At 40.1% G+C, this 72089-nt stretch overlaps 1 protein-coding gene, 1 long non-coding RNA gene and 2 other non-coding genes across 7 annotated transcripts; 2 read left to right on the forward strand and 2 right to left on the reverse strand.

Annotated features, from left to right (window-relative positions):
• The first annotated feature begins 8782 nt into the window (after window positions 1–8782).
• On the forward strand, window positions 8783–8889 carry LOC131252312 (small nucleolar RNA R71). Its single transcript, XR_009174341.1, has one exon. It is a non-coding gene; the product is annotated as a small nucleolar RNA R71 (small nucleolar RNA).
• A 16688-nt stretch (window positions 8890–25577) lies between these two features.
• On the forward strand, window positions 25578–25684 carry LOC131252299 (small nucleolar RNA R71). Its single transcript, XR_009174329.1, has one exon. It is a non-coding gene; the product is annotated as a small nucleolar RNA R71 (small nucleolar RNA).
• A 40518-nt stretch (window positions 25685–66202) lies between these two features.
• Window positions 66203–68845, reverse strand: LOC131251451 (uncharacterized). Of its 4 annotated transcripts, none has more exons than XR_009173880.1 (6): window positions 68639–68845; window positions 67619–68051; window positions 67254–67399; window positions 67019–67122; window positions 66631–66763; window positions 66203–66514 (listed from the first exon to the last, which is right to left on the reverse strand). It is a non-coding gene; the product is annotated as an uncharacterized LOC131251451 (long non-coding RNA). The 4 variants fall into 4 exon arrangements; XR_009173879.1 differs by having other exon boundaries at window positions 67019–67146; XR_009173877.1 differs by having other exon boundaries at window positions 67019–67399.
• A 1022-nt stretch (window positions 68846–69867) lies between these two features.
• LOC131252134 (beta-adaptin-like protein C) lies at window positions 69868–70633 on the reverse strand. The gene is made up of 2 exons (XM_058253015.1): window positions 70430–70633; window positions 69868–70261 (listed from the first exon to the last, which is right to left on the reverse strand). Exons 1-2 carry the CDS (start codon window positions 70631–70633, stop codon window positions 70226–70228), a joined length of 240 nt encoding a protein of 79 aa, XP_058108998.1. The 3' UTR covers window positions 69868–70225.
• Between the last annotated feature and the right edge of the window lie 1456 nt (window positions 70634–72089).

Here is a 72089-nt window from a genome sequence, read left to right on the forward strand (position 1 = left end):
ACACTCAATTCAACGGTCACGGAATCTCGATCAGGTCCACAAGCACAAGGACATGCCTGGGCCACCTTCCCTGATCAGAGGGTGAAATTGGGTCAGAATCCAATGGTCAGATTGCTTAAAATCATCGCGCAAGCGACACGACTCAGATTTCATAAAATCACATTAAATATCCAACCGTTCTCACACTCTTCACTCCGAACTCTATCAAATCGACCCAGAACATCACATGGACTTAATTTTCGGGTGATGGTCAAGCCCAACACGGTGACCGCAATAGCCTAAGCTCATCGCTATTGGACTTTCGACGCGCAGTCCAGGTCCGATCCAGAACTTCCAAAAATTCTCCAGAACAACTGGATTTAGCGATGGATCCCAGATTTCAGAGTAACATAGCGCTAACTAATCTACAAGTTTTAAGTCATGCAAATCTAATTTAAAGTGATTGATGCGAATTTCACAAGCAATCGAGATTAGCACTAATTAGCCCAAAAACAACTACTTAGGGAAAGGTAAGTGTTCACACCCCAAGTGCAGGGTTGTGATGTAGTAATAAACTCGGTAAGACCGAGGTCGAATCCACAGGGACTGATACCTGTACGTTATCTGAAACCAAGTAGAATTAGAACTGGACTAAGATGTGATCTAAACCAAATAGAATTTAAGAAATAATTGTGGAACAATTATCTAAAACTTTAAGGAATTCAGAGGAAGGAAACTAGGGATTCAGAGGATCCACTTGTAGAGATCAGGGAGATCTTATGCTTGCATCAAGGATTATGGAATTCAAACTAAACTTACTTGATCTGATTTTCAAGAGATGAAAGGTATATGAATTAGAATGGATTCCATCACCAAACCATGCCCAGGAGACAAAGTAAACAACAGAATTAAACTAATTACCAACCAACCAACAATGTATGAAGATCAGGAAGGGTACTGTCATCCTACCATGCCCATGGAACAATGATGAACAACAGGGCTTCCTGACTTCATAAACATAAAAAAAGAGGAAAAAGAAATATTCAAAGCCATTGCAAAGCCATTGTAATTTCAGTCACAACAGACCATTAAAGACTGAAAAAATATTCCTTTAATAATCAACTTAAAACCAAGTTCAGTTCAGAAATTTAAATTAAACGCATGAAATAGTGTCTCCCATCTCGCTACAGGCTTCACCTCTTAGCCCTAGCTAAGAGGTTTAGCCACACATGAATGATTAGGCTAAACTCCGATTAAAAAAAGAAGAAGAAGAAAGGAAAAGAAAAACCAGGTCGGCCTCTGCTCCAGTCCAGCTAATCTCCCTCCTCTAGCATGCTCCACAGCTCCAGCCTCCTCTGTACTCTCTCACGCTCACGTTACAGCCGCACAGCCTCTTTCCTCCCAGTCTTCTCTGTTTCTCTTTCTCCCTCCTCGACGTCCAGCAAAAAGCTAAGGTCCTTTCCTTCCTTCCTTTGCTTTTGTAGCTGTAAAAATCCCTCCAGAAAACGCTGGCCGGAGTCCTTGCTGAGGTCGGTCATTGCGGAAGGAGTTACGCACTCCTTTCGCAGAACGTGCGCAGCTTCACGTGAGAGTCCGAAATGTTTGCCCCTCTGCTGGTTCTTGTGATATCCACAACCGTCGTAAGTGAAGACGTCCCTACGGACGGTTTTGGCCCCTCTACACAATAGACGATCCGGATCACTGTTTTGATCAGCGATGATGGCCCACCTGGATCGACCGCAACTTCCTATTACGAACAGAGCTCGCGCGGTCGGGCGCTGTGAAGGTCGGCGAACTGCTGATTGACGCCATATGTAAAATCCACTCCGATCATTCGATTCGTGTCAAAAAACCAGTAAGATTCGACTGGTTTTATGTTAGATTCGGTGTGGCCCATGCGATCTTTGTTCCCACCGTCTATTCCTGCGTTTACATGAAATCTGCCTCTATGTGTGTGCATGGGCCAAAAAGGAAAGCTGGGCGACGGTGTTGGTCACCTTGCAGAGCACATGGACAGCTCTGATTGTCGAAACCTGTGATGGATGGGGCCCACTACACGAAAATGGACGAACAGCGTCCGCCCGCTGTTCTCCGTATGCGAGAAGGATCGGGTCAGCGGCGCTGACTCAATCGGCTTGATTCGATGCACATTGAGTGCACTTACGCACTGTGCACTGGCGATGTCAATGGGGTCCACTCGTGATGAATCTGTACAATCCTCTCCATCCATCTTCTTCCCCATTTAATTTAAGATGTTGAGTCCAAAACTGAAGCGCATCCAGAGATTAGGTGGGCCCCACTTGAGGTTTTAAGGGGCTGCTCTATCCGTTGAGCCACTTCCACAGCGATCCAATGGCTGATTTTTGATGCGTACAGTTAATTCATGATCATCAGGCCTCATATAAAGTTTGGAGCCAATCAGATGGTGGGAACCCCATGATCCTACATTCTGGATGTCTTTCAGGCCTGTTTGAAGTGAGTGACTGGAATTTCTCTGATCTCTGACGTGTAAATCCTTGTTCATGGTCCCATGGGGTCCCGTCCATTGCCTTGGTGATGCCTGAGCTTTAAATCCATGCTTTTAGCATCCTTTCCAGTCCGTGCTCGTGAATACGCCCTGCATCACAAACATGATTAAATCAGGCTGTTAAACAATACTATGTTTGTAAATCCTGACAATAACTGGGGTCTGATATGCAATATTCGACCCTCAACACAACCTCCAACCATCATCTTGCTAGTCCCGAGCAAGGTATGCGAAAAATAAATTGAGAATTAGAGGACAATTTCTACAAACCCAAGAGATTTATGACAAACAATTCACATAGTCGAATTCTAAGATTCATGAATGTTAGCATTACTTTCTCCTGGAATCAAGCTCATGGTACTTCATAATCAAGCTCAAATATTAATCCATTAATTTGAACGATTCTAAATATTGAGTTCCATGAGTGTATAGTGTAATCTCGGCTTAACATTATTAAAATTCACTTCTCTAATTCGAGATATCATTGGTAACCACAAGAGAATTCATGATAACCAACACCTAAACCAAAGCTTGATTCATTCTTCCAGCTTTTGATGGTTTTCACACTATGTCAACTTGTTTAAAAGTACAGCCAAGGAGGAGAATCGAATCTACACCTATAGGGAGCAAACCTATGGTAAAGACCGATCGCCAAAAAGTTTATGAATGTCAACCTTGGGGAATCAAACCTTCACCTGTAGGGAGCAAACCTATGGTGAAAACCATTCGCCCAATCTTTTCAATTTTTCAAGTTGGTTCCTTTCAAGCTTAGTGATCACCAAATTAATCCTTCAATATCGAATGAAACCTTAATGTGTAAGCGAGATGTGACATGTAAAATTATGATTCACTCAATGTTTAAGACTTCTAATCATGGATTAATAGTTCTAACTTAACTGTGAGATCTAACAAATAGTTGAATCCAAGAGTCATCAATTCCAACATCACTTATCTTGTAATTCTAAATCCAAGATGGCCGTTAAAATCGCTTCGAATTCATACGAAATTCTAGAAAAATTTAAAAATTTTCACAATTTCTGCTCAAGACTACGAAAATACCAAGAAAACACAGATTAGGAAACCTAATCTCCCACCCCCAACCTAAAATCTACATTGTCCTCAATGTAAAAGAAATAAGCATGCAATGCACATGGGACAACGAAAATATAAGAGGAGTGATGGAAAGATAGTACCTGGATGAAAGAATCAAGAGGCTTTCCAAAGATATCTACTTAAGAGCAGGTCAGCACAAGAGAGAAACCAACAGAAATAAATAAATATTACAAAAATACAATCCTACCTACACCACTTTCGTAGGTGCTCTCGATTGCATTTAGCGTATGCAACAAGCCTTTAAACCCCTAGGTTACCCCTAGTGGACGAGTTGTAGTCTCGTGAGGGTTTGCAGTAATGTTACCCACAAACATTGAACTAACTAATGATAGAAACGAAATGAAATGAAGAGATGGGTTGCCTCCCAGGAGCACTAAGTTTACCGTCTTCAGCCAGACAAATAAAGTAACTACCTTAGTCCTATGAAAGCGATAAACCTACCTATACCTCCATCAGACTAGGAGATCAATCCTGGTAAACAGGAGCAGTCAGGGGCATGGACATGTCCTCTGAATCAAATTTCTCGACAAATGATTTCAATCGATGTCCATTGACTTTAAACTCCTTGCCATTGTCGGGATCTCTTATCTCAACGGCCCCATGAGGAAAAACAGTAACAATAATGTAAGGGCTGGTCCAATGAGATCGAAGCTTACCCGGAAAGAGATGTAATTAAGAATTGTACAAAAGGACCTTCTGACCAGGCGTGAATGATTTTTGCAAAATGTGTTGGTCATGAAATGCTTTCATCTTGTCCTTGTAAATTCTCGAATTATCGTACGTATCATTCCGGATTTCCTCAAGTTTATTCAATTGAAGTTTGCGTAGCGAGCCAGCATTGTCCAGATTGAAATTAAGATTTTTGATCGCCCAGTATGCTTTATGTTCCAGCTCCACAGGCAAGTGACAAGCTTTCCCATAGATAAGTCTAAAGGGAGACATTCTAATAGGGGTTTTAAAGGCAGTACGGTATGCCCATAAGGCATCGGTCAATCGGATTGACCAATCCTTATGATCTGGGTAAACCGTTTTCTCCAAAATGTGTTTGATCTCCCTATTGGAAATCTCAGCTTGTCCACTTGTCTATGGATGGTATGGGGTGCTCACCTTATGAGAGATACCGTATTTTTTCATTAAGCTCTCAAATGGTTTATTACAAAAGTGTGAGCCCCCATAACTAATGATGGCTCGAGGCATTTCGAATCGAGAAATGATGTTTTCTTTTAGGAATTTAATGACCGTGCGATGGTCATTAGTTCGACACGGAATCGCTTCAACCCATTTAGTGACATAATCCACGGCGAGCAAAATATACAGATTTCCAAATGATTGGGGGAATGGTCCCATGAAATCGATGCCCCAGCAATCAAATGCTTCAATGATAAGGATGGGATTCAAAGGCATCATATTTCGATGGGACAATGCTCCCAATTTCTGCTTTGTAAAACTCATGAGTGTCCCTAAACATAGTGGGCTAGTAAAAGCCACACTGCAGAATCTTGGCCGTGGTCTTTTTAGCAGAAAAGTGACCACCACAGGCCTGTGAGTGACAAAAGGAGATGACGCTTTGATGCTCATCGTCTGGTACACATCTCCTTAGGATTTGGTCTGCGCAATATTTAAATAAATAAGGATCATCCCAGAAAAAGTTGGGCACCTTGGCGAAGAATTTCTTCTTATCTTGCGCAGTCCATTGTGTCGGTATGGCACCTGTAGCAAGATAATTAGCAATATCAACGAACCAAGGTGAATGAGAGACTCTGAACAGTTGTTCATCAGGGAACATGTCGTTGATATGGGTCGTCTCAAGGGAATCAGAGGTATTAAGGCGAGACAGATGATCGGCCACTACGTTCTCTACTCCCTTTTTATCTTTAATTTTCAAATCAAATTCTTAGAGTAGAAGGATCCATCGTATCAGGCGGGGCTTAGAATCATTCTTAGAAAGAAGATACTTAAGTGCCGCATGATCTGTGTAGATAATGATCTTGGATCCGATCAAGTAGGACCTAAATTTATCCAAGGCGAATACTACAGCAAGAGTTCCTTTTCCGTAGTCGAGTAGTTCACCTGGGGAGAATTTAAAGTTCTACTTGAGTAATGAATGACGTAGGGCCTCTTATCTTTTCTTTGGCCTAGGACCGTCCCAAGAGCATAATCAGAAGCGTCGCACATAATCTCAAAAGGAAGGCTCCAGTCGGGTGGCTGCAGATTGGTGCAGTGGTTAACGTGCCCTTAAGCTTGGTGAAAGCTTCTTGACATTGCTCAGTCTAATCGTACGGAGCATCCTTTTAAAGAAGAGTACATAAAGGACGAGAGAGGAGACTAAAGTCCTTTATGAATTGCCTATAAAATCCTGCGTGTCCTAAGAAGGATCGTACGTCTCTAATGTTCTTGGGTGGAGGTAGGTTAGAGATAAGATCGATTTTTACTTTATCTACCTCGATTCCCTTGGACGAGATGATATGCCCAAGGACAATTCCCTTCTGAACCATGAAATGACACTTCTCCCAATTAAGTACCAAGTTCTTTTCTTCACATCTTTTCAACACACATTTAAGGCTTTCCAAGCACTTGCTGAAAGATGGACCGTAAACAGAGAAATCATCCATGAAGACCTCTAGATATTGCCCCACCATATCAGAAAAGATACTAAGCATACATCGTTGAAAGGTGGCAGGGGCATTACATAGCCCGAATGGCATCCTTCGGTAGGCAAAGGTGCCGTAGGGACATGTAAATGTGGTCTTTTCCTGGTCTTCAGGGGCTATCTCTATCTGGTTGTAGCCCGAATACCCGTCAAGGAAACTATAATAGGAATGACCAGCTAACCTTTCCAGGATCTGATCAATGAATGGTAAAGGAAAGTGGTCTTTCCTCGTGACGGTATTCAACTTCCTATAGTCAATGCACATTCTCCAACCAATAGTGACTCTAGTTGGCACGAGTTCATTATTAGCATTGGCTACGATGGTGATTCCGGACTTCTTAGGGACCACTTGAGTTGGACTCACCCATTGACTATCAGATATAGGGTATATGATACCCACGTCCAATAGTTTAAGAACCTCGGCCTTAACCATTTCCTTGATGTTTGGATTTATTCTACGTTGTGGTTGCCGAGCGGTGTTTGCATTATCCTCAAGATATATGCGGTGAGTACAAATCGAGGGGTTGATTCCCTTGAGGTCCGCTATCGTCCATCCAAGGGCTCCCTTATGCTCAATGAGAGTAGATATGAGCATACTCTCCTGTTCTTTCTCTAGGTGGGCGGAGATCACCACCGGGTATGTCTCATCTTGACCTAAATAGGCATATTTCAAATCAGAGGGTAAAGGTTTTAGGTCAAGCTTCGGCGTCTTGAGGTTAGATGGTAGAGGCACTACATCGGTTTATGGCAATTCTTCAAATTGTGGCCTCCACCGGTTAACTTCAAGTACCGGTGCAGTATCAAGGAAGGCGCACGTCTCCCTAATCATGTCATCATCAAAATCATGGGAGTGGGCCAGGCACGTCTCTAGAGAGTCAGAGGATAAGGTTAAAGGTGTCGTATCTTCCACTAAAGAGTCAATCATGTTAATGTCGTGGAAATCGTCATCCTCCTCTAAGTTTCTGCCATTATTGAAAAAGATGTTTGACTCTAATGTCATATTCCTTAAAGACATAGTCATAACACCATTCCTGCAATTGATAATTGCATTTGAAGTGGCAAGGAATGGGCGGCCAAGAATGACGGGGATCTGAGTGCTTATGTTGTTGATGGGTTCGGTGTCCAAGATGATAAAATCTACAGGGTAGTAAAATCTATCAACTTGGACCAACACATCCTCGATTATCCCTCTTGGTACATGAACAGAGCGATCAGCAAGTTGTAGTGTAGTTAGGGTGGGTTTTAATTTGCCCAAACCTAACTGTTTGTATACCGCGTAGGGAATCAGATTAACGCTCGCTCCTAAGTCAAGAAGTGCATGATCAATTCGATGGTCCCTGATTACACATGATATGGTTGGACTACCGGGATCCTTGAATTTCTGTGGCACGTCTTGCTTTAGGATGGCACTCACTTTCTCGGTCAAGAAGATCTTCTTTTGAATACTTTGTCGTCGTTTGGTCGTGCATAAGTCTTTCAGGAATTTGGCATATGAGGGTATCTGTTTCACAACATCAAGTTGAGGAATGTTGACTTTTACTTGTTTCAACACCTCTAGGATATCCTGAGAGTTAGAGAGAGGTTTTGGTGAAACCAACCGTTGGGGGAATGGAGCAACTGACTTTTCTAGAAGTTCCGGTTCTAATTTTTATGGGGCATCACTGGATCCATCATTGTTGTCCTCTTCTGGTTCTTGAGGCTTTTCGGGCCTAACCAGAAGAGTTTTATCAATGATCTTTCCACTCCTAAGAGTGGTGATGGATTTAGCGTGCCCCATCTGATTTAAAGAGCTGGGATCATTAATCTCGTACTGCGGTTTAGGATTGGGGAGAGGTTGTGCAGGAAGCATCCCCTTTTCTATAACCGTTATACGAGAATCCATCTTTTGCATAAAATTTGTAATTCCCCGTATTGCCTGAGCCAGCTCTTGTATGGAATTTTGAATCGGTTCCTCTTGAGGTTTCACTTGATTTGGATTTTGATTGAAGAAACCTGGAGGAGTAGCCGTTTGTCCATTCCTCCAACTAAAGTTTGGATGATTTTTCCAGCCAGGATTGTATGTATTGGAGTTAGGTCCAGTAAAAGGTCTTTGATAGTTGTTTACGGCATTAGCTTGTTCATTCAACACTCCTCGAAAGGCGGGTATTGTAGGACAATTTTCAGTTGTATGAATGTTGCAATCACAGATGCCGCAAACAATTTCATTAACCTTATCCTTCTTTCCTTCCATGGCCTCAACTTTCCTTATGAGCGTAGTCACTTTACACTTGAGATCATCCTCTTCTTTCAAGAGATATAATCCACCTTTCTCCTTTAATTGAGTCGGCCTAGATGTGGTGTTTGATTTTGGGTAATAGTCCCAAGATTGTGTTTTTTCAGCCAAACTGTCGAGGTAGTCCCATACCTCGTTGACATCTTTATTAATGAACTCTCCATTACACATTGTCTCGACCATTTGGCGCATGGAAGATGTCAGTCCATCGTAGAAAAAATTTGTAATGCGCCACGTTTCAAATCTGTGTTGTGGGCATGAACTGACCAAATCTTTGAACCTTTCCCAACGTTGGAAGAATGTTTCATCTTCCTTTTGGGCAAAGTTCATGATTGCTTTTCTGAGGGTAATCATTTTATGATGTGGGAAGAATTTTTTTATGAATTCCCTCTACATGTCGTTCTATGTGCCAATGGATCTAGGACGCAGTGAATGTAACCACATCTTAGCTTTATCTTTTAAGGAAAAAGGAAAGAGTTTCAGCCTAATTGTATCCTCAGATACATTAGGAAAACATAATGTAGCTATAATCTCATCGAACTCTTTCAAATGTAAATATGGACTTTCTGATTCAAGTCCATGGAATTTGGGAAGGAGTTGGATAACTCCTGGCTTGATGTCCATTTGTCCTGTGTTTTCAGCGAAAATCATGCATGAGGGCATACTCACTCCCGCCGGTTGTAGATAATCTCGTAAAGTACGAGGCGGGGGTAGCTGATGCACCTCGTTCTCATCTTGGGTATCCTCCACCCTGGGTGGAAGTAGAGGAGGTTGGTCTTCAGCCATAACTTCAATTAACTTAGGGAATTTTGAGCGGTGTCTAGTCCTGTGATGGATAGTCAACCCCTCAACCAATCCTCCTTCGGTCAAGAGACGTCGAGTGTCGTCACGGGCCCACTTGGGCATGAAACACTCGCAACCCTCAATCAAATTCGAACGAAAAGAAAATCTAGAAAGAAGGAGAGAGAGAGAGTTGAAAAGAAATTACCGAATTGAAGCCCCTAAGTTAAGGACCTGCAAAATAAAACAAAATAAGTTAGATTCTAAAAAGAGAAGAACAATCCTTTAAAAGAAAGATAGAAGTGAACTAGCTTCTAAAAGAAAGAATTCCTAAAAGAAAGTGAAAATTTCTAAAATAAATTAGGAAAGACCTAAACTAGAAAGTAGAATACTAAAAGAGAACTGAAAAAAGAAAAAAAAATATAAAGTAGGGAAGGAGCTTACTGAATTAGAAATTTCTATCTTAAAGGCCTATAAAATAGGAAGGTTAGTTTCTAAACAAAAATTCTAAAAATAAATGAGGAACCAAAATTAGATTCTAAAGGAGTTAGAAAGTTACCAAAAATCAAAATAGAAAGTAAATTCCTAAAAAGGGAAATAACTAACCTAGTTCTAAAAACAAAATAGGAAAATTTCCAAAAATAAACTATTTCCTACAAATAGGAGAATACTAGAATTAGAAGATTTCTAAAATTTAAACCCTAATTTTAAAAGTGGAAAAAGTAGAGAAATTAGGAAGGAATTACCAATTTAGGAACTAATGTCAAGATCCTACAAAACATGGAAACAAGTTAGCTTTAGAAATCAATTAAAAACCTAAAACTAAAGTTATTAAACTAATCCTAAACCTAATTAATTTCAGAGAATCGCAACCGTCAGTCTCCGGCAACGGCGCCAAAAACTTGTTCACACCCCAAGTGCAGGGTTGTGATGTAGTAATAAACTCGGTAAGACCGAGGTCGAATCCACAGGGACTGATACCTGTACGTTATCTGAAACCAAGTAGAACTAGAACTGGACTAAGATGTGATCTAAACCAAATAGAATTTAAGAAATAATTGTGGAACAATTATCTAAAACTTTAAGGAATTCAGAGGAAGAAAACTAGGGATTCAGAGGATCCACTTGTAGAGATCAAGGAGATCTTATGCCTGCATCAAGGATTATGGAATTCAAACTGAACTTACTTGATCTGGTTTTCAAGAGATGAAAGGTATATGAATTAGAATGGATTCCATCACCAAACCATGCCCAGGAGACAAAGTAAACAACAGAATTAAACTAATTACCAACCAACCAACAATGTATGAAGATCAGGAAGGGTACTGTCATCCTACCATGCCCATGGAACAATGATGAACAACAGGGCTTCCTGACTTCATAAACATAAAAAAAGAGGAAAAAGAAATATTCAAAGCCATTACAAACCCATTGTAATTTCAGTCACAACAGACCATTAAAGACTGAAAAAATATTCCTTTAATAATCAACTTAAAACCAAGTTCAGTTCAGAAATTTTAAATTAAATGCATGAAATAGTGTCTCCCATCTCGCTACAGGCTTCACCTCTTAGCCCTAGCTAAGAGGTTTAGCCACACATGAATGATTAGGCTAAACTCCGATTAAAGAAAGAAGAAGAAGAAAGGAAAAAAAAAAACCAGGTCGGCCTCTGCTCCAGTCCAGCTAATCTCCCTCCTCCAGCATGCTCCACGGCTCCAGCCTCCTCTGTACTCTCTCACGCTCACGTTACAGCCGCAGAACCTCTCTTCCTCCCAGTCTTCTCTGTTTCTCTTTCTCCCTCCTCGACATCCAGCAAAAAGCTAAGCTCCTTTCCTTCCTTCACTTTTGTAGTTGTAAAAATCCCTCCAGAAAACGCTGGCCGGAGTCCTTGCTGAGGTCGATCATTGCGGAAGGAGTTACGCACTCCTTTCGCAGAACGTGCGCAGCTTCATGTGAGAGTCCGGAATGTTTGCCCCTCTGCTGGTTCTTGTGATATCCACAACCGTCGTAAGTGAAGACGTCCCTACGGATGGTTTTGGCCCCTCTACACAATAGACGGTTCGGATCACTGTTTTGATCAGCGATGATGGCCCACCTGGATCGACCGTAACTTCCTATTGCGAACAGAGCTCGCACGGTCGGGCGCTGTGAAGGTTGGAAAACCGCTGATTGACGCCGTGTGTAAAATCCACTCTGACCATTCCATTCGCATCGAAAAACCAGTAAGATTCGGTTGGTTTTATGTTAGATTCGGTGTGGCCCATGCGATCTTTGTTCCCACTGTCCATTCCTGCGTTTACATGAAATCTGCCTCTGTGTGTGTGCATGGGCCAAAAAGGAAAGCTAGGCGATGGTGTTGGTCACCTCGCAGAGCATATGGACGGCTCTGATTGTCGAAACCTGTGATGGATGGGGCCCACTACATGAAAATGGACGAACAGCGTCCGCCTGCTATTCTCCGTATACGAGAAGGATCGGGTCAGCGGCGCTGACCCGATCGGCTTGATTCGGTGCACATCGAATGCACTTACGCACTGTGCACTGGCGATGTCAATGGGGTCCACTCGTGATGAATCTGTACAATCCTCTCCATCCATCTTCTTCCCCATTTAATTTAAGATGTTGAGTCCAAAACTGAAGCGCATCCAGAGATTAGGTGGGCCCCACTTGAGGTTTTAAGGGGCTGCTCTATCCGTTGAGCCACTTCCACAGCGATCCAATGGTTGATTTTTGATGCGTACGGTTAATTCATGATCATCAGGCCTCATATAAAGTTTGGATCCAATCAGATGGTGGGAACCCCATGATCCTGCATTCTGGATGTCTTTCAGGCCTGTTTGAAGTGAGTGACTGGAATTTCTCTGATCTTTGACGTGTAAATCCTCGTTCATGGTCCCATGAGGTCCCATCCATTGCCTTGGTGATGCCTGAGCTTTAAATCCATGCTTTTAGCATCATTTCCAGTCCGTGCTCGTGAATACGCCCTGCATCACAAACATGATTAAATCAGGCCGTTAAATAATACTATGTTTGTAAATCCTAGCAATAACTGGGGTCTAATATGCAATATTCGACCCTTAACAATAAGCACAAAATTTCCCAGGTCATTACAATGAAATAATACATCATGGTGGTGTCCACGTGATGGCCCACCAAAGATTTAAATCTGCCTCAGTTTAGTCTCAAGCCTTAAAATGGGCTTGCCAAATGGTTAGACGGTATGGATGAAACACATCAGCTCAAGGTGGGCCCCACACACTGCCATGGTGGGGTCCACGTCCTGATGATGGACGGACAGGATAAAATACATGCATCATGATGGGGTCCACACAGTGGATGGTGTAGATGAACCCATACAGCGTGGGATCCACAAAATGTGTTGGCATCTGATACGCCAGCTAATCCCTTTCCCAATCAGGTGGGTCCCCACATGGGGCCCACCACATGTTATATTAATATATATATATCTGTATTATAATATATATATATATATATATATTACATATAGTATATATAATATTTTATTATTATATTTTTTTGAATTGTGATGCACGTCCAGCGTCCAGATGGACGGCTAGACAAAATGCATACATCAAATGGCCTCTAGTGGGCCTCACCCTCACACGTGTCACAGGGTGGGTCCCACACAAATAGGTGGACAGCAATGGTTAAACACATATATCATGGTGAGGCTCCACACACGTGGCCCACACCTGATATACATATATGTATTGTATATATTATTGTAATATACATTTATATTTTATTATATTATATTATGTATTTTTTTAAAACGGATCAGCGTCCAGGCCCTGGACGGCCTAGACAGGGGTACGTGTACAGAAGGTTTTTCCACTGTCCAAGGATTGGACGGTGGATAAAACACTTACATCATGGTGGTCCCATGTCCAGTGGGCCACACGTGTTGGATCAAGTGATATTTGTTTTTACCTTTGTCCAAGCCTGATCTTTGGACGGTATGGATCCTACATCAGGGTGGGATTTCCACCGTCCGGATGATGGATGGCATGGATAATATCATGCATCAAGGTGGGCCACAATCCATCACACAAAGAGAGAGAGAGAGAGAGAGAGAGAGAGAGAGAGAGAGAGAGAGAGAGAGAGATCGGCGGTGATGGAAGGGCCCTGCTGCTATGGGCCCCTCTTTGATACGAAGAATACATCAAGGTGGGTCCCACTATATGTGGGCCCTTAAATCACAAAACTAAAATAAAATAAAATGACAAAGATGTAGATCGAAGATCACCCACGGTCTTCTTCTCGCTCCCTTGGCTTCCTTGGCTTCTCGACTTCTTCTTTAATGGAAGATGATGAAATTTTGGTGGTTGAGATGGGAGATGAGAGGGTAGGAAGTGAGCCACACTAGAGCTTCTCCATGAGAGCTTGGGAGGTTCATATGTAGGAGCTTGGGGTTGCTTAGAAGAGAAGGGAGAAATAAGAGAGAGAGGAGATGGGATGGAGTGATGGAGTGATGGGGAGTGAGTGATGAGTGATGGGTATGTACTTGACATGTATAGGTGTGTAAGAGAGAGAGAGTTGACTATGGGGTTGCTCTTGTACTTGACATGAGGTGATTGATGTGCACTTGATTGATGGGACATGTTGTAGAGATTCTCTTGGGATTGCAAACACGCGGCATTTTTCTTGAATTGAATGCGGGCCCACATCTCCTGGCCTGGGTATCATTTTGGTGCGCGAGACGCGGCATCGGAACCGGGGCGACAGCGCGGTCGCTAGGGTACAAGTCTCAGGTTGAGTTGACTCAGGTTGACAACGTGTGACTCAAGGTCATGCGAAAATACTGGTTACAAGTTGTAGGTTTCGGGAATTTGATCGGGAGGACCGCGAAAGACTATGAAATTGTACGGGCTAGGATACGGCCCTTACAGTATGGGTAATGGGAAGTTTCCTGCGCATTATGTGGCTTTACGAATCTCCCATATTATCTATACTAGTTTTAATAGGTGTTCCTGACTAGTGCCTTTCCAAATTATTTCTCTTACATATAAGGCTTCGAGCTTAATACTATGGATAAGCTGGGGCCTTTTTGCCATGTAAGTGTGGTTACGACATCTCAATCATTACTCAACACGATCTAGGACATTCAGGTTGACATTGAAGGTTCAGGCCGGTTATCTCATGTTTTGGATATGATTATAAGGAAAATCGAAAAATAAAAAAGTCCCTCGAATTAATTATTGCTTGTGCGTTGGTACTCACTAGGAAGTATGAACAACTACCCAATTGTGGGGTGTTGTACGTGTCTTTTTTTTTTTTTGTTTTTTTAGAAAAAATTGATTTTTTAAAAAATAAGTCCCTACATGTAGGACGTGGTCCTATGGGGGTTTTATTGCAAACATTTATTTCTGAAAGTTTTTTTTTTTGGGCCATTTTATTTTGAAGAAATCCACTGGGCATCATTGGTTGGTTTTTTTTTTTTTTTCTAGAAGAGGGAAGTGACTCCACTTGGGGATTTAGTGCGATAACCTTCATTTGTGCCACCAAAATCCATTGTTCCGAACTTGGATGGGTTTGATGAAGATTGGACGGTTCATATTGAGCTTTTATGGTAGGAATGTTAGGGAATTCAATCCAGATGGTCAAAATTGAACTTATCCCAGTGATTTTCAAATGATCCAATCCGTCATTTAAATTTAGATGGCCTTGATTGGGTCTAGATGGTCAAGATTGGATGTTATTGCATGATTTTCGAATGAGCTAATCCATAATTCCAAATTTGAATGGTCCTGATTGGTCCAAATGGTCAAGATTGGACTTATTACAGTGATTTTTAAAAGGTCCAATCCATCATCTCGATGGTCTTGATTGGTAAAGATTGGTTTTTATTTTGATTTTTTGAAAGATCCACTCAATCCATCATCTATATGGTCCTGATTGGTCTAGACTAGACAACATTGGTTTTTTTTAAAGATCCAATATGCCATCCATCATCTGGACGATTTTGAATGGGTCTTGATGGTCAAGATTGGACTTATTGCATGATTTTTTTAAAAGATCAAATCAATCATCCATCATCTGGATGGTCTTGATCGGGTCCAGATGGTCAAGATTGAATTTATTGCATATTTTTTAAAAGATTCAATCTATCATCCATCATTTGGACGGTCTTGGTCGAGTCCAAATGGTCAGGATTGAACTTATTGTATAATTTTTTAAAAAGATCCAATCCATCATCCATCATCTAGATGGTCTTGATTGGGTCCATATTGTCAATATTGGATTTATTTTAAGGCAAGGGTTAGATAATACTTGGAGATGTTGGGGCCCAATCTTGATGTGTATCTACCATAGGTGGAGCCACGATTGGCTTGAGGTGGGCCATAGGGCACTAAGAGGTTCAACGTTTCAATCGGCCATTCAGTCGAGCTACCTGTGATACGTGGAGGAGGAGTTTGTCTACTCACGCTCTTGGCCTTACCACCCATTCTACAATTCTTACGATGATGGGGTACTAACGTTGGATCATCGTACAATGCTCTGTTCGTCATTTACCCGGCTGGGTTCTGTTCGTCATTTACCCGGCTGGGTTGGGTTTTGGTTTTATTTACATACTTGTATACCTATATGTTTGTTGTTTCTGTTTTTGTATTTTTATGTGAAAAGGAAAACTATATTGTAAATAAAGTGAAAGGAGCGAAAAGAAAACTTTTGTGGTGCCCATTCTGTCTTATGTTCTTATACTATAAGTATTTTAGGATGCCAAGGATCGAATATGTGACTATCCAAAGTGTTCGTCCTCCACAATCTAGAATTGATTCCTAAGAGTGCTTATGCCCTTACAAGTACAGGGTGGGAGCATCTGAGGGGCAAATTTTGAGAATTCTTGAAATGTTGTGGTTTTTATTTTTGCCTTGGCCAACAAGCCTATGACAAGTCGAGTGATGACCCTGGTTCTCTTTTTCTTTTTTCTTTTTTCCTATGCCTTTCTAGGTTTTCACCACGCCCGATTTTCTGTTATTGTTGCCCGTGGAACCCTTTTGGATTTTCACCATGTCCCGGGTATTTGGACTTGATTACCCCTTGAGAGTAATGCCTTTCTGCCTCTAGCCTTTGAAATTGCATGCTAAGTTCAATAGCCATTACAACAAGAGATAGGTAATAAGGCCAAGTCTCAGAGGAGGGTGAATATGACATTTTAAAATTTTTTGAATTAAATTACTAAGGTCTGCTTTTAATTACATAACCACACAAGACATAAATTGATATATCAATTCAACTAAAGACCAAAACATAACCATAGTGAATCATCATATGAGCAATTAACGAAACATGTTGGCTACAATAAGGATATGCATTTACATTTAGCAAAAATAAAATCAACAGTAAGCACAATTTGGTCAACCTATTACACACTATGTATAGTGGTTTAGCTATATGCCCACTCCACTCCCAGCTAACTCACTCTCTCCTAGAGTGTACCGAATTTTACTATCACAATAGTTTTAAATCGTGTTTACCATAAACATTTACAACCTGCATAAGGTTTACACGCTTTGCACATGTCGATGGCTTACATGAAGTCTAAGAGAGTTTGGATCTCAAACTTAACAAAATGTCTGTTCACTCCCCAAGTATAGGGTTGTGATGTAGTAATAATCTCGGTAAGACCGAGGTCGAATCCCAAGTGACTGAAACCTATACGTAATTTGAAAATAACTAGAACTAGAACTAGAAAAAGATGAAATCTAAATCAGGTGGATTTGAGGAATAATGATGAAATAGTAAACTAAAATATGGAGGATTCAAAGGTAGGAAACTAGGGATTCAGAGGATCCACTTGTAGAGATCAGGGAGATCTTAGGCCTACTTCAAGAATCATGGAAATTAAACTGAACTTCCTCTGATATAATTTTTAAAGAGATGAAAGGTATATGAATTAGAATGGATTCCATCACCAAACCATGCCCAGGAGACAAAGCAAACAATAGAATTAAACTAATTACCAACCAATCATCATGCTATGAAGGTTAGGAAGAGTACGGTCATCCGACCATGCCCAGGAGACAATAGTGAACAACATGGCTTCCTGACGTCATAAACATGCATCATAAACATAAAAGGAAAGAACATGTTCAAAGCCATCGCAGACCCATTGTAATTTTAGTCACAACAGACAGTTAAAAACTAAAAACATTCCTATAATCAGACAAATATCAAGTTCAATTCCATAACAAGCATAAGCACAGAGTTCTTCCCATCACGCTGCAAGCTTCAACTCTTAGCCCTAGCTAAGAGGTTTAGCCAACCATAATTAGGCTAAATCCAAAATAAACAAAAAAAAAAAGAAGAAAGGAAAAGGAGAAAAACAAATAGAAATTCTCTTTCTCTGCTCACGTTCAAAAGCCTCCTTCGATTCCCCCTGCCAATTGAATATCCTCCCTCTCTCTTGTCTCCTGTATTTTATACATGTGAAGGGCCCTGGAGAAGTCGGCTGGAAGGACCTCCCACCTCTACTGTTGGTGGGCTTCTTACGCAGCAGTGTGTGCAGCTTACTGTTACGCAACGAAAGCACAACGCAATTGAGTTTGGCTCGAATTTTCGAGACAACGAACGCCCTTGGCTTCAAAATTTCTTCATGGCTAGGGTCTTGGCTAGCGTGGGCTCCACATGAATGGTTCAGATCGTTCAACTGATCAAGGATGATGGGCCACAGCCATCCGAAATTTTCGGGCGCGTCCGGATGCAAAAACAAGGGCTGTGTATATCGGCTTGCGCTGATAGAGTGGTGGGGTCCATGATTGAGTTCGGTTGGGAAATCCACACCATCCTTTGAATTTCCCTTGAAAAACCGGTCGGACTTGATTGATGTTGGATCAGATTCGTTGTGGCCCATGGATGGCTTCATTCCACCGTCCGTCTGATGTTTGGACGGTTGGAATCCCATCTTCTATATTTCTTCAAATTCTGTTAGTTAGGAATTGGTAAGCTGGGCCGTGGGAATTGAATGGACGGTCCAGATTCATCATCTAGACCGAGATGGTGGGCCATGTACACCATTCGCGGACGGCCCTGTGTAATGGTGAAGAAGGAAGTTTCCTTCTTTGAGTTTTTACTCGGTCAAGGGTCGATTTGACCATGGTGGACGTGCAGTGCACGGCTGATGCATTGATGTATTATGCACACACTGTTTGTTTAGGGTCCACTTCGATGTTCTTGAGAAATCCGTTCCGTCCATCTGTTTTCTCATATCTTTTAAACAGTTGAGACCAAAATTGATGATTGAGTTTGGTTGGGAAATCCACACCGTCCTTTGAATTTCCCTTGAAAACCGGTTGGACCTGATTGGTTTTGGATCAGATTCGTTATGGCCCACGGATGGCTTCATTCCACCGTCCGTCTGATGTTTGGATGGCTGGAATCCCATCTTCTGTATTTCTTCAAATTTTGTCAGCTAGCAATTGGTAAGCTGGGTCGTGGGAATTGAATGGACGGTCCAAATTCATCATCTAGACCGAGATGGTGGGCCATGTACACCATCCGCGGACGGCCCTGCGTAACGCTGAAGAAGGAAGTTTCCTTCTTTGAGTTTTACTCGGTAAAGGGTCGATTTGACCATGGTGGACGTGCAGTGCACGACTGGTGCATTGATGTATTATGCACACACTGTTTGTTTAGGGTCCACTTCGATGTTCTTGAGAAATCCATTCCGTCCATCTGTTTTCTCATATCTTTTAAATAGTTGAGACCAAAATTGAAGCATATCCAAGGATCAGATGGGCCCCAGATTAACGATTTGTGGGCTGATCTATCCGTTGGGCCACTTTCAAAGGGATCCAATAGTTGAAATTTTAATTGTATGGTTAATTTATGGCCCCCAGGCCATGTATAAAGTTTCGAGCCAATCCGATGGCAAAAACCATGTGATCTTGCATTTTGGACCAATTTCAGTCCTCTTGAATGTGAACGGCTTGATTTCCTCGGATCCCTGGCATATAAATTCATCAATTTTGGTCCTCTGGAGTCTGTCCCTTGCTTTGTTGACCTCAGAGCATTAATTCCATGCTTGTAGCACCTTTTTAGTCCAAGCCCCTAAATTCAACCTGCAGCATAAACACGATTAAATCGAGCTATTAAACAATATCATGTTCATAAATCCAAGCAATAAATGGGGTTTGATATGCAATATTTGACCCTCAACACAACCCCCAACTAGCATTTTGCTAGTCCCGAGCAAAATATGTGAAAAGTAAGTTGAGAGTCATACGAGAATTTCATGAGTGATTTTTGAAAAACTATCCAAATTCCAGAATTCTAAGGATCATGAATGTTAGGCATAACTTTCTCCTAAATTCAAACACACAGTACATCATAATCAAGTTCAAAGTATTAATCCATTAATTAGAATAATTCTAAACATTTAGTTTCATGGGTGTATAGTATAATCTCGGCTTAGCAACATGAACTCACTTCTCTATTTCAAGATATCATTGGTAGCCAACAAGAGAATTCATGATAACCAAAATTTACCTCACACATCATCGTTTCTTTCTTTTAATTTTTGATTTTTTTCATTAAAAGTGACGCTAAGAAGGGGAATCAAATCCTCACCTATAGGGAGCAAACCTATGGTAAAGACTATACACCCAACTCTTTTTCAAATATTATCCATGGGGAATCGAATCCCCACTTATAGGGAGCAAACCTATTGTAAAGACTGTTCGCCCAATCCATTCAATTTTCTCAGGTTGGTTCCTTTCATGTTTAGTGATTACCAAGTTAATCCTTCAATATCGAACTGAACCCTTGATGTGCAAGCGAGATGTGTTTTGTGAAATCATGACTCAATCAATATTTAAAATCTCTAACCATGGATTAATAGTTCGAACTTAACTGTGAAATCTGACAAATAGCTGAATCCAAGAGCCATAAATTTCCAACATCACTTATCTTGTAATTCTAAATCTAAGATGGCCGTCAAAATCACTTTGAATTCATACGAAATTTCAAAAAAAATTAAAAATTTTCACAATTCCTGCTCAAGACCAAGAAAACACTGAATAGGCAGCCTAATCTCCCACCCCCAACTAAAAATCTACATTCTCCTCAATGTAAAGGAAGTAAGCATGCTGTGCACATAGGACAGTAAAAATATAAGAGGAGTGATGAAAAGATAGTACCTGGACGAAAGAATCAAGAGGCTTTCCAAAAATATCTACGTAAGAGCGGGTCAGCACAAGGGAGAAACCAACAGAAGTAAAATAAAAATAATAAAAATAAAATCCTACCTACACTTTCGCAGGTGTTCTCGATTGCATTTAGCGTATGCAACAAGCCTTTAAACCCCTAGGTTGCCCCTAGTGGACAAGTTGTAGTCTCGTGAGGGTTTGTAGCAATGCTACTCACAAACATTGAACTAACTAATTAGGAAAATGAAACGGAATGAAAAGCTGGGTTGGCTCCCAGGAGCGCTAAGTTTACCGTCTATCCTAAAACAGAATAAAGGAAACTACCCTAGTCCTATGAAAACAGGAAACCTACCTATACCTCCATTAGACTATGAGATCAATCCTGGGAAACAGGATCAGTCAGAGATATGGACATGTCCTCTGAATCAAATTTCTCGACGAATGGCTTTAAGCGATGTCCATTTACTTTAAACTCCTTGCCATTGTCCGGATCTCTTATCTCAATGGCCCCATGAGGATACACAGTGACCATAATGTAAGGGCCAGTCCAACGAGATCAAAGCTTACTTGGAAAGAGATGTAATCGAGAATTATACAAAATGACTTTTTGACCAGGTGTGAATGATTTTCGTAGAATACGTTGGTCATGAAACGCCTTCATTCTGTTTTTGTAAATTCTCGAGTTCTCGTACGCATCGTTCCGGATTTCTTCAAGTTCATTTAATTGAAGTTTACGTAGCGAGCCAGCGTTGTCCAGATTGAAATTCAGATTTTTGATCGCCTAATATGCTTTATGTTCCAACTCCACAGGCAAGTGACAAGCTTTCCCATAGACAAGTCTAAAGGGAGACGTTCCAATAGGGGTTTTAAAAGCAATACGGTATGCCCACAAAGCATCGGTCAATCAGATTGACCAATCCTTACGATCAGGGTTAACCGTTTTCTCTATGATATGTTTGATCTCCCTATTGGAAATCTCAGCTTGTCCACTTGTTTGTGGATGGTATGGGGTGCTCACCTTATGAGAGATACTATATTTCTTCATTAAGCTCTCAAATGGTCTATTACAAAAGTGTGAGCCCCCATCACTAATGATGGCTCGAGGCATCCCGAACTGCGAAAGGATGTTCTCTTTTAAGAATTTAATGACTGTGCGCTGGTCATTATTTCGGCACGGAATTACTTCGACCCATTTAGTGACATAATCTACAGTGAGCAAAATATACAAATTTCCAAATGATTGGGAAAATGGTCTCATGAAATCGATGCCCCAGTAGTCAAATGCTTCTATGATAAGGATGGAATTCAAATGCATCATATTTCGATGAGATAATGCTCCCAATTTTTGACAATGCTCATAAGCCTTACAAAACTCATGAGTGTCCCTGAACATAGTGAGCCAATAAAGCCACACTGCAAAATCTTGGCTGCGGTCTTTTTTGCAGAAAAGTGACCACCACAGGCCTGTGAGTGACAAAAGGAGATGACACTCTGATGCTCATCGTCTGACACACATCTTCTCAGGATTTGGTCTGGGCAATATTTAAACAAATATGGATCATCCCAGAAAAAGTTGCACACCTTGGTGAAAAATTTCTTCTTATCTTACGCAGTCCAATGTGTCAGTATGGAACCTATGGCAAGATAATTAGCAATATCAGCGAACCAAGGTGAATGGGAGACTCTGAACAATTGTTCATCAGGGAACATGTCATTGATATGTGTCATTTCAAGGGAATCAGAGGGATTAAGCCGAGAAAGATGGTCAGCCACTACGTTCTCTACTCCCTTTTTATCTTTTATTTCTAGGTCAAATTCCTGGAGTAGGAGGATCCATCGTATCAGGCGGGGCTTAGCATCATTGTTAGACAGAAGATACTTGAGCGCCGCGTGATCAATGTATATAATGATCTTGGATCCAATCAAGTAGGACCGAAATTTGTCCAAAGCGAATACTACGGCCAAGAGTTCCTTTTCCGTAGTCGAGTAGTTCACTTGGGCAGGATTTAGAGTCTTACTTGCATAATGAATAACATAGGGTTTTTTTATCTTTTCACTGGCCTAGAACCGTGCCAAGAGCATAATCAGACACGTCGCACATAAGTTCAAAAGGAATGCCCTAGTTGGGTGGTTGTATGATGGGTGCACTAGTTAACATGCCCTTAAGCTTAGTGAAAGCTTCCTGACATGTCTCAGTCTACTCGTATGGTGTATCCTTTTGAAGTAGATTACACAAAGGACGAGAGAGGAGACTAAAGTCCTTTATGAATCACCTGTAAAATCTTGCGTGTCCTAAGAAGGATCGAACGTCTCTAATGTTCTTGGGTGGAGGTAGGTTAGAGATAAGATCGATTTTTGCCTTATCCACCTCGATTCCTTTGGACGAGATAATATGTCCAAGGACAATTCCCTTATGAACCATGAAATAACACTTCTCCCAATTAAGTACCAAGTTCTTTTCTTCACATCTTCTCATCACACATTTAAGACTCTCCAAGCACTCGCTGAAAGATGAACCGAAAACAGAGAAATCATCCAAGAAGACCTCTAGATATTTTCCCACCATGTCAGAAAAGATACTCATCATACATCACTGAAAAGTGGCAGGGGCATTACATAATCCGAATGGCATCTTTCTGTAGGCAAAGGTACCGTAGGGACATGTAAATGTAGTCTTTTCCTGATCCTCAGGGGCGATTTCAATCTGATTGTATCCCGAATACCCGTCAAGGAAACAATAGTAGGAATGACCAGCTAGCCTTTCCAAGATTTGATCAATGAAGGGTAAAAGAAAGTGGTCCTTCCTCATGACAGTATTCAACTTCCTGTAGTCAATGCACATTCTCCAACCAGTAGTAACTCTAGTTGGCACGAGTTCATTATTGGCATTGGCTACGATAGTGATCCCGGACTTCTTAGGAGCCACCTGAGTTGGACTCACCCATTGACTATTGGATATGGGGTATATGATACCCACATCTAATAGTTTAAGAACCTCAGCCTTGACCACTTCCCTCATGTTTGGATTTAGTCTACGTTGTGATTGCCGAGTGGTCTTAGCATTATCCTCAAGATAAATGCGGTGAGTACAAATCGAGGGGTTGATTCCCTTGAGGTCCGCTATCGTCCATCCAAGGGCTCCCTTATGCTCAATGAGAGTAGATATGAGCATACTCCTGTTCTTTCTCCAGGTGAGCAGAGATCACCACTGGGTATGTCTCATCTTGACCTAAATAGACATATTTCAATTTAGAGGGCAAAGGTTTTAGGTCAAGCTTCGGTGGCTTGAGGTTAGACGGTAGAGGCACTACATCAGTTTGGGGTAACTCTTCAAATTGTGGCCTCCATCGGTTAGCTTCAAGTACCGGTACAGTATCAAGCAAGGCACACGTCTCCCTAATCATGTCATCATCAAAATCATGGGAGTGGGCCAGGCACTTCTCTAGAGGGTTAGAGGATAAGGTCAGAGGTGTCGTATCTTCCACTAAAGAGCCAATCATGTTAATGTCATGGAAATCGTCATCATCCTCTAAGTTTCTGCCGTTATTGAAAAAGATGTTTGAATCTGATGTCATATTCCTAAAGGACATAATCATGACACCATTCCTGCAATTGATAATTACGTTTGAAGTGGCAAGAAATGGGCGACCAAGAATGATGGGAATCTGAGTGCTCACGTTATTGATGGGTTCGGTGTCCAGGATGATAAAATCTACAGGGTAGTAAAATCTATCGACTTGGACTAACGCATCCTCAATTATCCCTCTTGGTACACGAACAGAGCGATCAACAAGTTGTAATGTGGTTAGGATGGGTTTTAATTCACCCAAACCTAACTGTTTGTATACCGAGTAGGGAATCAGATTGACGCTCGCTCCTAAGTCAAGAAGTGCGTGATCAAGTAGATGAATTTCTATGGTCCCCAATTACACATGATATGGTTGGGCTACCAGGATCTTTGAATTTCTGTGGCACGTCTTGCTTTAGGATGACACTCACTTTCTCAGTCAAGAAGATCTTCCTTTGAATACTCTGCCGTCATTTGGTCATGCATAAGTCTTTCAGGAATTTGGCATATGAAGGTATCTGTTTTACGACATCAAGTAGATGAATGTTGACTTTCACTTGTTTCAACACCTCTAGGATATCCTGAGAGTTAGAGAGAGGTTTTGGTGTGACCAACCGTTGGGGAAATAGAGCAATTGGCTTTTCTAGAAGTTCCAGTTCTAATTTTTGTGGGGCCTCACTAAATCCATCATTGTTTTCCTCTTCTGGTTTTTGAGGTTTTTCGGGCCTAACCGAAAGGGTTTTATCAATGATCTTCCCACTCTTAAGAGTGGTGATGGATTTAGCGTGCCCCATTTGATTTGAAGAGCTGGGATCACTTATCTCATATTGTGGTTTAGGATTGGGGAGCGGTTGTGCAGGAAGTATCCCGTTTTCTATAACCGTCATACGTGAATCCATCTTTTAATAAAGTCTTGCATTGCATGGGTCAGCTCTTGCATGGAGTTTTGAACCGGTTCTTCTTGAGGTTTCCCCTGATTTGGATTTTGATTGAAGAAACTTTGAGGGGTAGTAGTTTGTCCATTTCTCCAACTAAAGTTTGGATGATTTTTCCAACCAGGATTGTACATATTAGAGGTTGGTCCATTGAAAGGTCTTTGATAATTATTTACAGCATTGGATTGTTCATTCAACACTTCTCGAAAGGCGGGTATTGTAGGACAATTTTCAATTGTATGAATGTTGCAATCACAGATGCCGTAAATACTTTCATTAACCTTATCCTTCTTTCCTTCCATGGCCTCAACTTTCCTTATGAGAGTAGTCACTTTACACTTGAGATCATCCTCTTCTTTCAAGAGATACAATCCACCTTTCTCCTTTAATTGAGTCGGCCTAGACGTGGTGTTCGACTTTGGGTAATAGTCCCATGATTGTGTTTTTTCAGCAAGACTATCAAGGTAATCCTATACCTCGTCAACATTTTTATTAATGAATTCTCCATTACACATTGTCTCGACCATTTGGCTCATGGAAGATGTCAGTCCATTGTAGAAAAAATTTGTGATGCGCCATGTTTCAAAGCCGTGTTGTGGGCATGAACTGACCAAATCCTTGAACCTTTCCCAACATTGGTAAAATGTTTCATCCTCCTTTTGGGTGAAGTTCATGATTGCTTTTCTAAGGGTAATCGTTTTATGATGTGGAAAGAATTTCTTTATAAATTCCCTTTACATATCATTCCATGTGCCAAAGGATCTAGGACGCAGTGAATGTAATTACGTCTTAGCCTTCTCTTTTAAGGAAAAAGGAAAGAGTCTTAGCCTGACTGTGTCCTCAGACACATTTTGAAAATATAAAGTGGCTCTGATCTCATCAAACTCTTTCAAGTGTAGATATGGTTCTTCAGATTCAAGCCCATGGAACTTAGGAAGGAGTTGGATAACCCCTGACTTGATGTCCATATGTCCTGTATTTTAAAAAAAAATCATGCATGAGGGCGTACTCACCCCCACTGGTTGTAAATAATCTCGTAAAGTATGAGGTGGGGGTGCTTCATGCACCTCATTCTCATCCTGAATGTCTTCCACCCTAGATTGGGGTAGTAGAGGTTGGTTTTCAGCCATCACTTCAATTAACTTAGGGGATTTCGAGTGGTGTCTAGTCCTGTGATGGATAGTTAACCCCTCAACCAATGCTCCTTCAGTCAGGAGACGTCGAGTATTGTCACGGGCCCACTTGGGCATGAAACACTCACAGCCCTTAATCAAATTTGAAACCTAATCCTAAGAAAGGAAAAGAAAATCTAGAAAGAAAGAGAGGGTTGGAAAGAAGTTACCAAATTGGAGTCCCTAAGTTAAAGACCTGCAAAAGAAAACAAACAAGTCAATTTCTAAAGAGAACGTCTAGAATTAGAAAATCCTTAAAAAGAAAGATAGAAGTAAACTAGTTTCTAAAAGAAGAAAGTCCTAAACTAAAAAGTAAATTACTAAAAGAGAACTGGAAAATAGAAAGTAGAGAGAAAGCTTACCGAATTAGAAATTTCTACCTTAAAAGCCTACACAATAGGAAAGTTAGTTTCTAAAAAGGAAAGTTGAAATAACTAACCTAGTTTCTAAAAACAAAAGAGGAAAGTTTCTAAAATTAAACTATTTCCTAAAAATAGAAAAATACTAGAATTAGAAAATTTCTAAAACTCAAACCCTAATTCTAAAAATAGAAAAAGTAGAGAAATTAGAAAGGGATTACCAATTTAGAAGTTTATGTCAGGATCCTACAAAACAGGAAACAAGTTAGTTCTAAAACTCAAATAAAAATAAAAGTCTAAAACTAAAGTTAGTAAAATCCTAATCTCAAACTAATTCTAAAACTAATTAATTTCAGAGAATCGCAACCGTCAATGCTCAGCAACGGCGCCAAAAACTTGTTCACTCCCCAAGTATAGGGTTGTGATGTAGTAATAATCTCGGTAAGACCGAGGTCGAATCCCAAGGGACTGAAACCTGTACGTAATCTGAAAATAACTAGAACTAGAACTAGAAAAAGATGAAATCTAAATCAGGTGGATTTGAGGAATAATGATGAAATAGTAAACTAAAATATGGAGGATTCAAAGGTAGGAAACTAGGGATTCAGAGGATCCACTTGTAGAGATCAGGGAGATCTTAAGCCTGCTTCAAGAATCATGGAAATTAAATTGAACTTCCTCTAATATAATTTTTAAAGGGATGAAAGGTATATGAATTAGAATGGATTCTATCACCAAACTATGCCCAGGAGACAAAGCAAACAATAGAATTAAACTAATTACCAACTAATTATCATGCTATGAAGGTTAGGAAGAGTACAGTCATCCGACCATGCCCAGGAGACAATGGTGAACAACATGGCTTCCTGACGTCATAAACATAAAAGGAAAGAACATGTTCAAAGCCATCGCAGACCCATTGTAATTTTAGTCACAACAGACCATTAAAAACTAAAAACATTCCCATAATCAGACAAATATCAAGTTCAATTCCATAACAAGCATAAGCACAGAGTTCTTCCCATCACGCTGCAAGCTTCACCTCTTAGCCCTAGCTAAGAGGTTTAGCCGACCATAATTAGGCTAAATCCAAAATAAACAAAAAAAAGAAGAAAAGAAAAGGAGAAAAACAAATAGAAATTCTTTTTCTCTGCTCACGTTCAAAAGCCTCCTTCGATTCCCCCTGCCAATTGAATATCCTCCCTCTCTCTTGTCTCCTGTATTTTATACATGTGAAGGGCCCTAGAGAAGTCGGCTAGAAGGACCTCCTGCTGCTGCTGTTGGTGGGCTTCTTATGCAGCAGTGTGTGTAGCTTACTGTTACGTAGCGAAAGCGCAACGCAATTGAGTTTGGCTCAAATTTTCGGGACAACGAACGCCCTTGGCTTCAAAATTTCATCATGGCTGGGGTCTTGGCTGGCGTGGGCTCCACATGAATGGTTCAAATCGTTCAACCGATCAAGGATGATGGGCCACAGCCATCCGGAATTTCCGGGCGCGTCCGGATGCGAAAACAGGGGCTGCGTATATCGGCTTGCTCTGATAGAGTGGTGGGGTCCATGATCGAGTTCGGTTGGGAAATCCACACCATCCTTTGAATTTCCCTTGAAAAACCGGTCGGACCTGATTGGTTTTGGATCAGATTCGTTGTGGCCCACGGATGGCTTCATTCCACCGCCCGTCTGATGTTTGGACGGCTGGAATCCTATCTTCTGTATTTCTTCAAATTCTGTCAGCTAGGAATTGGTAAGCTGGGCCGTAGGAATTGAATGGACGGTCCAGATTCATCATCTAGACCGAGATGGTGAGCCATGTACACCATCCGCGGACGGCCCTGCGTAACGCTGAAGAAGGGAGTTTCCTTCTTTGAGTTTTACTCGGTCAAGGGTCGATTTGACCATGGTGGACGTGCAGTGCATGGCTGGTGCATTGATGTATTACGCACACACTATTTGTTTAGGGTCCACTTCGATGTTCTTGAGAAATCTGTTCCGTCCATCTGTTTTCTCATATCTTTTAAACAGTTGAGACTAAAATTGATGATCGAGTTCAGTTGGGAAATCCACACCGTCCTTTGAATTTTCCTTGAAAAAGCGGTCGGACCTGATTGGTTTTGGATCAGATTTGTTGTGGCCCACGGATGGCTTCATTCCACCGTCCGTCTGATGTTTGGACGGCTGGAATCCCATCTTCTGTATTTCTTCAAATTCTGTCAGCTAGGAATTGGTAAGCTGGGCCATGGGAATTGAATGCACGGTCCAGATTCATCATCTAGACCGAGATGGTGGGCCATGTACACCATCCGCGGACGGCCCTATGTAACGCTGAAGAAGGAAGTTTCCTTCTTTGAGTTTTACTCGGTCAAGGGTCGATTTGACCATGGTGGACGTGCAGTGCACGGCTGGTGCATTGATGTATTATGCACACACTGTTTGTTTAGGGTCCACTTCGATGTTCTTGAGAAATTTGTTCCGTCCATCTATTTTCTCATATCTTTTAAACAGTTGAGACCAAAATTGAAGCATATCCAAGGATCAGATGGGCCCCAGATTAACGATTTGTGGGCTGATCTATCCGTTGGGCCACTTTCAGAGGGATCCAATGGCTGAAATTTTAATTGTACGGTTAATTTATGGCCCCCAGGCCATGTATAAAGTTTCGAGCCAATCCGATGGCAGAAACCATGTGATCTTGCATTTTGGACCAATTTCTGGCCTCTTGAACGTGAACGGCTTGATTTCCTCGGATTCCTGGCATGTAAATTCATCAATTTTGGTCTTATGGAGTCTGTCCCTTGCTTTGTTGACCTCAGAGCATTAATTTCATGCTTGTAGCACCTTTTTAGTCCAAGCCCCTAAATTCAACCTGCAACATAAACACGATTAAATCGAGGTATTAAACAATATCATGTTCATAAATCCAAGCAATAAATGGGGTCTGATATGTAATATTTGACCCTCAACAATGTCCTACACAAAGATGACATACGTATGCTCCCATTGGAGGCGTATACAAGGAATTGACGAGTTTGGTTTATCAAACTCTAAAACCCAATTCTATACAAGAATTGATGTATAGATAAAATGAATTCAAAAATAACTTTCTCACTCAAAGTGGATGACCCCCCATTGCAAAGCTTCCTCTATCATGAAAGCTTCTTCTTCAACTCTCTTGAACAATAATCTTACAGTAGATGTGGCTTTGTAGTGCCAAGGTAAGGGAGAAAAGGATGGATGAATCTTCCTAAGGGATATGGCTTGGAGAAGTCGGAAGGGATTCACCTAGTTCAACATTCAATGGTCATAATAACAAAAGATTTCCTAATAAGGAAAAAGGCCATTAATGAACGCATTGAGTTCATCATTCAATCTGAGCTTTGAATACTCATTAATGCTCTCATAAACACATTTGTATGATGAACTCAAGGGTTTAGAGCATGGGAAGAAGGTTTTAAGCTAGAGAAAACACTCACACAAGGCTCCAATGGATCCTCCTCAAAATGCCCAATGTCCCTTTCGACATATAAATAGAATTCTTTGCAACAGGTGAAAAATGGGCAAATAACGGCTAGGCTCAAACAATTGATCCTGGCCTTGATTGATTGAACTCTACAAAGAACAATTGATCTTGGCCTTGATTGATCGAACTCTACAAAGATTTAAATCAGAAGCTTGCTGCACATATCTGGTGATGCTCGATTGATCGAATTTAATCGCTCGATCGAGGACTTACTTGATTGATCGAACATCAATTGAACATGAGCTTGAGCACTCGAACTAATTTGTTTTTAGGCCAGATTGCTTGGTAGACCTTTTTGGCTAGGTTCAATTGCTTGAAGTCGATCGATCGATTATGACCTTGATTGCTCGAAACAAAGCTTAATCAAAGTGCAAAAACAAGTAATTTTGAAGATAATATCGATGCACTCATATAGGGTCCAAACTGTTCTATTGGACAAGGCTCTAAACACTTTGCAATTGGTTTTCCTGGTAAAGTATAAGCCAACTAGAGCTATTTTGATTTTGGTCTTAGAAGGTGATAGGTTTTAGAACCAATGCACTACCATATATAATTGTCTTTCAGTAGCCTTAGAATGTCGTAGGGCTTCAAGTTTTCAATTCTTCTATCTTAATGGGGCTCACCTAATTCAATGACCCACAACTCACGCTAATTGACAAGCATAGCACTTATAATCTCTCCATTTGTCAATTACATGACAGAATCTATTTTAGACATTGTCACATGACAACCCAAAATAGAAATACACTAAAACCCCTAAAATTACATTTCTTAGCTGATTTTATACATGATTTGCAAATACAATTCAATATTTGACAGTCATGTATTCACAATCTTCATAGCTTCGTTGCCTCCCTTTGTCCCTGCACCAAAACTGTCTACGAAAAGATATATCGCACTTTTGGTAGGAGTATGTTCTCTACATTTTTTGTCAAAAATTAACAAAGGATGCAGCCAAATAATCTCATATTTAACAATTGGACTGAAGCACATAGAGATTTATCATGAAGGCATATAGACATACAAATCATCATGTTTCAATCAAGTGTAGAAAATATGACTAAATGCATATAAGGAGAATCTCAAACAATAAAACATAAAGGGTAGCAACCACTACACACACACACACCTAGTAAGCACAATATGTCCAAAACATAACAATCAAACTACATATCATCCAAAAACACATAACATATACATGTATATTAATATGCTCAATCCATCTTCAAGTCATAAAAAAGAAATATATGACTGAGATGGTCAATGACTCATCAACACTAAACACTAAGAACTCCACTGTCTCTGAGAGTTCTACTCCCCCTAGCTCAATGAACCCGCTTTGGATATGTCGTCACGACGACAAGTCATATATGCCAAAATCTCCTGAGCAATGTTCTACATACTCTGAATCATCTGCTCGAGCCTGGTCGGGTGCTCTCCATGCTGGCCCTACGCTGCCTCAATCTAAATGTGAGTTACAAGTGGCCGATCAATGCAGTCCTAATGCCGAGCTGATGGTAGAGCTGGAGGATGGGATGGATGTGATCATGATGTACCTGCATCCCTAGATGGAGTCGCTGATGATGAAGCAATGGGAGTAGGCTCTATGATATGCTTTGCTGATGTTGTTGCTGCTGACTATGAAGACTCTCCAACTGGTTGTGAAGGCTCATCTGCCTGGGCATCTTCATCTGGTAGATTCATGCACTTCGGTGAGGTAACATTGAAGGTGTTAGGTTTTAATGGAATATTCGGAGTCATCGGAAACCCACACTCTCGAGCTAATATACAGACGAGATGACCAAATGGGATAGAAAACTCTCGACCAAGTAATGAATAGAGTGACATTAGATGTTTCATGATCATTATTGGGAGAGACAACTAATGACCTTGACTTACTTGATATAAAATTTTGACCATATGGGCAATCAAGTCAGCCCGATTGCCCTTTCTAGGATACATGTTGTATGCGAATATAAGATTCATGATCTTAAACTTGTTGGTAATTCAAATAGCTAGCTATTGGAGCATTCCCTTGATTCCACTCCTCAATGACCATTGCATAGGGTTTTTGTCCAGATACTTCACTACTATGTGATTATAAGATCCAAAGAGGGAATAGGCACATGTGATGTGGCTACACCGGTCAAACTAGCGACAAGATTTTTATCAATAATAAACATGCAGTGACCGTGTTTAATTATGATGTTGGGAGGTCTCGTCTCAACCTCTATACAGCTAGACAGAAAATTTTGAAGTAGTTACTTACGTACTAGTCCTCCAAACTAAAGAGTGGGTGCCACCCTAAGGAAAATAATGTGTAAAAGATGTCGTATGTGCCAAGACAACATACTTGACACTACCAAAAATTTGAGCAAATTCTATGAACTATGGAAGTTTTTTTATTAGGGATATAAACTGTAGCTATAGTGATACAAATTTAATTTATAGCTAAAACCTACTACCCTCACCAAGACCTTACTAGAGACTGACGGTCCTTAAGGGGCTCCATGGGGTCCATTGCAATATATGTTTTATTTAAGCCTCCCATCCATTTTAACATCGGATTTCAGGACATGAGCACAAAAAAGTAGGTAGATCGAAGGCCTAAGTGGACCACACCATAAGAAACAATAAAAATTAAGTTTCTATCGTTAATATGTGGTATGGACCACTTGGTGCTTCGATCTGACTCCTTTTCTTGATCAATCGTAAAATGACCTGTCAAAATGGATGGATGGCGTAGATAAACCAGATACATCACGGTGGGCCCCATGAGCCTCTTATAGGCCCATTCGAGCACTAGCCCCCTTACAAAACCAAACCCCACCTCTCTCTCTCTCTCTCAGCCTCTCCCTCTAACTTGCCCTCAAACTCCCTTGCCCTCACGCTCCCTCGCCCTTGGCTCTCACTCTCCCTCTTGCTATCTTGCTCTCCCACACTCCCTCACCCTCTCCCTCTCCCTGTCTCAGTCTCCTGCACTCTCTCACCCTCTCCTTCTCCCTCTCTCAAACTCGTTGTGAGAGGGTTGATAGAGGGTTTCTTTCCCAAATCCAATGATCTATCTTTCCGACGAGCATCCACTAATTTACCCTCTCATCGTTGGTCTCTCTCTCTCTCTCTCTCTCAAGCATTAAATGTCCAAACCTAATTAATGTTTTATTTGGAAATTTTTATTTATTAATCATTAATTAGGGTTTTGCATATTTAATCAGTTAATAAAAATTTTGTATTTTGATTTCTAATGTAGAGATGGAAATATATGATTTTATAATTTATTTATTTATTTATTATTATTATTATTATTATTACATTTTCTACATCCATTTGGGTTATTTTATTTTAATTTTCTTTTAATTTCTTTTCTTGCATTTTCTGCATCCATTTGGGGCTCACCAATCACCGATGAGAGTAGATGCAAGTGGGGCCCACTCACTCATCCACATTATCATCACTCTTATAGATTATTCTCCATCCATATAGTGGGATCGGTGGTTTTGATTCAAGAAGATGGAAAGGCCTTTTCGAGTTTGGCATTTATGAAAGGGTTGATGGTAGGGATGGAAACGACATTGGCTTTAGGTAGTTGGTATTGTTTTGTAAAAAGAGTAGAAGACAAATCTAAAGCTCTCTTCTAGGCTCCTTTTGATATTCTCTTTACTATTGCATGCATATGAGAAATTATTCTAAAATAAAGCCATGTAAGATTCCTTTTCTAGCAAAAATGGGCAACTATATGAGTCATTTTCCATCATAAACTGCCATGGGATCTATAAAAATTAACGGTTGATCTTCTCTTAATCTTGTTGGTTTGTGATCAGTGTGGTAGTATGCTTTATTTTTACAATTTGGTTAAAAGGATTGTAATTTGGAATATAAAATGAGCACAAAAAGCTCTCATTGCCAATGAAATGAGTATTTAAAAAGAAGAAAATGTGAAAAGTAAATTAGCTTGTTATTGCAAAAAGGATAAAAAGCTCTTTAAAGTTGGATCCAATTTTGAAGATGGTCTCACCTAAAAATCAAGTAGGTCCGATAATCAAGTGGACCACAATGTTTGTAATGTATACAACTTAAAATAGTTCAGCTAACTTTTTTAGAGCTTCCCATTTATTTTCTAAACTATGACCACTTGATTGGTGTACTGATCGAATACTTGGGTCATAGCATTGTGGGACCAATAATGGATGGTCTAGATATTAAGTCTATGTGCCATCTGGACACTATATTGAGGCATGTGTATGAGCTACGTCAAAATTTAAATTGATACCATATTTGAATGGTTTAGGGATAGGAGTTTGTTTGGTTCCTTAAAGTGTTTGGGTTCTTTTGTCATTAGGAGATGAAGCACAAATATCTTATGACCATCATAAATGTTTTTTTACATGAATAGGCCAGAAATATGGCATGTGTTGTTTGTTTTGGATGTCATGCGCACCTAGGTCAAATCAGTTTCGGTGAAATTGGTGAGACTAGGACCACCTAAATGCAAAAATTGGGCGACACATTCCTTAATTGGTCTAACTCATTTCAAGACGAGTTTAATCAAACCATACAATTCAACCTGACATAGACTAAGTCAGGAATAATTATACAAAGCAATTGTTAGTGCACTTATCTTTGCACCCTAGTTTGTCAATCACGTGATTCGTTGTGTCATGTAGTCAGTTCAGCCTTTGGAAAGTGAAGATCGAAGACACAAGTAGGTAAATGAGGTGACTTGATGTCCCTAAGCCTTTACCAACACCAACCCTATAACCTCTAGATGATTTTGACCTAATAAGAATACGTAATTGATCATCCATTAGCCTTAGGAGACCAAGAAAAATATGATAAATAAGGGTAGAAGAGACGCAAATTTGTTGTGTAAAAGATAGCCCAAAACAGTAGATTCCAAGTGATGTTCAATGGCAACGAGCTGCCATCGAACGGTCGTCATCGAAAACCTGGCTGATGCCATCGATTGAGAGTCAGGGATGTCCAAAATAGAGCCTAAATTGTTGAGTTCAATAGTAGGAGCCTTACTCTTATGTAGGGTGCAAATTGTCAGGTTCGGGAGTAGGTCCCTTGTCCTTGTGTAGGTCATAAATCTTAGAGTCCTTGTGTAGGGCTATAAAGTTTAGAGGTGAACCTGATTTAAAACCTCCGATAGTGAAATCCGGTGCACTCATGGGTTGAATGCATCCACCAGGAGTGGAGTAGGCAAGTAGCCGAACCACTATATATGTTTGTATTTGGAATTGTCATTTATGCATTTGTTTAAGTATGCTTATGAGTTTGAATGTTTAAATTATGTTGCATGATTAGTTGAATGTCTTAGTGTTGATAGGTAGCACATCCAACACACATATACAATATTTTTTTTATAGAGTAGTTGCTTATTTGCATATCATTTGTAGTGTATGTGATTGGACCCTTTATTGGCTTGGAAGCCTTAGAGTTATATTGCCTTATTTTAATTGTTAATTAGTTGAAGTTAAGCAATTATTGTTTTTAATTGGTATATATTTTTAATTGGTCCTAATCATTTCCTTCTAGGACTTAGATCTCATTCTCTAGCTCTGTAAGCTTCCGCACTTAAACGCATAAGCGGTTTATTCAAAATTTTAATTAGTATCAGAGCGAGTAGTTATTGAAGCGAGTAATTATTGAAGGGCTTAACTAGCTGGAGTTGATCCTAGGAGCTTAAGAATGTTGTTTAACCACAAGGGTAATGCCGTCAAACGACCACCATACTTTGACAAGTCTAACTATGCCTATTAGAAGGCTAGGATGAGGATATTTCTAATGTCCTTAGACCATTCAGTTTGGGAAGTTGTCCAATAAAGATGAATGATTCCCATGGAGGATGTCATGATTGATGGTAGAACTGTGAGCACTCCAAAAGAAAAATCCAAATGGAGTGCCATTGAGAGAGTTGGGTATTCTTATAATGCCAAACTCTCAATGTTATTTACTATGTGATTTTTCCTAATGAATTTAAACGCATATGCACTTGTTCAATGGAGAAAGAAGTGTGAGACATCTTGAAAATCACCCATGAAGGGACTAGCACAGTAAATAGATCGAAGCTTCAGCTCTTAACAACTCAATTTTAAAACATTAGGATGTTAGAAACTAAAACTTTCATGGAATTTTATTCTAAATTAAATGACATTTGCAATTCCATATGGGGTTTAGGAGAGAATATTTCAGAAGGACGCATTTATAGGAAAATTCTTAGATCCTTGTCGAATAGGTTCACTCCCAAAATAATCTATATAGAAGAGTGTAAGAATATAGATGAGATGAAAGTAGAAGAACTTATAGGTTCATTACAAACATTTAACTCTAAAGGTAAAAAAATTAACCCGTCCTCAAATCATCATATAGGCATTCACATAGGTATAAAGAAGTAAAATCTAAAAGTGATAATGATGATAAGGATGAAGAGGAATTAACTAATACATTTAAGAAATTCCTCAAATTTACTAGAGGGAAGAGTTGTGACAAGAAGGATAAGAAGGTGGACAAACGTAAAGGAAAATCTACCAAACCATCTAAAAAGGTCTAATATTACAACTGTGGAGATTATAAACATTTTGCCCCTAATTGCCCATGTAAAAAAAAAATCTAAAGGCAAGGCAATGGCCGCAATATGGGATGATACAGAGAGTCTGAATCCACCCAAGTTGACTCCTCTAGTGTGGAAGATAAGAGTCACATGTGCATTTTTTCAGCTCACATCACAACATCCCTCTCAAGAAATTTGAGAGATCATAACTCCACAAGGAGGTGACCTTAATGGTCTATTTGAGTTGAAATGGTAATCAGAGGATCAAGCCTCCTATTTTGTGCTTTATTGTTGAATTTGAGGAATTTAGCCTCAGACATGAACTAATAGTTATATATGAGGATTTAACCTTATTTAATTTGATAATTTAAGCCTTAAAATTGCTAAATTGAATATTTCATGTTTATAGCTTAGGTTATCGTTGGTCATTCCTGTTTTCATTAGTATATCTTTTGATTGACCTTTAATTTACATGCTCCATGTTTTTCATGGTAATATGCAGCTTTACAATTGTAAATCTTTGACTTAAAATGTTGGTTCATATATGATTTTTATTGGTATATTTTTCTTTGAACTAACCCTTTGTCAAATACTAACAAAAATGGGGAGAAAGATCAAATCCCACCAAAATAATGCATTTTCTTGTGTAGGGTTTGTTTGTTGTGTTGTAGGTTTGATCGGGGAAGTAATTCAAGGGGAGTATTGCAGCATTACATGCTTAGTGTTTCAAGTTGTAAATTTTTATATTTTACTTATAATTGTGTTTAGTTGTTTTGGTATGTCATTGGTATGGACCATGACATGGTCTTAAGTTAGATTTTTATCACATAATTGACAAAGGGGGAGATTATTAGTGCACTCATTTTTACTCCCTAGTTTATCAATTATGTGAGTCATTATGTCATATAGTCGGTTGAGCCTTTAGAAAGTGAAGACTAATGACACAAACGAAGCTGGGGCTTTAAGGAGCTATAACAGGTAAATGAGGTGCCTTGGTGTCCCTAATCCTTGACCAAAAATAGCCTATAATATCTAGATGATCTTGACCTAATAGGAATACATAATTGATCATCCCTTAGCCCTTGGAGACCAAGAAAAATATGGTAAACAAGGCTGGAACAGGCGCGAATTTGTTATGTAAAAGATAGCCCAAAACAACAAATTCCAAGTGATGTTTGATGACATCGAGCTACCATTGAACGCTCTTCGATGACTTCAAAGACCCGACCGATGACATTAATCGAGAGTCAAGGATGTCCAGCAACCAAACTATTTTTTTTTTTTTTGGAATTCTCGATGGCATTGAGGTCACTTTGATGACATCAAATCTTTAGTTTTGATGGCATCGAAGTTGAAAGTGCCCTTGCTTGTCAATATACGTGAGTATTGAGTATGTCAATCAAGTGAGTCCCAAGATGAAGACATCAAGCTCAAGATTCATCAAGATAAAGGTATACGAGCCCCATCTACCCAAAACAAACCCTGGCTATATGCCCCCAAAAGGATCTAACTTACCCTTAACTACTTTGAAAATCTTTTAGTATGGGTTGCTAGGACTATGAGTATTAGAGGAAGTATGAACTAAACAAGTAAAATAAAGGTCCTGACGATTACATCGAGATGCAATCGAGGACATCTTTGATGGAATCGAACTTGGATCGATTACATCGAAACCAAGCCCATATAGTCCAGCAACAAACTGAACAAATGTTGTGAATTATCAATTGCATCGAATGCAGTTTGATGACATCAAAACTTAAGTTTCGATGACATCGAACCTACTTCGATTGAATTGACCTTGGGCTTATTTCCTCTAGAATAAAAAATACTCTAAGTGCTCCATGATGTAATTAAAGTTCCTTCGATACCATTGAGAGTAAGTTATCGATGGCATCAAAGACTGATTAATGACAACAAAACACCCCTCGATGAGATCGAAGTGCACGTCGGTGACATCGAAGGGTGCTCAATGAGATCAGACAGAATTAGACCTACACCCAACTAAATATGTTGTGCAGGAGGTCAATCCAATTGGACAAAGTTCAATGACATCGAAATTCAAATTTCGATGGCATCGATAATGTTGGATTTCTACCCGTTTTTTGACCATTGAGATTTTAACTTTATAAATGCACATGACTTACCTCTTGTAAAAGTAGCTGGAATTTAAGAGAGTTTGAGAGAGTTGTTGCAAAAGTTAATACCCACATCTCCATTCCCTCTTTCCCATTAGAGTTCATCATTCAATCCTTTGTACAAGCATTTACTCATAACTTCATTGCTTGGATTGAATCATGAACTCTAGCATTCATTGAGTTTTCAGTTACACCCTTCATAGGGAAATCATTGTGCTGAAACTCTTGAATGCTTAGCTCATGGGAATTTTCTATATGTATTCAAATCATATCATTTAATAGAAAAGATCAAACAAAACATTAAACCTCATAACCTCGGAGCATTGATCGAAGCATCAGAAGCGGTTGTAGTTCAAGGGAACTGAAGACTCTTCATCAACAAGAAGATCATCTTTAGATTGTTTGAGAAAGGAACTCACTCGCTTACTTGTAAGTATATAGAGTTCATTGAATCTGAAGCCCTTTCCTTGTGTAGGATTGAGATTCAGAGTTTGAGTTAACAAACTCGCCAAGACCTTTCATAGGCCTCCAACGGGAGAATACATTGTCCTTGTGTAGGATGTATTGCCTTATGTAGGCATAGGCTGCCTTATGTAGGCTCCTAGCTGTGTCCTTGTGTAGGCATCTAAGGTTGCTTTGTGTAAGGTCCTTAGTTAACCTTGTGTAGGTTGTGAAGGTTCATGGTTAACCTGATTTAAAACCATTGGATAGTGAAATCCTAGAGTGCATCAGCCGGGAGTAGAGTAAGCAAGTAGCTGAACCACTATATATGATTGTGTTTGGGATTGCTCTTTGTACATTGATCTAATTATGCTTATGTTTATCAAATGATTATTATTATGCATGATTAAGTAAATTTCTAAGCAATGATAGGAATCACATCCCACACACTTTCATATACACTATCTCCATAGGCTAGTTGCTTTCATGTAAATCTTGAGTAGCCTATGTGTTTGGACCCTCTATTGGCTTCGAAGCCATAGAGTTACTTTGCCTTATCTTTCTTAAAATCAGGCATTGTTTGGTGTTATAAAAAATAAAAATTTGAAAAGTCCTATTCACTCCAACTTAGAAACAAGTGAGTCAAGAAGTGATGGAGACCAAAAGTCATTGAAAATATTCATGGCCTCCACCACTACAGTCATTCCCAAGGATCTTGAAGAGGAAGATGAGCTTAATCTTAAGAGAATTAAATATGAAAGAGGAATTGCTGTCAAAAGTATTACTTTTGAAAAACTAATCAAGAAAATTAAGCTTCTAGAATTAGAAGTTGAGAAACTGAAAAAGGAAAACAAAAGTCTGAAACTAGAAGTAGAAAAATCTAATCATACAGCAAAACTAACTCATAATTCTAGGCATGGGTAGGAACTCCAAAAACGTGAAAGGCCTAGGATATGAAACAGTAAATCTGACTCTTCCTCTACTTCCTCCGTGATGATCAATTCAACTATATTAAATAGGAAAATTTTGGTTCACTCATCCTACCATCTATGCGGAAGAATGGGACACTATATAGGTGAATGTCCTATGCTTAGACAACCTCACCTTATTTCCAAGTCAAACTATAAATATAAATCCAAATCAACTGGAAGTCACTCTAAGAAAGAACTCAAAACTTCCTGCTCAAAGAAAATGGTTACCAAGTGGGTAACACAAAACAAATATAACTGTCTTGTTACTAATGTAAAAATTAACTTAGGCTCTTGTAATGATGGCTCCAAGTAAACCAACCGGTGATCATGACCCATTTTTTATTATATTTTATAATGGGTCAAGTACTTCATAAGGGAGTTATATCAAGAAGAAGTGAGCAAAGATTTGAGTGAGGATTAATTAAAGATGTTGGTTAAGGGATTTAAAAATATAATCTATCAAGTCAACTCAAGGATATTGGGAAAGCATAGGTAAATGAATATAAGTCCTTTTGCAAAAGTCAATTAATGACCAACCACTTGACTAATAGTCTTTGCACTAATATGGAGTTTGGTGAGAATCATACAGTACAGGAAAATTTGATAAACACTCCACTACTCCATATGATTAAAGTATCATAAATATTTTGGATCATCATCGAAAATCATACTAAAATGTTTTGATGCCCTAATAGGAGCAAAAAAGTTTGATCTTCATCTAACAATCAACGCTTAATAGAAAATAGGAGATCAACGATCACAGAATGAAAATTATGCATTCTAATTTTATCTATGGTCCGTTTGATCTAATTATAACATTTGAGGATCTGTAGCCTCATCATTCTTTTTGAATACATGTAAATTATTATTTTTGTGCTTTTTGGATGTACAAAATACTAATGCATTGGTAAATATAAGTGTACATTGTTGAGTATAGGTTAGTGCAAACTAAACCAGTAGAAAAACTGTTTTTTGGACTATTTCGATGGAATCGAGTGACGTTCGATGTCAACGAACCAACCTTGATGGAATCGAACACTACTCGATTGCATCAAAGAACTCCTGAATCTCACTGACCTATCTGGACTCTTTTCGATTACATCGAACATGGTTTAATGGAATTGAAGTTCCTTCTTCGATGTCATTGAACATACTTCGATGAAATCGAAGTATTGGGACTTATAAATACTGTGCGGGAGGGATTTTTTGTTTTCCATCTTCTTCCTGTGGCGATTCATCTTCCAAACATTGTTGAATCTCCCAAAGATGATTCCTCTTGACTATTTGTGCTCAAATCTTGGTAAGATATCTCTAATAGTCTAAACCCAATGATCTTTTCTCTTAAGAGGGTCATCTTGTCCGTTAAGGTTTTTGGTCGGGTTTTTTGGCTTTTGTTTTGTTTTATTTTTTATATTTTATTCTCTTCAATTGTTATTCCTCTTTTGAATATCCTGTTCATTGTTGAGATTGCTATTCACAACCCCAAGTGTAGGGTCGCGATGTAGTAATATTCTCAGTAAGACTGAGGTCGAATCCACAAGGACAAATCTCGTACATTTCTAAAATTAGAATTAGAAGAAGATCTATATCTAAATCTGAAATAATAGAGAGAGTAATTGTGACTTTTATATTTGAAACTTATGAATTTAAAGATGGGAACTAGGGTGCTAAGGATCCACTTGTAGCTATTAGGATGCTATCTTACTTCATTCAAGAGATCTAACTAGAATCAGAGTCCTATGTTATCCAGTTGGAGAATGAGATGATCAAATTCTGAACTTCTCATTGATCCAGTCTCAATGAAGGAGAATTAAGGAGATTGGAAGGGAATCCATCACCTAACCATGCCCAGGATACTATGGCAAACAACAGGATTTACCAATCCCAAAATCTCAAATAGAAAAGAAGATACTCAAAGCTATCGCAAGCTCTACTGTAATTCGAGTCACAATAAACCATTGAAAACTAAAAATATTCCTTAAAATCAACTAGAAATCAATGAAGTTCAACATAGACATGAATTAAAACAAGATAAACATCTCAATAATGTTACAAGCTTCACCTTTTAGCCCTAGTTAAGAGATTTAGCTATCCATAGACATGATTGAACTAAGAACTCTCAAGAAAAATATAAAAATAACTAAGGAAGAAGAAGAAAGACTCTTGGTCGTGGTTCTCCACCCTTTTTCTCCACTCCTCAAATCCTAGATGATGCCTAGGAACGTCCTAGGGACTCCTATATATACTTGTGAAGCTCTACCTTATGCACCGACTTGGAATTTTTGCAAATCGACTTGAATTAGCAGCTTTTCCATGTTACACTTCGGTCGGACCAAAGTCGAATTTGAAGTCGTGTCCGAATTTGAAAATGATTCTGTTTCAGCAGTTGCTCGATTTCGATCGGACCGAACGTAAGTCATCGGTCGTACCGAATTAACTCCTTTTAGCATTGGAGTAATTTGTGCACTTTCGGTTGCACCGAATCCTCCCTTCGGTCAGACCGAATGAGGTTTCGGTCGGACTAAATTAGCTTCTGAATTTTATTGTTCTTAGATGGTGTGTTTTATGCAAGTTCAGTCGGACCGAACCTGTCTGTTTTCTGCTCCAGATTCTGTAATCTTTTGAATCCTTTCTTTAGCTTTTGTACTTAGTTTCCTTGGATCTTTGGCATGTGAACTCTTCATTATTGGTCTCCTAAGATCCATTCTTTGCATTGGTGACTCTTAAGCATTAAATCCATACTTTTAGCATTCTTTTCAATCCAAGCTCTCAGATTCACTTTGCAACACAAACATGTATAAAATATACCATTAAGCATTATCATGTTCATAAAACCAAGATATAAATAAGGGACAATATGCAATATTTGACACTTAACACACTCCCTAACCAACATTTTTCTAGTCCCGAACAAAACATGCGTGAAGTGAGCTTCAATTCTCAATGTTTAAACATTTTTCAGAAAACTATCTTTTGTGCAATCAAGTATGAATGAGTAGAATTAAGATGAGAAAGTGGGATTTTAAAAACCTAGAGCCAAATCAAATAAGCAGTCAATCAAATAGGTCCCTTATTAATTTCTTCAGAGCATAAGTTCATATATCATGTTTCTCAATGTGCTCAGTGAAAATCAATTACTTCTCATGAGAATACTATCTTTTTGTAATGTTAACCATGCTCATCACTACAAGACTAATTGACTAATTAAGTGCTAATTCCGAACTTATCCCCTTCTCCTTCTTTTTTCCAGTTTTAAATTTTATATCAACGGTCATTTTTATATATTCTTTTCAAACTTTGCATTTTTTTTCATTCTTTTCATCATACATGACCTTTTGTTGATCTCACTATTTTTTAACTGGTTCTTTTCATCTTTTAACGTAGATAAAATTCTCCAGACTCAATCCTCAACGTCTATCAATGATTTACATATTAACTGTTGGGGAAAAATCTACAAGTCCATAAGTTGACTTATGGAATGGACCAACTCTACTAAACCAGCACGGGCCCATGAAAACCCGAGCCTGATAAGGCCTCTACGTCCAGAAACAAAGCAATCTCCAAGGAGGTCACTACAACTGTAAGGACACTAAAAGAGCTAACAAGCTCACATAGGTGGCTGAAATACCGACCTAATTTATAGGTCAGCTAAAGGATGGTTATGGATCGCTTATAAATCAGTCACGTGTTGATTATGGATCGACCATAGCTCGATCATAGATCAGTCATAGATCGTCCATGGATTGATCGCATACTGGTCATAAATCGGTCATAGATTAGCCATAAATCGGTCATAGACCAAACATAGGTTGGCCATAACATGATCATAGATCGATGACACCCCTGACAAGGTCTAAAGGTCTTAACACCCAGATAAAGGGAACACGAACCTTCCGGCTCATCAAATGATCGAAAATGGTGAATGCAGATCTGTCAATCAGGTTAGTATCATTCATTCCCAACTCAGCACCTGCTGCCACGGGATTTGACCTAAAGCCGAACTATAGATTCAAAGAGTCCTCCTAAGTCTCAAAGATCTCTCCTAAGATCTTCGAGAGATAAGATTAAATCTTGACAATCTAGGGAACCTACGATCTCAAGAAGATCCTAGATCATATTAGATCTCCAAGATATCAGGAAAGAATCCTCATACTACGGGATCCTCTCTCCCCTATAAATGTATAAACATCTCCAACCGTTTGAGGTACGTTCACAAAAACCCTAATACTCGACTGGTCTCTTTTTTGGACATCCTACCCCACTTTAAAGAACTCAAGCCTGACTTAGGCATCTGAGACTCCCCTGTATAAGCTAGGGCCTCCTTTGTCTCTCACCTTCACCTATGCAGGTTCAGGAAGGTGTGTTGCGAAGGGTCTGTCAGAAAACTGCATCAACAGTTTGGCACCGTATGAGGGAAATGACTTATCTAAGTCGTTCCAGTACTACCAGTGACCATCTCAAATCTAGTAATGGCCTAGGAAAAGAAGAAAGCCCAATCCCCTCCCATAGCCATTCTAATCACTACTGTACTTACACCCGGTTAGGCCCCACAACCCGTTGAGCGTCCTGAACGACAGGAGAGCCGCCTGGGCTCTCCATAGCATTAGGCCACCTCGAGTTCGAGTCGGCGCGGTCAGCAAAGACAAAAAAGAAATGGTCAGCAAGACGCTCTTAAGAGGGAGGTTGGAGATATCAGGGCCAACCTAGGCTATTTAAAGTAAATGATGGAAAATATGCAGCCCCAACACGTTCATGAGCCCAATAAGAGGGAAGGACAGTCGAGCTATGTTCGACCATGCACTAATCCTCCTCAACCCTCTGTCACACAGGCCGCCTCACAACCGAGCCTACAACATGCTCCTGTTGAACCTATTACATCCCATGTGTTGGGGACTTTTCCATTACCAGCCTCTGACCTATGGTATGAAATAGATCAGAGGAGGTGCAACAGAGCCCTAGTCGAAGCCACTGCTGACAACGAGGAACCTTAGAGGACTAAGTTGCAAAGTATTTAGTGACATATCACAGACATGAAGCAGACCTATCGAGGCAATACGACTACCCCGGAAGAAATTGAATCCCCATTCACAGTCGACATCATACGGGCATGACTGCTGGATAGGTTTCGACTGCCCCAAATCACGTCCTACACGGGGAATACCAACCCGACGGAGCACATGGAGTCTTTCTGAACCTATATGGAACTTTACAATGCTTCCAACACAGTCATGTGCCGAGCCTTCTTACTAACTCTAGCCGACGCTGCTTGACTCTGGTTCAAACAGTTAAAACCAAGGTCCATCAGCTCAGTCTCCGAACTCAGTGAGGCCTTCATCAAGAATTTTATCGGAGGAAAAAAAGAGACTTAAAGCACCGGCCCACCTTATGAACATAGTTCAGTAGGATGGTGAACTCTTAAAGGATTACATCAAATGCTTCAATTTGGAAGCATTGTAGGTTTGGAAACACTCAGATGAGATCACACTGAATGCCATCATGACCGGGCTGAGAGACAAGCCATTCCTCTTTTCTTTGGATAAGAATCCTCGTAATACATTGGCCAAGTTTTTGAACCGATTGTAAAAGTACACTAATGCCGAGGAGTCCCGGATCTTGCGAGATGCTGCCTAAAGTAAAAAACCCCCGGCCAGAGAGAAAACGAAGAAGGAGCCTGATCCGACCAACACAAACAAAAAGTGAAAGGATGATAGTTCTCGGAATGACCGTTGGTCAAACAAATGACTTGACAGTAAGTTCACTACTTACACCTCACTCAACAAGCCCCAAGAGCAGGTCTTAATGGAGATAAAAGATGAGCATTTTTTTCAATGGCCGAACAAGTTACAAGGTAATCCCAATCGAAGAAGCAAGAATAAATATTGTTATTTTCATCGGGATCACGGGCATAACACGAGCGATTGCTATAACCTTAAATAGGAAATTGAAAGGCTCATCCAAGAGGGAATGTAGATCAGAAAGGAAGTCGAATTACAATTGTCGAGGAACAACCGATCGACAACCAACCAATTGGGGAGATCCGCATTATTGTTGGGGGCCACAAAGGCAGAGGTGATTCGAACAATGCCTAAAGGATACATGTGAGAAGCATTAGTCACCCCGAGAGGGAAATTATGGTCCTTACCTGACCGTCGAAAAAGAGAAAGCTAGAGAAGTATAGTGTAATCTTCACCGACGAAGACGCGCGAGGTGTTCACCACCCTCGCGACGTGCGAGGTGTTCACTACCCAGGTTAAGGTTCTTCCCAGAGAGGTTGGTAAAACAACATATCACAGGACCGTTCGACACCCGCGTACTTTCCAACCCACCTAAGTGGACGCTTTACATTGATGACTCATCCAACTCTAAGGCAAGCGGGGCCGAGATAGTCCTAGAGACTCCTGACCATACGTGCATGCAGTATGCCTTGAGACTTTGATTCTAAGCCTCCAACAATACGATAGAATATGAAGCCTTGATTGTCAGACTCAAACTGGTAGCAAACATGGGGGCTCGACATCTCGAAGTCTTCAGCAACTTACAGTTGGTCATCAACTAAATAGTCGATGTTTATCAGGCCAAGAAAGAATGCTTAGAAGCCTATCTCCAAAAATCCAAAGAATTGATTGGCGAATTCAGAAATGCAGTGTTGCCCTAATTCCATGCATTGAAATTCAAAAGCCGATGTATTGGCGAAGCTCACTATAGCAGATGAAGACGAAATTCCAAGATCCATCCCGATTGAGTTCTTGGCCAAACCGAGTGTCAGCGAGGCCGACCCTTCGATAGTCCTTCTGGTTAGTTTAGAACTGATGTGGATGGATCCGATTATCCAATACCTTGAGACTAATGAGCTCCCTGAGGACCGAGTGGAAGCACGATGAATGAAAGTCAAGGCTGCCCGATATACCATACTCAAACACATACTTTATAAGAAACGATTCTATCTTCCTTACTTGAGGTGTGTCTGACCAGAGGAAGCGGAATACGTCCTAAGGGAGATCCACAAAGGGATCTACGAAAATCACTCGAGAGGGCATTAATTAGAGCACAAATTTGTCCGACAAGGATATTACTAGCCAACCATCCAGCACGATGCTCGAAAGCTCGTCCAGAGATGCGACAAATGCCAGAGGTTCGCGAACATCCCTCAGTAGCCACCGGAAGAGCTAACACCAACGGTCGGACCTTAGTTGTTTACTCAATGGGGAATTGACATCATCGGCCCACTCCCCACGGGTAAAGGTCAGACCAAGTTTGTCATAGTTGTACTAGATTACTTCACAAAGTAGGCAGAAGCTGAACCATTAGCGAAGATAACCGAACAAAAGATTATAGATTTCGTTTGAAAAAATATCATATGTAGGTTTGGAATACCTCAGACTATTATCTTTGATAATGGGAAACAGTTCGACAATAAGCAATATCAAGAGATGTGCTAGAACCTTGAAATTTGCAGCGTTTACTCATCACCACGACATCCACAAGAAAATGGGCAAGTCGAGGCAGTCAACAAGAGAACGCCAAGGGAGCTTGGGCAGAGGAACTTTCCAAAGTTCTATGGGCTTACCGAACTATTGCCCAGATAGCTACTGGAGAAACCCCATTGTCCCTGGCATACAGAGCGGAGGTGATTAGCCCTGTATAGATTGAATTACCTACAGCCCAAATGAGCTTGTTCGATGAACATGCCAATAACGAGCTTATGTCCCTTATTCTCGACCTCCTAGAAGAACAAAGGGAGCAAGCTTGGCTTGAAACCGTTGTCCGTCAACAACAAGTATCACAGTTTTATAATGCTCGGGTCAAGGTTAGAATGTTTCGAGTTGGGGATCTAGTTCTCCGAAAGGTATTCCAGAACACCAAAGAAGTTAAAACAGGGACCTTGGGCCCAAACAGGGAAGGGCCCTATGTGGTTTTGAGCACCATCCGACTGGTATGTACTGACTAGAAGATCTGATTGGCCAATTATTCCATCACCCATGGAACGTCGACCATTTAAAGATCTACTTCCCTTGAATTGGTCGATATGACCTTTATTATGTCACAATTTGTTTCGAAATAAAAATTTCCTTTATATGATCAATGACTGATTTAGATTGGATCTACGGATGATCTCCGTCTGATCTATGTCTGATCAATATCCGGGCAATATCACTTGTATGGACTTTATTGAGAAGCAACGACCAACATCTATTATGTAGATCGCCCTATAACAATAAATAGATGGAAACAAATATTCAAAAGGAAACATTTCTGTTGATAAAGACCCAAAATGGTATGATTACATCAGCTTTACATCGATCACAAAATCAAGTTTATACATTAGACAATGAATAGAATTCCAAAGAAGGAAAATACAAAAGAAGACGACTCCAAGTATGCTTAAAGTACTTGAAGCTTAAAAAGGGAGCAAATAGTTCCCTGTAAAATTAACTTCAAGACTCAAGCGCCATCTCGGGAGCTGCATCGGGGGCCGCCTCATTGCCCAACCCATCGAAGCTCGACTCTGCCTCATCGAAAGTAGACAGATCAAGGTCAGGGAAGGAGGCCCTCATGTCCTTCATACACTCGGCGTAACCCTGGTGAAAGAGGGTGTCTCTCTCATCCATAAACTCATGGGACAATACGAACTGTCAGACGGCCTCCTATTGAGCCTTGGTGATGACACCCTTAGTCTCCACCTTCAGCTTGTCTAGCTTCCCCCTAGCCTTGAGCAGCTCGACGTGACATTCATCGTGCACACACCGGACCTCTCCAGCTGCGTTGACATCGCAGCCTTCTTGGCAGAAGATGCTTCAAGGGCCATCTTCGTAGTCCTAAGCTCATCATCCAGCTGGGCCACCTTTTGCTCGGCTCCCTCTGCACAACCACACATCCGAGCGAAATCGGCGCGTGCCTTCAACACACACGGAGTGAACTGTAGATGAAGGGAAAAATATGAGTCCAAGCAATCTGAAAGACAGAATCTACTTCGGACTAAATACTTACCTCGAGAAGGGTGGTCATCACGTGTGCGAGGGTTGTCTCTATTAGAGAGTTGAACAAGGTGACATACTTCGCGTTGGACTTATGGCAATCCACCCAAGGGAGGTTCTCCTCCTCAGTCCGATGAAGGCAGCTCCCTCGCCTCTCCCTGGCTTTTGCCCCCTCAGAAGGGTGAGCCTCAGCAAGAAGCTCCACAACTCCTTGAGCCTCAGCAGGAGCAAGGCGGTCAGGGATGACCGTCCCCGCTGCTATGGAGGAGGTCTTCACATCCATGCCCTCTCCCTCATCCTTGATGACGATCGGGTAAGAAGGAGTGACCTTCCCCTTAGATTTCGAGGAGGTCTTCTGTCTCGTCTTCTTCGGGGCCGCCACCTTATGTCTTGGAGGTGAACGGACCTTGGGGAGAGGGCGAATGAAGGGTCAAGCTTCAAGCATCTTTGCACAGGTGTAAGCACGTTAAAAGAAATCTTCAAGTAAAGAAAATCCTCCTAGATCTTACCCAGGTCGTACCTGTGAGAGCCGAATTTAAGCTCGCCTAGGGGAGTCGCTTAGGTTGGAGAAGGACTCTCTAAGATCATCTACCCTCTTCGAGGGACCACAGATCCCTAATCTGAGCTAACGACCCACTGTTAAGCAGAGGTTGATGCTTGGGTATAGCTACAACAAGAGACAAGTGAACAAGTTCAGACGATAGTGTTAGCCGATCAATAAAAAATGAACAACCGTTGCAGTACGGACCTGGCTCGGAGAAAGCCTGGGAGATGAGAGACTAAATCGATTTTGGGTTGGCAGTCTCCCAGCATCCATAGGCCTAGAACCAATTATCCCTCCAATGCTTATTGGAGAAGGGGGGATCGGTTACCAAGGCCCCGCCGGTATTTCGCCAAGTAGATAATTAATACTAGTCGGGCTGAATGGTGCTCGATTTTACTTGATATAAGTGGAGGAACTCATCCACTGATAGCTCAAGTTGCTCCAGCTCAGCCCATAAGACTGCACAGCCGAACAAGTCCATCCACCCATTCAGATTCAGTTGTCCCGGTGCTAAGACAAGGCAAGACAGAAGACGCCGGACAATTCCCTGAAGTGGAAATCGCAGGACCATTGTAGGACGACTTGAAAAATTGCTACTGCCCCTTCAGGAAGTTGGTTTGGGAGTTCATCCGTTAAAGGGAGCCTAAGAATCACAGACTCGGGGACGTGATACCCGAGCCTGATCCAGACTAACTCCTCGGATAAGGTCGAAGGCACTAGCCCCCTCGGATCCTCCTTGCCCTTGAGTTCCCTACTCCATCCTCATTAGGTGGGTCATGCGCTTCAGCGACTTGTTTAGTCTCCAAGGGCGCGTTCATTTCCGGTTCTCTGGGCACCATCTCACGCCTGGGAGACAAATTCAATGCCCTAGTGGTGGGCACCGATCTCTGCACTGAGGATCGCTCCAACGCTCTCCTCAACGATGAATACTAAAAAGCGGCATCCGCCATCACCACCAGTGGTGAAGGTGGGTTCGACATTACCTTAAGGCGACTACTTGCCCCACTTTCGCCACCAGAAATCACCTCCCGCGAGCTTAAGGAGCCAGACATGATGATTGAATAGAAAAATGAAAGGTGGAGGGGGAAGGGAAGCTAACCGGAGTTGAGATTGATGGAATTTTAATTGGGTTGCGGCAAGAACAGTTGCTAAAATGCACACAGAAGAACAGGGAAGTAGAAAGGGTGAGAAGACGAGATGCAAAAGGGTTTCCCTTAAATAGTCGGGCCACGTGGCAACTATTCAAGGCGCTCATCAATATCGCCCCATACAACATCCCATCGGCTACCCCAACTCAACACATGGCACGACCCGACACGCTACTCGATCCTAATATCAAGTACAAGGCCACGCGTCACAACCTGATTTGTCCGTCATCAAAATGATGGCTTGATGCCCCACATGACCTCAAGCCATGAGGCCACATGTCATGATTACGGATTGATAATGCTTCAACTACCGTGTTGGCTACCATGCCTGACATTAATGACAACGCGACTTGACCTAGTCCATACATAACCTAACCTAGCTTTCTTTCTGAATCTCCGTTCAAAAAGCAAGGGGGGTTCACTGTTGGGGAAAAATCTACAAGTCCATAAGTTGGCTTATGGAATGGACCAATTCTACTGAATCAGCATAGGCCCATGGAAACCCGAGCCCGATAAGGCATCTACGTCCAAAAACAGAGCAATCTCCAAGGTGGTCACTACAACTGTAAGGACACTGAAAGATCTAACAAGCTCACACATGTGGTTGAAATACCGGCCTAATTTATAGGTTAGCTAAAGGATAATTATTGATCGTCTAAAAATTAGCCATGTGTCAATTAAAGATTGACAATAGCTCAAAGGATAACATTGAACTCAGACATCGGCAATGCAAACAGATCGGCGGGCAAAAAGATATCCCCAACTAGAATGGGGCAAGACGAGCAAAATCAGCCCAACACTGCAGTCTTCCCCAAGGGAGTAGATACTAAGAAGCCCTCACGAACAGACTCCAATGGTAAACCATTGGATCAGTAGAAACTCTTGGCCACAAAGGAATGCAATGCACCAGAATCAAACAACATACGTGCAATACATGTGAAGACTAAAAGTATACCCTCGATGACCCCTCCGGATGACTGTGGGTCCTGCTGAGTTGCATAGAACCTAGCCTGAATCGGTTGGGGAGGTGCCTGTCCACTTTGAGCGTGTTGCTGCTGCTGGTGTCATTGAAGCGATCAAAACTGCTGCCTCTGCTGTTGCGACCTCAGAGGCTGGTGCTGATGCTTCTGTTGAGAGGGCCTCGGTGGTGAGGGCTGCTGTCACTGCTGCTGTGGGTGTCTCTGCTACTGCTTCGATGGAGGCTGTTGTGAACCTCTCGGCTGCTGCTACTGCTGCTGGGGGCGGGTACACTCCCAGATACGGTGCCCCGTCGCACCGCACCTAAAATAGGTGTCGGTGAACTACCTCGGAGGTGGTGATGACGCTCGAAAGGCTGGGCAACTTGTGCGCCTCTGCTATGGTCAACGCTGCTGGGAGTCACCGGAGGGAACCTGCCCTTTCCAGTTCTCCTCTGACCACTATCACTCTGAGAACCGGCCCACTCAGCCAAAAAAATTTGGGCCTTCCGTACCACCTCCTCAAAAGTCAAGAGCTCATGCCTAATAACACGACCTCGAAGACCGTAACGCAAGCCGTCCTCGAAGCGGTGGGCTCTCCGCTCCTCATCATCTACTAAGTACGGTGAAAATCTGGACAGCGCTACAAAATGAGCTGCATATTGAGCCGTCATCATATCACCCTACACCATAGCCTCGAACTCCAATACTTGTTGTCGTCGAATGTGATTAGAAAATATTATCGGTCAAACCAATCTACAAAATCCTCTAAAGTCCACTCAAAATCGGTTCCTACTCTCGAGACTGATGCCCACCAGTGTTAAGCCTCTCCCTGGTGAAAAAATACAGCTAACCAGACCCACCGCTGGGTCGTATATCCCATCGTATTAAAATCTTCTCCACATTAGAGCATCACCTCTCAGCTGCTGTCGGGTCTATCTCGCCCTAAAAATGCGGGGGATCGAGCTGTCGAAACTCTCGAAGAAGGGCGCTCGTGCACTCTTGCTCTGCCTAGGCTAGTGAAACAATAGAGTGCTTGCCTTGCTCCTTAAGGGCGATCGGCACAGCCAGCAACATCTATTGTAACTGGGAGGCACTCACGGCTACGGTCGGATCCACACCGGTCTCTGGTGGAGGAACGACATCCTCAGGCTAGGGAGTAAGAATCTCTGGTGGTGGAGTGGGGATCGTAGGTGGTAGGCCGGGAGTCGCAAGTGGTGGAGCGGGAGTCACTCGAGTCACTCTCCTGAGCGGCATGTCGTACAAGAAAGAGTAAAGGCGTTTATCAACCTTGGAAACTCTCGAAGACATGCACGTTAAAGGTCTATAATAGAAGATCGCTAAACAATCTGAACTCAGGACTTAATCATTCTAAACTCATAGTAGACATGTGATTTTGTTCTCAGTTATTCACGAGTTATGCTTTGATACCAACTTTTATCATGCCCCAAACTCAGAAACCGAGCTTACAAACTTTTCAATTGCTGAATCCGGTGCCGACAGCCTCCGTAATACCCCATTCTTAGCTCCTGATACCCAGTTACCAGGTTCTGATCCTAGGATCCTACAAGGAGATTTTTAACATCAGTTTGATTCGTAATGAGTATAACCAAAGGCATAACTCACAAACAACAACCAAAAACTCCATCACATTTTCACTATGATTAAAACTTATAAGTACAGTGCGCATAAAGGGGAATACAATGATGATAGACAAAAGCTCGAAGATGATCTACTATGCATTCCTGCCTTAGCACTGCTGCGCTCCAACGTCACCTGCACACAACGGTCGTGCATAAGCTTACGAAAAGCTTAGAGGGTGGTGAAAGTATGTGCGCAATGTAGTAATACAAGTATGTAATATTAGAGTAATGCAGAATATGCTGATGAATACATGAATACTATTGGCCGCACCAAGGTCATGAGATGCAAGGCATGAATGATGTCGACCATACCAAGGCCATGCCATGCGAGATACAACTCAAGCACGCGAATCCTCATCTGAGTCCACATATCAATACACCTCAACTCTGGAATATCACCGGGGTCTAGTACACTCCAAACCAGATTGTCACCCCATCGCACGCAATAAGGTGAGTGAAAGAGACCCCACTATTCACCTGATAATATTGGGATCAGCTCATTGATAATGGACCCATTCCTCGAGCTGGTCAAACTTAGCCTAGCTTTCCCCCCTCCTCTCAGGTAGGTAAGGCTGCACTCCCTTCAAACCGACTATGACACAGTGGAAAGCGCGACTTTCTGGTATTCGGCACTCGGCACTCATGCATCCACTCGGTCTAGACATTGGAGTAACCTCCTGGTACCATAAGAGTTTAGAAAATTTCACCCAAGGACATCTATAACACCCCCATGTAGAATAAGATTTTCTATGTCCAATCCTGCCAACCATGATACACCTGTAGAGGCTATGGCCCTGATATTGCTAAGGCGTGTAGTAATCATATCACACAATGCGAAATGCATGAATCACACTATCCAGTCATGCAGCAATCCTGCGTGTATCACGCCCTCATGTGGGTAACTCCCCCCATCAGGGAGTCCCATAATGATCTGCCTAATGGCATGTGCTATGATCAATCACTCATCACATCAAGCATACATATGATGCGTATGGGCATGGATCGTGGAGCTATACTAAGCATATTATATGATGATGATGATGTACTCCCCCCCTTATATCAAGGTTGGGCCTAAGCAGCCTACCCACAATCCTAGCGATCCGGAAAGAGTTCCTTCACCATACTATTGCATGGCCCGCTAGGTGCCTTAGGGGGCCCAAATGAGTCCTAGATGGACTCTAAAATAAAAGAAGTAATCCCACTAACATCCAATGGGGGCCCAACATCTTAGGATAGCCCAATAAGAATAGATGGATCATGCAAATGGGTACCAATGAATAAGGTCAACCCACTTAGAGAATGATGCGAGTGAGCCTAATAAGGCTAAGGGAAGGTCACAATGAGGACTTTCAACCATCATTGCCCATTAATGTGGTTGTTTAACTAGCATTGCTCCCAAGGAGTGGCCCACAGAAGGGATTCATACACAACGTAACGGGCCATACATACATCGCAATGGGCCTTGCCCATGGGCCTTGAACACTTCACAATGGGCCTCGCCCATTGGCCTCGAATACATCACAATGGGCCTCGCCCATGGGCCTTGAATACATCATATTGGGTCTCGCGACATGGGCCTAATAATATAAATAAGTGGGCCCCACACATGGGCCAAAAATACATCATGATGGGCCTCGTGGATGGGCTACACTAATGGGCCTCAAGTGGGCTTCGACTACACCAAAAATCATTTTAATAATTGTAGGTGTAACATGTGTATCATGTACACTATCATTCCATGGAGCGCAAGGCCCACTAATGATGATTAGCATTATCTAAACATTGTCCAGGCACATCAGCACCATCCAAACATTTCCCATGTAAATCCGCATCATCCAAACATTGCCTATGTAAATTAGCACCATCCAAACATTGTCCAGCACTATCCAACCATTGTCTGGACGGTGTGGAGAAAATAAACACATTACATGGTCCCTATGGTGGATGGACGGTTTGGACCCAACACATACCACACGTGGGACACACAGAACTCGTTGACATCAGCCCAGCAGTGGGTCCCATCATCTAGACAACTTGATGTACATATACATCACGTGGGACCCACAGAACTTGCTGATGTCAATCAGCAGATGAGTCCCACCATCAAAATGGATGGACGGCAGGATGAAACACACGCCATGGTGGGACGTTGGGCTGTGCATGGCACCATTCAGATGGAAGGTGTAGATAAAACACGTACATCCTTGTGAGGTCCACGTGGTGTGGCCCACTAGAGATTTTGATTAGCTTCAGTCCCTGGCCCGTGGCTAGGGATGGATGGAGTGGATGGGACGCATGCTCCATGTGGGTCCACATGGTGTGGCCCACATAATATATATATATATATATATAATATTTATATATTTTATTATTATTATTATTATTATTATTATTATTATTATTATTATTTTCTCTTGGACAGCAACCAGCATCCAGATAGATGGACGCTGGATGAAATACATTCATCGATGTGGCCCATCGTCCAAGCCATGGACAGTGGGGATCCACACGTACAGATATACATCTATATGTGTGTGTGTGTGTGTAATATCATATTATAATATATACATACCATATATATATATGTATATGTATATGTATAATATATATATATATATATATATATATATATATATATATATCCAGCATCCAGCCTATCGTCAGCAAACTGGACGGTGCTAGATGATGCACATTCATCATGGTGGTCCGACACCGTGGGCCACCAGATTTAGATCAAGTTGATATTTATTTTTCCCCTATCATCCAAGCCTATGTGACCGTCCGGTCAAGCAAGCCCCAATTTGGGATCAAGGTGGCCCACTTGTTAGATGACATGGATAAAATACACACGTCATAGGTGGGCCATCGATCATAGAGAGAGAGAGAAGGAGAGAGAGATCAGTGATGATGGAGGGGCCCCGCCACCATGGGCCCCTCTTGGATACAAGCATACATTAAGGTGGGTCTCACCATATGTGGGCTATTAAATTACAAAAATAAAGATAAAAAAATGTGGATCCAAGATCACCCACCATCCACTTCTTCTTGGCTCCTTAGAAAGGTAGTCACCTTGGCTTCGATCTCCATGGAAGGTGATGAAGAATGAAGGGTTGAGATGGGAGGTGAGAGGGCAGGAAGTGGGCCACACAAAACTCTCTCATGGAGGTTAGAATGCTTGGACGTTGGATTCTCCTTGGGTTACTTGGAAGAGAAGGGAGAAATAAGAGAGAGAGGAGATGGGATGGAGTGATGGATGGGAGAGAGAGATAGGTTGTGTAAGAGATTTGTTGACTTTTGGGGTTGCTTGTGTAAGAGAGGTTTGGGTTGTGATGGGTTGAGTGATGTGTGTACTTGACTTGTACTTGACCATTGATGGGATTGATGGGATATGTTGGGTAGAGATTCTCTTAAAATTGCAAGTGCCTGGTGTTTTCCTTGAACTAAACACGGGCCCACATCTTCTAACCTGGGTATCGCCTTGGTGCATGAGACGTAGCGTTGGAACCGCGACGACGACGCGGTCACAAGGGTACAAGTCTCAAGTTAAGTTGTCTCAGGTTAACAGGGTGCGACTCAGGGTCACGCAAACGCCAATTACAAGTTGCGGGTCACCGGAATTCGATAGAGAGGATCGCGGGAATCTACAGAATGGTATGGACTATGCTATGGGTCTTACATGTGTCTTTTGGTTTTCTTTCCTTTGTCTATAGCCATGACGAGAATAGGGCAATCTTTATGCAAAAAAAAAAAATCCTAGAAGGTGGGACACCTAACACTCAACCTAATGAAGAAAGTGAGATGAAGTGAGAGTAGATTTACCAAGATTGGAGCACAAGATAGAGATCATGAAGTCCCAACAGCAACAAGCGAGGAAGATGAACCGAAGTACCCCCAAAAAGAAAATACGATTTTTCGCGCTCATCTGAGCTTTTATAAGTGAGGAATCTTTGATGTCATCGAAACTGTTTCGATGTCATTAAAATTCAAATTTTGATGGCCTCGACCAATTGTTCGATGACAGCGTATCCATTTTTTACGCTTCAAATTCCTCATATATCTTTATGACATCGATGACATCAAATCTAGTTCGATGTCATCGAAGGTGTCATCAACCCAATGTTCTTCGAGTTGGTGTATACATTTAATCTCATCAAAATCAATACAAAAGACAACTAACTGAAAAAAAAAATTAAAGGCACAAAAAATCCTCAGATATGACATTAGATCCTTATAGTTCATATATGGTATTATATCACACATACTCCAATAGATTTTTGGAGATCTCCAAATCTATTGGCATCCAGAGGCTTCATTAAGATATCGGCAAGTTGGCGCTTGGTAGGAACATGATCCAACATAATAGTTTTGTCTTCGACAAGCTCTGTTATGAAATGATGTCGAATGTCAATGTGCTTTGTTCTTGAATGTTAGATAGGATTTTTGAAAATATTAATGGCACTTGTGTTGTTACAAAAAAGTGTCATTATGGACTGTCCAATCCCATAATCTTGTAACATTTGTTTCATTTAAAGGAGTTGTGCACAACAACTACCGGCTACTATGTATTGAGCTTTAGCAGTGGACAAAGATCTGGAGTTTTATTTTTTTGCTTTGCCACGATACATGGCAATTTCTGATATAAAAACACCCACCACTAGTTGACTTGCGATCATCTATATTTTCAACCCAATCGGCATCAAAATACCCGATAATGATAGCAACGTAGCGAACGGGTACCATAAGCCAAATGTGGTATTCCCAGCCATATACTTGATAATTCTTTTAACCACAGATAGATGAGACACTTTACGATCAGCCTGAAATCATGCACATGTACCAATGCTAAAAGCTATATCTAGCTGACTTACAGTTAGGTACAGTAAGCTACCTATCATGCTACGATACAAGTGTTGATCCACACTCTTGCCATTTACATCTTTGGAAAGTTTGAGTGTGGTGCTTATAGGAGTATAATGAGTACATCCAAATTCAAGTCTAAATCTCTTGACTAGATCCTTTGCGTATTTGGACTGACATACAAATATCCCATTATGCATTTTCCTTACCCTTAACCCTTGAAAGAAACTCAGCTCACCTACCATGCTCATTTCGAATTCAAATTTCATTAATTCAGCAAATTGATGAGCAACGTCTTCACAAGTGGATCCAAAAACAATGTCGTCCCCATAAATCTGGGCTGTGAGCAGAGAGTTTTTAGTCTTTTGCATAAATAGTGTTTTATCGACACTACCCCTGCAAAAATGATGGTCTAGTAAAAATTGCATCAAGCGCTCATACCATGCACAGGGTGCTTGTTTAAGACCATAAAGTGCTTTGCTCAATCGATATACATTATGATGGTATTTGGGATCTAAAAATCCTCTTGGTTGTTCAACATACACTTCTTCCTCAAGTACACTATTGAGAAAGGCGCTTTTGATGTCCATTTGAAACAATTTGAATCGTAAAGCACACGTAACATCCATAAGAATCCTTATCGATTTAAGACGAGCTACTGGGGCAAGCATTTCATCAAAATCAATACCCTCTATTTGTGAATATCCTTGCGCCACAAGCCTCACCTTGTTTCTCACCACATTCTCAAATTCATTGGATTTGTTTTTGAAGATCTATTTGGTTTCGATGATATGTGTATCAGGTGGTCTAGAAACTAGTTGCCATACCTCATTCCTCATAAATTGTTGTAGCTCATCTTGCATAGCTACAATCCAGTATTCATCTTGTAGAGCTTCTAAGACATTTTTGGGCTCAATCTTTGAGGTAAAGCAAAGATGACTATTAATACCCTCAAGTTGATGTCGAGTTTGCACACCATCGTTAGGATCTCCAATTATTTGATTAAGGGGATGATCCTTAATAAGTGGAGTGTTGTTCAATGGCTGAGGGTCATTAAAGGTGATGGATTTGTTATCAGATTTTCCTATTATGCATGAATCTATATCATCCTCTATATTAGTTAAGGGACTATTTTCGTCATAAGGTTGGTCATCAACAACCACATTGACTGATTCTTGTATAGTCAAAGTCCTCAAGTTATATACTCTATAAGCATGACTGTTTGGGGGATATCCTAGGAAAATACCGTCGTCACTTTTAGAGTCAAATTTACCTATTTGCTTCTATCTTCAAGAATGAAACATTTGCTACCAAAGACATGAAAATATTTCACACTTGGCTCCTTACCATACCACAACTCATACGGTGTTTTATTCAATCCTCCTCTAGGATAAACTCTATTGATTATGTAACAGGCAGTATTGACAACTTCAGCCCAGAAACTTTTAGCCATATCTTTGTTATTTAGCATAACTGATCCCATTTCCTATAATACCCGATTCTTTCTTTCAACCACCCCATTTTGTTCTGGTGTTTTTGGGGCTGAAAACTCATGTCGGATTCCATTCTCATCACAATATTTTCAGAATCGATCGTTTTCAAATTCACCACCATGATCACTTCTTATCCGATTTATGCAATATCCTTTTTCATCTTGGAGTCATTTTGCCAGAATTAGGAATTCATCAAACGCATCAGTTTTTCCTTAAGAAAAGCAACCCATGTGTATCTGGAGTAATCATCTACCACTACCAGAAAATATCTTTTTTTACTATGGCTTTCAACTTTTGTGGGGCCCACAAGATCCATATGCAATAAGTCAAGTGGTTTGGAAGTTGCTACGGTGGTTGTCTTTTTTATGTCTAACCTTAATCTGTTTGCCTTTGAGACAATCCTTGCACACAATCTTCTCTTCCTTTTGAATTTTGGGTAGACCTCTCACCAAACTTTTTTAGCTTAGTTTTGCCAGGTTCCGGTAGTGAGTATGTCCAAGTCTTTGGTGTCATAGCTTGGATTCATTATTCACAGCCATGTGGCATTTTGTAGATGTGACACTCTCTCTGCTACTTTCAATTACGTAGCAGTTATCACTTGTGCGAAGACCTTTCATGATGATTTTTCCTGTATGGTTCGAGATTTTGCACAAGTCCCTGGAGAATGTGACCATGTGTTCTTTGTCACATATTTGGGAAATACTCAGGAGATTGTTTTTTAAACCTTATACACAAAGAACATTTTCAATCTTGGGTATTCCTGGGCCAACTATTGTTCCTTGCCAAATTATCTTAGCGGAGCTCCCATCTCCAAATGTAACTGACCCACCGTCAAATTCAGAATAATTACAGAAGTGAGTTCGGTCACCATTCATTTGTCTGGAGCATCCATTATCAAGATACCACTTAGAACTACTGCCTGCTTTGAGAGTTGTATGAATTACAAAGCAGTTGTTTATATTCTTTATTACCCATCTAATTATAATTTTCTTTATAGATGATATCTGTTCTTCATAATATACATGATCTATGTCATTTAGGATGTGAGAATGTGAGGCTGATGGTTCATCTTCTTTGCCCATAATTCTAACTTTAGTCAAGACCTTCCTCTAGGTGATTAAGCCCATTAAGAGGAACCCGCTCTGATACCAATTGAAATTACGGTTTGGACCGCTCTAGTAGAAGTATGGAATATGTCAAAGTGTCCTAGATGGGGGTGAATATGACTTTATAAAATTTATGCCAATTTAAAATCCTAATTCCCTAATCTTGATCTAATATGTAATTAATCAAGATACAACAACCTTAACCCTACAGGTTTTCAAGCCAAGTATAGGATCCAAACAATAGACTACTTAAGATAGTTCAATAAAGCAATTAGTCTATGTAGAATGAATGAGTGAGTGGGATACGATTCATACTAGTTCTAACCATTCATATGCATCATACTAAGCATTCAAGATAAGCATGATTAAATGAGTATGCAAATAGCAATCCCAAACACAATCATATATAATGGTTCGGCTATGTGCCTACTCCACTCCCGGCGGATGCGCTCAACCCTTGAGTGTACCGAATTTCACTAATGGAGGTTTTAAATCAGGTTTACCTTAAACCATTACAACCTACACAAGGTTCCTAAACATGCCTACACAAAGCAAGGGTCCTACACAAAGACACGATAGTTTATGCCCTACACAAGAGCAAAGGTCCTACACAAAGCACCTAGGTTTTAGGCCACATAGGCTAAGGATCCACACAAGGAACCTGGGTTTTAGGCCACACATGCCAAGGATCCACACAAGAAACCTAGTTTAGGCCACATAGGCTAAGGATCTAAACAAGAAACCTGATTTAGGCCACATAGGCCAAGGATCCACACAAGGAACCTGGTTTAAGCCACACAGGCCAAGGACCTAAGTTGATGCCCTACACAAGAGCAAAGGTCCTACACTAAGCACCTAAACGTACTCTCCTATCGGAGGCCTCCACTCAGGGCTTAAAGGGTTTGAGATACACCTGTGACCCAATCCTACACAAGGAATTATCAACAGGGTCTTTGGAATCTAATGACTTACAGTAAGTAGATGAGCCCTGTTTTACGCGTTGATGAAGATGCCCTCCCTTGATGGCGGAGATTCTTCAACTCCCTTTATCCGCAACACTAATGATGCTCCAATGTAAGGTGATGGGGTTGGGTCAAGGTTATGTTGAAATCCACTCTAATAAATGTTACTCGTTGAAGAGATGGAGTGATTCCAAGGTCTTTAAGCATTCAAGGGATCTCAACTCAATGATTTGCCATTAAGGAGGTAACTGGATGATCCTTGAATGTGAAAGTTCATTCACCAACCACTCTATTGAATATCAATGATGAGAGTGGATTGAAGGATGAACTCCCATGAGAAAAAGGGCTTAGGGTTGGTGATAAGCAATAACTCTCTCAAAGCTTTCTCTCTCTCTCTCTCTCTCTCTCTCTCTCTCTTTCTCAGTACAACAACCAAGAACAAACTCTCTTTATAAAGGTAAAAAGCTCCAACGGTAATAAAATAGTCAGTGTCTGATTGAGTTCGATGTCATTGAACCTGATTCGATGTAATCAAACGTATACTTTCAATGACATCAAATGTCAGTTCGATGACACGAACTCTACTGAAAAACATTGCTGGAACTTTTTGACTGGTGATCGATGTCATCGAACTTGATTCAATGTTATAGAGATTTGAACTCCGATGTCATCGAATTATTTCCTCGACAATCTGCATGACATTTCACCAGAGCTTGATGGACAGTTTTAAGTCTTTCTTCGATGTCATCAAGCCTGATTCGATGTCATCGAATTTCAAATTTTGATGTCATCGAATCACAGTTCGATTCATCAATCTTTTTAGAAGATATTCCTTGAAGGCTCGCTGGATACTTCCTTGTCCAATTTCGATATCATCGAACTAGTTTCGATGTCATCGACGTTTGAATTTTGATGTCATCGAGGCTAGCTCGATTCATTGAACATTTCAATTGATTTTCCTTTGAAGCTTGTTGGACACAGACTTGTTCATATTCGATGTCATCGAACGTTGCTCGATGTCATTGGAGTTTGAATCTTGATGACATCGAAGCTCATTCGATTCCTCGAGCAATACTAGAATATTTTCTAAGAAGTTCTACTAGACAAAGCTCTAAGTTCTTCGATTTCATCAAATCACCCTCGATGTCATTGACTACATGTGTTTGATATCATCGAAGGTACATTCGATTCATCAAATATTCTGTCCAAATACTTATGTCATTGCTGGACATAAAAGGTCACTTTTCGATGTCATCGAGACATGTTCAATGTCATCGAACACAAGTGTTCGATGTCATCGACCCATGCTCAATGGCTCAAAGGGACCTGTAGAAAACTTAGAAGATTTACTTATTTGCACCAAGTTTTCAAATATAGAATTTCTATGTGGTTCCACATTTTTTAAAGGGAATTATATACCTGAGTGTTTTGGACATGGGATGTGAGGTTTAGTTTACCTTTAACGTTCTTGAATCACCCATCCAGTTGAGGCAGCATCTTGTATTATCTTCACTTGGGGCTCACTTGACTTACCGACTCAATCGTCTCGCTAATTGACAAATCAGGGCACTTTTAACCAACACTCTTGAGGTTTCACATGTGTGCGTGTACCAGGGTTCATATAATTAATCAAAAAAAATGTTTATAGTGACTCCCAAGGACATCCAATACACAAGAATTAAAAAGTTCGACATGTTACAAGTCCTAACCCATGTAGAGTTTGTATCTACTCTCATTACTATAATAGTGTCTACTACGTGCTTGTACTACTAAGAAAATAAACCATCATCTTTTAACCTTACTCAAAAAATAAGAACTCAAGGAAGAGAGAATAAGAAGAGAAGATTTTTATGCTCTCTAAATAGGCTAAGGTTTGGTATATATACGTTTTAGATAGCCTTTGGTAAAAATTTACATGATTATGATACATACATGAATAGAATTAATGTGGTGAATACATTCATGCATTTTTTTGGTGAAGACATATATATTATATTATGAATGGATATATCCACATACCTTTTGGTGAATACATATATGTGCTAGTATGAATGAACATGTAACCTTACTATGATATTATATATGCACATTTAATTAAAACACAAAATACATGTATCGCACCATATATTTTAATACACATATGCAACACTTATCCTAGGACTCACACTACAAGAAAAGAGGTCTTTACCGGCGGCCACAACTGCCGATAAAGGTGACAAAAACTGTTGGTAAAACATATACCGGCGTTCAGATATGCTTCGGTAAAGGGGTGCGTCACTAAATCTTTTCCGACGGTTGGACTATTTTATCGGCATTTTTTATGGCTATTGCTATAAAGAAACTTTTACCGGCGATTATTGTCCTTTACCGGCACTTTTACTGACTTCCGATAAAGAATAGAGAAATGCTGGTAGAAGCTAGAAAAGTGCCAGTAAAAGTCTATGTAAACACTAGTAAAAGTCTACGTAAGCATTGTAAAAAGGTTGCTAAAACACCCGTAAAGACCCTCAAAAATGCTAGTAAAGATCCTTAAAAAAGGTTGTCGAAACGCCAGTAAAGATCCTCAGAAATGCCAGTAAAGATCCTTAAAAAGGTTTCCGAAATGCCGGTAAATATCCTCAGAAATGCCGGTAAAGATCCTCAAAAAACGCCACTAGTTTTTTTCTTAATCCATTGATTGTTTATATTTAATTGGAACCTGTATTCTTTTTAAATATTTAGAATATAAAAAATGTAGTACAACACAATTATAAATGAATAGTAAATAAAATTGTATTACTTTAGAATGAAAAATATATAATATTTACATTAATAAATTGAAAATGTCTTGAATACATATAAAAAAAATTCCTCCATCTAGCCATCATTTGTCTCTACCTGCAACCTGCAAGACAAGATAACAAAAAGAAATTAATTACATTTCTACCTTTTTCCTATGATTTGGATAGATCATATGACTTGGTTCATGTTACATGGTAAAGTAATGAGATTATTTGGAATAACCTTTTGATCTTCACCAATTTGACCAGTGATGTGGGCTTTAACATGATTGAAATATCTTAGTAATATAAGTCTCCATTTTGGATCTGCCTTTTGATCATCACATCCAATCTCTTCAAGGAATAGCTAGTAAGACGAAAATGAAAATGGAGACTTAAAATCTTTCCTGACAGTTGTAGAGATTCAACCATTTCCATTAGCACATTTTCATAGTTGACATGAAGTTTTAGTAATTCCTAAATACCAAGTGCAACATCCCACATTCAATATATCCTGGGTTCATATCAAGTTAAGATGATCTCAACAACTAAATGAGACAAAACCTCATCTAATTCAGCACTATGCCATAACATCAAAATCTTACCTTTAATGTCCCTTCGCCCCTCATCTCTTTAGGATTGAAGGTAAGGGATAACAAAGTCGCACCAGGTAACTCTCTAGCATCACTATTTTTTCCTGCATGTGGAAAAGATAATAATGTCTTACAAAACAAATTAAATAAAAAGAAGAAGTCACTGCCGTATTTTACATCAAAGGATAAAATCAAACAAGAATAGTGAAACAAGGACAATCCCTTTTTCTAAATTAAGTTTCTATGTCCAATATCCATCTCAGGCATTTATGTCATGCACACTTTTAAACAACTTAAAGCAAAGGCTGCCTCCTTCACTCTCTTCAACCAATGCTAATAAATTGTTAATGTTGAGCTTCTCACGATGCAATGTAACCATTCATAATGTAATGGAATATAATCAGAAAGATAATGTTGTTCTGTTGAAGGCCTCTAGTTCAAGTGTATAGATACAGTGAAGTAATAGAGCAACAAATCAGGGAACAACATCACTTGAGCATAGAATGTAGCAATGTGCAAAACTATGTTTTTTTTTTTTTTTTTTTGCACTCAATCAAAATTTCAAAAGCAACCACATTTCATATCCAAGAAATTTCATGATACAAAATTTCCATAAACATTACTTATACCTGAAGAAAACATGACCTAGGGAAAGACATCCAACAATTTTTCAACCTTGTTCACCATGACTTTGTCCTTCACCAGTCTACGTCAAGTACTGGGACCAAATGAGAAAGGCTTATCAGTATTGGTACCTTAATTATTGCCTTCATGAACAACAGAATGAATAAAACATGTTCTTAGGCAGGTCAGGATGAACAGAATATAGCAATAAAATTAGTAGATATGAGGGCATCCAGCCGATCGAAAACCCAATTCTCAGTGGCACCCAAACAATCCCTAAGCCTTGCATAAAAAACAATTTGCATATTAGGCAGGTCAGGTGTTTGAATTTTAAATACACTACCTTGGTGTCTTTCGAGTAATTGTTAGAAACAAACCAAAAGACTTTTATACCAATAGCATTCTGTAATACATTTTATATTTGATTTCAACACCTACATGGTGCATGAATTGTGCAAATCAACAACCATTGTCAGATTTGAAGTGATCGGGATCAAGGGCTCTGAGACCGATGTTGATCCAGATCGCAACACGCTGAGCTTGTTGGCACCTGATATCTCTCTACGCATTGGTTGCATGGTTGTTCATCTAATTGAATCAAGCACAACATTGTGAAATTCCATACTATAGATTTATCCACCAATCTCAAGCACCAGATGTTCAACTGCTATTTCATATCTCCATGATCAATCTTCATTCCCTCTGCTCTAAACCTTTACCATTGCATCATATCAGGTCAGATTAATGCTTCTTAGTACCCTACACCGTTAACGAAATAGTGGGTAAAGTTCAATTTCAAGATAAAAGAACCACAATAAAAGAAGCAAACCATCACACCTAAGTGGCCTTCTCATCTTACCCAATGCCATAAAATCTCTCCATCTTGTTGGATCTTCACTTGTAAATTCCAATGAAAAGATTGTCGTAGATGAGAGTTGCATTAATGGGTATGTTGCAGTCACCTGCATAAAAAATGTTCTTGTGGAGTGCTCTTAGAACAATTATGAGTACAAATGGAGTAAAAATGCCCGTGTGGGATAGAAGTATGAATCTCTTTTCTTATAGAATACTAAAAAACCTGAATGAGTCAGGAACAACTCTAGGTTATTAGAGACCATGAGCAAGAGAATGGTATAAAAAAGAGAACCATGTAGTAATTTGCATGAACCGGATCGGCAGAACCATGTGGTAAGGAAAAAGTGAAGTGCCACACTTACCATGTGAAGTGAAGTAGGAACAAAGGCACTATCTTGTGTAGTTGTAGGCTGAGCATTGGAAGAAGGTGAGACATATTCAACAAGAATAGCTACCTTTTCAGTACCTTCAAGACCAACAGTTTCATCCACTTTCATGAAGAGAGCATTAGTTAGCATTTATCGATGCGAAAGAAATAAAAAATACACTTATAGTATATCTGTCAAACATTCAAAATCACTTCACAAGAGTACTAACCTCAATGCATTCCATAATATCATAGAAAAAGCTGCGTTGACTATCGAGTTCTTTCTTGGAAGTGCCCTTCCCACCAGTTTCAATAGATAAATCCTTCATCTGACTAATGACATCTTCATATGCATTTTCAGAAATAAAGTTTCTACCTGCAGAGGTTGACATAGATCCATTGGCATCCAAGTTCAAATTGTTTAAATGCTCAAATATAACAGCTATACACCAAAAGATTCCAATGTCATCATGCCAACTTGCATGATGAAAACAGGCCCTTAAGTAAAACCTAAAAATCTCATGAGAAATTGGTAAATTTAAGAAATTTTGGAGAATAAGATTTCTCAATAGCTAGTATGCTTACAACTACATACCTTTGTGGCAGGGGTTTGGGAAAGCATCCTATTAGCATTTCTCTTTGAGTCGGCTCTTTATGGCCTGGCATGGTGGCTTCCCCTCATCATCCGACAAATGGAAATGGCTTATAACATTGCTGGCATCTTTGAGGGGCATATGGTGGGAAAGGAATGAAAGATGCTTCAGGGATAATAGTCATTGCTAGGTTTTTATAGTTAACAGATTGTTCTTCATGATTAGGGAGTGGGGTGACTAAGCTGGGGGTTGAGGTGTTGTATTTTTAGTTTTTCTTTTCTGTTGATCTATTTTGTTGTCTGTTTTCTCATTTCGCCCTTTGGGCTTTTAAATATATATATATATATATATATATATATATATAGTAAAATTCATCCTTCAAAAGAAAACATACACAAGCATTCCCTTCTTAACTAGCACTCTACGTGGTACAAGCTAGGAAATGCATTAATAATTTGAACTGTGGAAAGATTCCAGAAGGAAATCCACTTGATCATGCATACACAAATTTTGGAAATAAGGATAAGTCCCTTTCGGATGTGCTATGTAGGAGGGAATAAAATATGGGCTTCATTTTTTTATATGTCTGTTCTTAATCTGTTAAAATTCCAATTTAATCATGCTAATGATTATTTGAATTAGTCCCATTAGGTATATTGAGGCAACAAAAAAGGTTCTACTCTCAACAAGTTGGGCTACATTGGTTTCTTTCAAAATGTTAGCAAGTGTTATAAGCCTAGGAAACAAAGTGGGAGCACGACTCTGAAGCACATTCTCCAGTGAAACTGAGTAGACTCACTTCTGGTGGAGTTCAAACCTAGTTCCTAACATCACAAAGGTCAAGCTAAGGCATAGTTTATGTTCCATGTGAATTAAAACTTCCTGGTTCGAGATTGTTTCTTGTCCATTGAGCTATCAGGTTCTATTTGGAAAGTGTGGAAAACCCAGTCCACATTGAGCAGAATGAAGACCGTCAAACCATTGTAAGTTAAGGTCCCCATAAGAATCTTTGGATAGACAACCAATTATCTTATGCACAGGTCATTTAACGACAATAACACTAAATAAAGGGTCATTTCACATGTTTTCCCTTTTTCATTATTAGAATCTATTTGTTGGCCAATTAAAGGGATATAGTATTTCAATATAGAAGATTTTTTTACATGGGTCATCTGTAATGGGCCCCACAAAATTAGAGATTTTCACATGTGGACCACATGCAAATACAATTGCAATTAGAAAAGTTTTTTTTATAGGTAGAGTTAGTGAGTTGTTTGGGAAAGCAGAGATTTTCACAGATGCATCTGGGCTTGAGGCATCTTCCTTTTGCTTGGAAGAGCAGGAAAATTGCCGCTAAATATTATTAAAGAACACAAAAACTATACATCAATACACAGCTTACCCTAAAGTTTACAATAAACCATGCCAGTCTATTGAAAAAATTAAAGATAAAGGTGCTTGAATGTGCACAGCATATCAAAATTTGAGAAAGGTGTCATGCTACCATGAAAACAATATACATTGTGCATTGACTACCATATAGAAGCAAGTGTTGTTTGTATATCATGATACACCATCTAGCAGATGAAAACACAATATAGAAGCCAACCCATGCCATGAGGCTTACCATCCAATTCAACATGCAGGCTTGTTTTCATGGGTTACACAGCTAATAGCCATCTGATGGTATATGTTCTAGTCAATGCATGTGTTATGGGCTATCTTTTCTAGTAAAGAAGACCCACTCATTACCATGAATGCATAGAAGATGGTATTTAAGTATCATTGCTATGCTCTACAGATATAAGCTTTAATAAACCAGACTAGGACTTGTATGCCTCAAAATCAGACACAAGTTTAGACACATCATTATCACTCTCTCCATCAAAATGAATAAATGAAACAAAAGCTTAAATTACAACTGATACAGAGACACAAATGATCCATGAAGAATCTTACATGGAATAACTTCCATAGGAATGGCATCATCAACACAAAAACTAGAAGATTTGATGTTTAGAAGAACACTGCAACTTCGGTTCCAAAAAAATAAAAACAGACACTTCCCACATCAATATGGGTACCAGTATCATTGATTCCAAGTAAAAGTAACATTGGTTACCTGGTTTTCAATTGTGAATCTTGTCGAAGACCTTCTATCTTCTCATTTGCATGAAAAGGTCAGATGGTTTTTTGATTCCCATGGCATTGCTACCACTAAATGCAGAGAAACTACCACTCCCTTGTGCTGAAATGTTTAAATTTTCTCATTAGATTATGGTGAACATAACTTTTGAAAATGATGAGTAGAGAAAGAAGAGGAAGATTAGTATGTTTCTGACCTGGAGGATTCTGTTAGCATTGTTGACGACACCTCGAACCTTGTTTAAATCCAAGTTGTAATCTGTGGCCACTGATGCTATTTGTCTTTCTGTGAAGTTGGCGACGATTTCTGCATCAAACCCGGCAAAAGCAGCCCTGATGATAAAGAACATTTCTTTCCATGAATTCATTATCTCTCTCTCTCTCTCTCTCTCTCTCTCTCTCTCTCTCTCTTAATTTTTTAACTTTTCATTACAATAATAACTAGCTGAAATCATGGCATTTTCTCAAGATAGAAGTCCAATCCATCCCAACTTGTGCACCTGTTAGGACAAGCAATTCAAACTCATGAACAAATACCATCCGGACCATACACTAAGAGTAATTTCCAAGAAGTGCATTGATTATTGGAAATGGATTTTACAGCATCCCAATCTATAAGGTGACGTGGACCAAATTCCAAGAAACGGCTGCTACATGAAAGCACTTACCTTCACAAATGTATTCACAGCAAGTATAGCTAGATCAGGTTGGCTTTTAGCATAGTTTATAAGGTATAAATATACAAGCTTCTTCAGCTCCAGATTCTCTATTTGCAGGCAGTTCACAACATCTGTAAATAGCGACAAAACATCCTTCCCAATAGTCATTGCAACAATTACCTTCTTCACAACACTTACCTGCCTCAGCCTCATTATTTCTATGAATAGAATAAGATAAAGATTTTTCACAACTAAATCGGCTTGGAAGATGATACGTGCAGAAACAACGTCCAGACAAATCAAAGAGAAGAAAAAGTTAACGGGAGAGGATAGATAATTGGCCTAACCTCTAAAATATCATGTCATATGAAAGTACATAGATCAACTTCACTTACAACCAAAGAGAGGGTGGGCCATGCCGACTATGTCAAGTGACCTGAAAATTAGTCAAGTGACTTGAAAATTAGTCAAGTGACTTGAAGATTAACGTTGTATGTAAAATAAAATGGAAGAAAATTACACAACTCACCTTGACACCCTTTTGCCTCCTCCTTTACCAGGGCTTAGGACTGGTAATGTAAGAAGTTGCATTGGCAGAGTTAAAAAAGGGCTTAAGCTCCATTTGGTTTGAGAAAAAATTATATTCATAAAGATTGATGTGATGACCAAATGGAGCCTAAGACTTATATGCAAATTTACTAAAATGTATGATAGGAACTCTATAATTAAGTCTTACTTCCTAACTAATCAATTACAACAAATATTCATCATTTACCTAACTAATAACAGAATGTGTTTAAAATGAAGAAATAAATTTCAAAATTTGCACAAGTAGAATTGAAACAATTAACCTAGTACTATCTACTACATACTATTAACATACAAGCAATATTGGAGCACCATACCATAGGCTACAATAATAACATGTCCCCCTAAAAAATAAATCCTCCAAGGTGTGTGTGTGTGTGTGTGTGTGTGTGTGTGTGTGTGTGTGTGTATAGATATATATTGTAAGTTGTTTATTTCTATTTTCAATCGCAAGTATATTCATCATCCAACCAACTATAAATAAAGCAATAAAAATATTATTAAGTAAGATCAATTAACAACTATAAACTGTAATTAGATGTTCAACAACTCAGTTGATCTGTTCATGTAAATGCATCTCTGATGAACTTAGATACAATTATAAACTGTAATTAGAGACACTTATCTCTTTCCTTCTTTTCATATCATGTTCAAACCATTTTGTCCATTTGTTTCTTATGCTCACATTAGGACAAGAGTCCAAAAATCAGGTAGATTGAAACTCAGTTAATAATTTGTAAATTATGATTTTTTTTAATTACTTGTACAATCACAATGACTTCCACAACACCAACTACACCGGATTGAGAAGATTCCTTCTCTATGTCGAGAACCACAGCCGTCCCAAATCTACAAATGGAAGAAATAAGATCCATAGCAAATGACTAGTAATATGCTTTTTTTCAAGAAGATTTATTTTTTTCAAATGAACTAAGTCCTACTTCCTCATGAATGTCATAAAGAAATCAATGTTGTATAGCAAAATTGCTACATGCTTTACATTTTCAAGTCATGATGAGCATTAGTCGAACATATTTCAGCTTGTGACAAAGCCTAACACAACTAGCTATGATAAAGGCTT

The sequence above is a fragment of the Magnolia sinica genome, chromosome 7 (genome assembly GCF_029962835.1).
Source record: "Magnolia sinica isolate HGM2019 chromosome 7, MsV1, whole genome shotgun sequence".
Taxonomy (NCBI): Eukaryota; Viridiplantae; Streptophyta; class Magnoliopsida; order Magnoliales; family Magnoliaceae; genus Magnolia; species Magnolia sinica.

What these genes read in the sequence shown, in the direction of transcription:
- LOC131252134 (XM_058253015.1), bottom strand. Translation starts at nt 70,633, where the DNA reads ATGAGGCTGAGGCAGGTAAGTGTTGTGAAGAAGGTAATTGTTGCAATG. An exon ending in CTGTGAATACATTTGTGAAG is followed by an intron (nt 70,262 to 70,429) that starts GTAAGTGCTTTC and finishes TTGTCCTAACAG; the next exon opens with GTGCACAAGTTGGGATGGAT.